Source organism: Salvelinus namaycush, chromosome 20, assembly GCF_016432855.1.
Source record: "Salvelinus namaycush isolate Seneca chromosome 20, SaNama_1.0, whole genome shotgun sequence".
Classification (NCBI taxonomy): domain Eukaryota; kingdom Metazoa; phylum Chordata; class Actinopteri; order Salmoniformes; family Salmonidae; genus Salvelinus; species Salvelinus namaycush.
In genome coordinates this window covers 2,638,976-2,711,064 of record NC_052326.1, presented here as the reverse complement: position 1 = coordinate 2,711,064, position 72,089 = coordinate 2,638,976, and the positions used below count along the sequence as shown (strand labels likewise).

The 72,089-nt window shown below is 42.5% G+C and overlaps 1 protein-coding gene across 1 annotated transcript; it reads right to left on the bottom strand.

Annotated features, from left to right (window-relative positions):
• Nucleotides 1–19,698: 19,698 nt before the first annotated feature.
• LOC120064963 (RING1 and YY1-binding protein B-like) lies at nucleotides 19,699–61,937 on the bottom strand. The gene is made up of 5 exons (XM_039015575.1): nucleotides 61,815–61,937; nucleotides 60,904–61,029; nucleotides 27,845–28,543; nucleotides 23,729–23,812; nucleotides 19,699–22,714 (listed from the first exon to the last, which is right to left on the bottom strand). The coding sequence occupies exons 1-5, from the start codon at nucleotides 61,838–61,840 to the stop codon at nucleotides 22,465–22,467; spliced, it is 1,185 nt and encodes a 394-aa protein (XP_038871503.1). The 5' UTR covers nucleotides 61,841–61,937; the 3' UTR covers nucleotides 19,699–22,464.
• Nucleotides 61,938–72,089: the final 10,152 nt, after the last annotated feature.

The window sequence follows — 72,089 nt, the reverse complement described above, 5'->3', positions numbered from 1 at the left end:
AATGCAGATACTATTACCCAATTTCTCCTGCTTTACTGAAATTAATTGTCATCCTTCAAGAAGAGGATGTGCGTGTTTTATTCAAGGAACTAATACACAGGAATGTTCTTGCAACGTTCCCATGAAACGGGTTTAGGGCATTAATATCTTCTATTCTGAGAACATGGAAACCATGTTCTGTGTAATTGATGGAACCCAGCAAACATGACTCCATTAGCCCCATGTGGGTATTTGGTGGGCAAGGTGGGCACGGGCTGGCTCACACCAGCCCAACGCAGGCTAGCCCACACCAAGCCCACACCAGCCCAACCTAGCCCACACCAAGCACACACCAGCCCAACATGGGCTAGCCCACACCAAGCCCAACATGAGCTAGCCCACACCAAGCACAACATGAGCTAGCCCACACCAAGCCCACACCAGCCCAACCTAGCCCACACCAAGCCCACACCAAGCACAACATGAGCTAGCCCACACCAAGCCCACACCAGCCCACCACGGGCTAGCCCACACCAAGCCCAACATAGACTAGCCCACAACATAGCTAGCCCACACCAAGCCCACACCAGCCCACCACGGGCTAGCCCACACCAAGCCCAGCATAGACTAGCCCACAACATAGCTAGCCCACACCAGCCCACCACGGGCTAGCTCACACCAAGCCCAACAGACTAGCCCACAGCTCATCGGACCAATCTGTGTAGCCTGCTTATTTCAGGCAAAGTGAGGGCTGCCTTCACCAGATATGGACTGGCCACACTGGGCAAATGCTTTGGGGGTCAACATGGAGCCGATGACCAGTCCATTTCCCTGATCCTCTCTGATGATGCTGCAGAGCAGATGCTTAGAGAATTTGACTACAGGGCATTAGAGCTTCCCATGTACAGAATTACGTGTCTCTCAGTAGCTTTGCTAGCATCTATCTGACTTTATATCAGTAGCATGGTGACGTCTGTTTCAAGAGAGAGAACAACAGGCAGCTGAGATGTTCCTCGGGATGTTGTATGCAAGGCCAGACTAGGCTAAACACATTTTAAAGCTTTATGTCAACCCCCTCAATACAATTCTTGAATTATGCTCAGTTTGCTTATGCAACATACGGCAAATAATATTAAGACTTGAAATCTACATTCCAGTCTCTTTGAACTACCTCACCTTTTTGTTTGCGAAACATATCTGCACTCGCTGGGTCTATCAAAACAAAAAAGTAATTGAATTGGGTGACGACCTTGACGAATAGACCTCTCAGAAAGCGTTTGGGACATAAATGAAATCCTTGACATCACAGGAGTGCAGAGCGAAAGAATGCGACAGTATTTCTCAAGGACTCTCTCATACTTGTGAGTGGGCCTGGGTCTCCCATTGCTATTCTTCACACCTCCGTGTGGGCAGTGAGGTGTAGCGATGAGTCATAAAGGGCCCCCAGCTCCCATGCTGCCTACCTATCTGCCTGGATGCCTGCCTGCCTGTCTGGCTTTTCCATGAAGCGTTAGCAAGGCAGCATAGGGGTAATTGAGCAGCAGATGTCTCCTCAGAGAGTGCTAATGAGGGACCTTCACATCACAAACCCACATGAGCCCAGCTCTACCATGGACACCTAGCAGCAGAAGGCTTCTGCTGAAGTCGCGTCGTTCTTCTAAAAGAATACAAAGGGAAGTACGAAAGAGAAGAAAAATGATTTATAGAGGTCAAGAATCTTCTTTGATTCTGAGGTGGCTCTTGCCCTGAACACTAAGCAGTCACCAAAATCCTCACTAAAATCCACAGCAGGTTTTCCTTTCTCACTATGTCAATTATGGTTTTACTATCAATCTTTTGGATCAGCACTTCTTCCCCCTGTATGGCATAGAGACTTGGCGTGTCCTGTGCCCAGGCATTACTGACACATGCCAGATCTTTAAATGCCTTGATAGGTATTTTACGTATCAGCTAACCACATCATATGCAGGGGAACGCGCCCATTAGCTCATGTTTTAACCATTCCTGACAATCACCTTGGTTCATGTGAGAAGATGTGTCCTGCCTACCATTCCCCTATCCCTCCTCTCCTCCTCTCACTCATGGAGCTGATTCTCAAAGAGGTGAAAAAAGGGAGGGAAGCCTAAGAGGCACATTTATCACAAAGTGGCTCTCGACTAGCATCACTTTCTTAATGAAATCTCACCTGACAAACCCTCCTGAACTCCACGGTTTGGTACAATAATTGTACAGTAATATCATTTTTTTCCCAGAGATGTATTTCCTTGAGGTCCGCTTTGCTTAATTTTATATCATTTTCACAGTTTGTCTCACTGCTCTATATGTTGACATGATAATAAGAGCCGTTTCAGCTGATGGAGATTCACACCACATCCATATGTCCCCTGTTGCAGCCCCAGCAGCACAGCAGGCTCTACGGGAATCACATCTGAGGTGTTTCTATCGGGCTGCACTTTCATCTCTTTCTGTGGCATATGCTCGGAGAGTGAATTACACGCCCTCTACAGCCCTCCCCCAGGTCCAGAGACAGGCCATTCACAGAGAAACTAGGGACATGCACAGATCTGTCAAACAAAAGTAAACATACACATCTGACTCCAGGCAACATATTGTCAATTAACATATCCGCATTATTCTAATGATGTGGTGGGGTGGTGATGAAGATGTAAGGGCACAGCTGGTAATAAGCAATTTAAAAAGGCAAAAGAATGTAAACAGACTTTAGTATTTTGGCTTATTATACATAGAACTACACTGGATTCACAAGAACGTGTAAGTCACAGTCCACTGTAATTCATGGGACAATGCAAAATGAATATGTGTGGGCTACATACGTGCATCATACCTGCATCACCGTCATTATGTGCATCATTGTCAATAAATATTTCGCACTGCTTCAACTTCTTTCAGTATGAGAGAGAGAGAGAGAAAGGATTTGGAAGGCAGATTTAGATGGTGAACTCCATTGGCCTATGAGTAACAAAGGTCACCATAGCCCAGGAAATGTCCCTCTGCTATCATAGGGAAATATATTTGTGTTTCTGCCACTGAATGACCTGCATGTTTGACTCTAACCCACAATTCAGTCTAAACCCCTTAGTTTCCTTGAAACACTTTCCAAATGTGTAAATTAAAAGGGAACATAACGCTGGACAAAAAAAGCTGTATTAAAATGTGTGTACAATTTTGTTTTTAAGTGCAAATTTTCTCCAGCACAGCAGATATGATCTAAATCTTATCATTTAGGGAGAGTAATGGAGGGTGAAGGAAGTCAAGGACAAGCTCCAAATAGCTCTTAACTTCTGAGTGAATAGTGAAGAGCCCTGCACTGTGTTCTTCTTTGTCAAAAGCTTCTGCTCCAATAATTCCATTTATACAGTTATCAGGCTTTGTGGCTTTATGACGCAGGTGCTGGCTACTTCAACTTTCAGATAAATTATTCAGATGGATCTCCTATAAATATAACTCTGTTAAAAGGAGTGAGGACTGAGGAGATACCCCACAACGCTACTGCTAATGATTTATACATACACTAGATGACTAACAGGGGGCACTGTTTTGAAGCCACCGTGCCTCCATCTTGCTACTCCCCCATGTTGTAAAATATATTTAGGAAGTTATAGAAATACATTAATTAATGTATACATTTGATTTTGACACATTTGTTTATATTATAGACACTTTAATGTATACTTTCTTTTTAAAAATTATTTGAGCAAAAAAATATATGAAAGCTTCACCCAAAAGCCCAACTTAAAAATAAAAAAGAATTCCATGTAATTTTGTCCTTGACACAGTGAACAGTTGGGAGTTTGGGACAATTTCATCGTAAAACTATGTATGTACAGATTCCACATTTGGACCATTGGGGGGGATGCAAAAGGCCACCCTTTAGATCACAAGGCGTTATTGTGAAATTTTGGAGTATGGGCATGCCATTTTCTTTCCCAGTTACATTGTTTTCCAATTTTGCGCCAACTAGAAATTGTGCGAGCAATAACAGGACCAAAGTGAAGCTTACATTGTTTAAGAGATATATCAGTGAAGACCACCTCTTCCAGGGCAATATTTCACTCTATACTCAGCCAGGGGGCAGAAGAATCATGTCTAAACCAATTTAGAATGCTGTGAAGTGTTAGTTCCTGGATATACAATTTCATTCATTCCTATCAGCCTTTCTGAGGAGTGCCAATATGGCCGATCAGTGGCTTCAAAGCCTCTCATTTGCCAATACACAGCATCAGCAATCCAGGGTTTATGTACTTCATTGGTGACTGCAGTGTGCTGAATATTATACTTAGCATTTCGGTTTGATTTATGTCTCACTAAGAATTTGGTTGCGTAACACAAAGCTAACATCAGAGCTTTGAGTCATATATTAATACAAATTTGAGAATGCCTGGACTGCACAGAGAAAGAATCTATATTGTGTGTACAGTTTAATACATTTAAACTCAGTTTCACTATTCCTGACATTTAATCCTAGTAAAAATTCCCTGTCTTAGGTCAGTTAGGATCACCACTTTATTTTAAGAATGTGAAATGTCAGAATAATAGTAGAGAGAATGATTATTTCAGCTTTTATTTATTTCATCACATTCCCAGTGGGTCAGAAGTTTACATACTATTTGAGTGTATTTGGTAGCATTGCCTTGAAATTGTTTAACTTGGGTCAAACGTTACGGGTAGCCTTCCACAAGCTTCCCTCAATAAGTTGGGTGAATTTTGGCCCATTCCTCCTGACAGAGCTGGTATAAATGAGTCAGGTTTGTAGGCCTCCTTGCTCGCACACTCTTTTTCAGTTTTGCCCACAAATCTTCTATGGGATTGAGGTCAGGGCTTTGTGGTGGCCACTCCAATACCTTGACTTTGTTGTCCTTAAGCCATTTTGCCACAACTTTGGAAGTATGCTTGGGGTCATTGTCCATTTGGAAGACCAATTGCGACCAAGCTTTAACTTCCTGACTGACGTCTTGAGATGTTGCTTCAATATATCCACATAATTTTCCTACCTCATGACGCCATCTATTTTGTGAAGTGCACCAGTCACTCCTGCAGCAAAGCACCCCCACAACATGATGCTGCCACCCCCGTGCTTCACGGTTGGGATGGTGTTCTTCGGCTTGCAAGCATCCCCTTTTTCCTCCAAACATAATGATGGTCATGATGGCCAAACAGTTCTATTTTTGTTTCATCAGACCAGAGGACATTTCTCCAAAAATAACAATCTTTGTCCCCATGTGCAGTTGCAAACCGTAGTCTGTTTTTTTTATGGCGGTTTTGGAGTAGTGGCTTCTTCCTTGCTGAGCGGCCTTTTAGGTTATGTCGATATAGGACACGTTTTACTGTGGATATAGATACTTTGTACCTGTTTCCTCCAGCATCTTCACAAGGTCCTTTGCTGTTGTTCTGGGATTGATTTTCACTTTTCGCACCAAAGTACGTTCATCTCTAGGAGACAGAACATGTCTCCTTCCTGAGCGGTATGACGACTGCGTGGTCCCATGGTCCAACTTGCGTACTATTGTTTGTACAGATGAACGTGGTACCTTCAGGCATTTGGAAATTGTTCCCAAGGATGAACCAGACTTGTGGAGGTCTACCATTTTCTTAGTGTATGTAAACTTCTAACCCACTGGAATTGTGATACAGTGAATTATAAGTGAAATAATCTGTCTGTAAACAATTGTTGGAAAAATTACTTGTGTTATGCACAATGTAGATGTCCTAACCGACTTGCCAAAACTATAGTTAACAAGAAATTTGTGGACAGGTTGAAAAAAGGGTTTTAATGACTCCAACCTAAATGTATGTCAACTTCCGACTTCAACTGTATGTTCAATATAAAATATTCTCTTTTATCTGTCTCATAGTCTAAAAACAAAGTCCTACCTGAATTCAGACGAAGCAGATTCAAATTCAATTTCAAAGGAAATGTGCCTATCATTCTAAAACCCATGATCTCAGGATACATCAAAAGTATAAGTAAAATCCAATAATTGGAAATTGTATTTATTGTACATTTTTCCTTAGAAAATAAGCTGAATGAGTGAATGACAAAGTGGAGGCAAAATGAGGACTAGTTCCTCTGCTGGTAAAGCAGTAGAAAGACACTATGGCAGGAGTCCAGCCTCCTACAGACACACTCCAGGCATGCACTGCTGGTTTAAGGTTTATACCTGTAATCATATGTATAGTACACGCTCACAGGTAAAACTACATCCCCTAAGCATTGTAGACTCCAGGTTTCATTAACTGAAGGAACATAACGTTTTTAATTTTATAAAATCACAAGCTGAAACTTTATGTTTTTCTGAAGTTGCTAAAATTCAACAACTATGTTATGTTCCGTATTTGGTTATGTTTCATGGATCTATTATAATATGTTGGTAATTTTGGGGAGTCTCTGAAGCAGGACAAATAAGTGCCGTCTGACAGCAGTGCCAGCTTAGTTCCAGCGTGCTCACTGACTCATAAGTGATGAATAATAATAATTAACACACCAATTAGACATCTGTTTTATCTCCAACGCTGTCGTGAGGATAAATTGTTTACAATTGAAGTAAAGTGATCAATTGAGCAAAGAAACACACATCATCCCTTAATGGGCAGCGATCAACAGGGCGATGGGCTTCAAAGTGATGTGCTGGGGAGTGGAGTTTGATTGTTTTGTGAAGAGGTGCCCGTGGAGCTTGTCATATCTAATTAAGTGAAGAGAGATAAGAAGCCAATGAGCTGGATTGAGCTGTGCGCACCACAAGTGGCACTTAAATAACCACTGGGTGTCAGCACCAATCACATCACAGCCTCCCTCTGACAACTAAATCAATGATCTAATTGGCCAGGACCATGGCCACTGTAACACCAGTATTAAACACTCAGAACTCAGGAACCAACCAGTTAGGGCTTGTGATTTATGATTAATTAATAACCAGTTAAGGGTTCAGGGACAACCTCGGGAGGACGGTGAGGGAGCCAAGGACTTTTGTTTGACCACAAGATGGCACAGTTAGACCATAAAAAGTCAAGCAACTTAATATATCATCCGTTGACTGGAGTTCATGTTTCAAACTTGGTTTTCTGTCTCACCACTTAATTAATGTAATTCATTATACTAACACAAACTGAGGAGGGAGAAATTAATTAACGTTCAATGTCATCATAGAAGGGCCATCTACTTGGTATGATTTGAGTGTAAACACTGATCAATATTGCCATCAGTGTGGGAGTTCTGTATTGTACTGTACAGTGCATGATGCACGTTTTGTCAGGCAACACGGTCAGGAATGCAGACTACGTCCATATTTAGAAAAGAGTGGAATCGCTCACCGAGACCTCTGACCTCTCCTTGTCCAGGTTCACAGGGGTCACATGACAGAGGGACTCAAACACAATAGCAGGGGAGGGAAATATGGGCTTGTATTTTTTTTAAACTCCTACCGGACTTCCCCCTGGGCCAGGAAATAATGAACGTGTCGATAGTCGGGACGAAACAGACAGGCAGGCAGTCAAAGTCATGAATCAGCTGGCATCATTTTTATGGATGTATACAAATAAATGTAAATTGAAAAAAGGTAAAACAAACCGAAGTGTAGCTAGTTTTCAGTCTTTCCAGCTTCAGTTTGAAGTGATTGTGTTAGATGTGTTGGTGGTTAGCTCCTATGAACAACAGTGTCCTAACGAAAAACGAAAGAGCACATTTTCTATGCCAGGTGAAACCGCACCTAATTAGCTCATTGTTATGGATGTATCCAAATAAATGTCACTAGAAAACAGCTTAAACAAATGCAAAGGCAGCTACTTTCCTGTTATTCTGGCGGCACTTTCTGACGTGACTGTAAGTTAGTCGTAGTTGGCTAGCTAGAAAGCAAGGTATAAGAACATTGATAGCCAGTATGGCAATGGAACATTTAGATTTGTGTGTTGGAGGATATATTGGCACGGTTTTGTCTTGGGCCTAACACCCGTGCCAATATATCCTCCAAACACCGGCTTCTCGGGCATTATCACATAAATATACGTGCTCTGTGATTATGTATTTTATTAGGATCTCCATTAGCTGTTGCAAAAGCAGAAGCTACTCTTCCTGGGTTCCACACAAAACATGAAACATAAAGCCTCAAGGGTTCTGATGATGACCCTAGTTATATCACTTTGTCAACACATTTTCACCCAGAGAAGTGTCAAAGAAGAGGGCAGACATATGTTGAATGTAAACATCCGTGGACACGTTGAATTCCCATGGGGCAGCAGGAGATCGAATTTTAATATTGAAACAATTTTGCAAATGTTGGCGAGACAGAGAGCAAAGTTTATACAAATCTCCGCTGTTAAAAACGAAATGTTAGTCGAAAAGAAATGTGAGATAATGTCTAGATGCTTTTTATAGTGGAGATCAAGTTTATAAATAGCTTGGCTGATGAGACAATGTATTACATTTTTCTAAATGTCTTACAATCCTCCAAATTAACAACAGTTCATATCGTCTATCTCTTTGTTGTAATTCAACACTATTATTGAAATCTTGTTAGAGCATTCCATAGGAAGATCACATATGAGCACCAAGCCACGGCACCAGAGTAAGAGCAACACAACTCATTCCAGAGGCTCCTGTCTACTGTACGTTGATCTGTCTGCAGTCGCTGCTTCCATCCCTGTTTCCAAGGCAGCAAAGCAACCTGCTTTCGCATTCATAGAAATCCTGCCCATTAATTTCCAAGAACCCGAGATAAGTTCCACACTGATGAAATACTTATGTGCGAGGAGGAGCAAAAGCAATCTTTAAGGCAACAGACACCTTCAGTTCATTCTGTTGTGGCTGTCTGGGGTATGTGGAGGGTGGGTGATCATTTTTTCCCCCTGGCTGTGAGTTCCTGCATCTCAATCAGACTGAGAAAACAGCAATCTGGCCAAGGTGGGTGGGATGTTTTTTCACAATCCACCTCTAGTGTCCATATGACATCTAGACACAGGAACAGAGTGAACACATATAGGCTTCCATCAATGGAATCAATGACTTGATGTCAAATATCTGATAGTTATGCAAAAGGTGAATGCTAATTTAGAGGTTTTACAACTCCAAACTGTATAACGCCTATCCAAAAGACCAAAGGTCTAAGCTCAGCCCAGTGTATTAATCAAATTTGTTCAGTTCATTTGGTCTATCTTGTTTAACATCCCGTACATGTAGAGACTAAATCACACAGGGCTTGCTAGATTACTGTATGAATGATTCACCAGCCCACTGCTGACTGCGGGTGCCTGCAGTGCTCTCTGGCTGCTCTCTGGTGGAGACACTCAGTATGCAGAGACAGAGTCAGAGACATGCCAGCTGGCAGAGTGGAGGGGCAGTTTGGCACCCATCACACCTCTTGTAGATATGACACATCAGACAGGATCATAACATCGCAACCTGTCCTTCCCCCGGCTTCTGACTGACATAAAATCCATTCAATGGGAGTGATGCAATCCACAGCGGAGCCTGCAATAAGACTGGAGCTCATCCATACTGTACATAACAACTCTGCATCGAATTATGGTTCCCAGTTCCCACTGGAATGAAGCATGTGGGCCTGACGGACTGACTGAGTCAGAATGGCCTTGGAAAATATAAGCGTGACATGCATGGAGCGATGCAAAACATTCAGGTCTGAAGCCCATCACCTCACTACATTCATAAGTAAACACTTATGTACAAACATGGCAATTAGAGTAAAGGTAAAGGTAAAAGGAAGCTTGTCCTTACTTGAACATTACTGAGCTTTTAACATCCTCACCACTCTCATTATAATTAACATCATTGTCATTATCAACAGCAGCAGCGAATGCAACTGTCTACATGATTGTCAACATCCATCATCAACACCACGAAAATCAATCACACTATAAACACACACAAAACGAATGCGGATACATAATCATACTACTCAGGGTGTCATATTGATTTGAAAGCTTCTATAAACAATCTCCCAGGCAGGCAGACAAACAAACACTCAGAAATCCCAAAGGAAAAAGAGGAGTCCTTATCGGTGAGTTGATAAAATAGCACTTCAGTAGCAGTGTTGCCATATGGCAGAGTAGATGGCTCATCACAATCACTGAGCTCTGTCTGCCTCTCGCTCTCTGCCTCTCTCCTCTCTCTCTGTCTCTCGCTCTCTGCCTATCTCCCTGCTTCTATCTCTCTACTCTCTCTCTCTTTGCCTAGCTCCCTGTTTCTCTCTCTCCTTTATCTTTCTCTCTGTCTCTCTCTACTATCTCTCTCTCTGCCTCTGCCTCTCTCCCTGCTTTTCTCTCTCTGCCTTTTTCGCTCTCTCTGCCTCTCTCACCCCCCTCTCTGCCTCTCTCTCTCTATCTTTCTGCCTCTCCGCCTCTCTCTCTCTCTTTCTCAATTCAATTTCAATGTCATTTCACTTTCAATTTAAGGGGATTTATTGGCATGGGAAACATATGTTTACATTGCCAAAGCAAGTGAAAAACGATAATAAACAAAAGTGAAATAAACAATAAAAAAATTCACAGTTAACATTACAATCACAAAAGTTCCAAAAGACTAAAGACATTTAAAATGTCATATTATGTGCAAGTATTAAAGTACAAAAGGGAACACAAATATGGGTTGTATTTACAATGGTGTTTGTTCTTCACTGGTTGCCCTTTTTTTGTGGCAACAGGTCACAAATCTTGCTGCTGTGATGGCACACTGGTATTTCACCCAATAGATATGGGAGTTCATCAAACTTGGGTTTGTTTTTTAATTCTTTGTGGATCTGTGTAATCTGAGGGAAATATGTGTCTCTAATATGGTCATACATTTGGCAGGAGGTTAGGAAGTGCAGCTCAGTTTGTTCCTTATTTTGTGGGCAGTGTACACATAGCCTGTCTTCTCTTGAGAGCCAGGTCTGCCTACGGCGGCCTTTCTCAATAGCAAGGCTATGTCAAAGCATTCCTAACTTTGGGTCAGGTATTCTGCCACTGTGCCACTCTCTGTTTAGGGCCAAATAGCATTCTAGTTTGCACCGTTTTTTTGTTAATTCTTTCCAATGTGTCAAGTAATTATGTTTTTGTTTTCTCATGATTTGGTTGGGTCTAACTGTGTTGCTGTCCTGGGGCTCTGTCGTGTCTGTTTGTGTTTGTGAACAGAGCCCCAGGACCAGCTAGCTTAGGGGACTCTTCTCCAGGCTCATCTCTCTGTAGGGGTTGGCTTTGTTATGGAAGGTTTGCGAATCGCTTCCTCTTAGGTGGTTGTAGAATTTAACGGCTCTTTTCTGGAATTGGATAATTAGCGGGTGTCGGCCTAATTCTGCTCTGCATGTATTATTTCGTGTTTTACGTTGTACACTGAGGATATTTTTGCAGAATTCTGCATGCAGTTTTTGTCCCATTTTATGAATTCTTGGTTGGTGAGCGGACCCAAGACCTCACAACCATAAAGGGCAATGGGTTCTATAACTGATTCAAGTATTTTTAGCCAGATCCTAATTGGTATGTCGATTTTATGTATATTTTGATGGCATAGAAAGCCCTTCTAGCCTTGTCTCTCAGATCCTTCACAGCTTTGTGGAAGTTACCTGTGGCGCTGATGTTTAGGCCGAGGTATGTGTAGTTTATTGTGTGCTCTAGGGAAATGTTGTCTAGATTAATTTGTATTTGTGGTCCTGGCAACTGGACCTTTTTAATAACACCATTATTTTTGTCTTGCTGAGATTTACTGTCAGGGCCCAGGTCTGACAGAATCTGTGCAGAAAGTCTAGTTGCTGCTGTAGGCCCTCCTTGGATGTGGAGAGAGGCACCAGATCATTAGCAAACAGTAGACATTTGACTTCAGATTCTAGTAGGGTGAGGCCGGGTGCTGCAGACTGTTCTAGTGCCCTCACCAATTCGTTGATATATACTGTATGTTGAAGAGGGTGGGGCTGCATCCCCGTCTCACCCCACGGCCCTATGGAAAGAAATGTGTTTTTTGTTTCTCTCTCTCTGCCTCTCTCTCCTCTCTCTCTCTCTCTCATCATTGTGCCAGTTGGCATGCTGATGAAATAGAAACTCTACTCTCCTGAGAGATAATGTGTATGGTCTCTTTCATAATTCAGTCTTGGTGAATGAATAAGAGGTCTACAGTAGGAATTAATCACATCAGTGGCTCGTCACCAAACATTTGTCAGCGTGTAGAGTAGACTAGTTAATCAGGGGAGGACAACACTGATACTGTATTGTCGAGCTATTGAGAAGCAAAAAATATACATTTGATAGTCCACATAGGGGATGAGAGGATAATTTGAAAACCAAAAAGAACAGCAACACAGATTAAGTTGCATGTGTACACTAGCCATGCATCCTCCTGTGTAACTAAACATGGACAAACAAAAGAAAGATGATCATCGATTGGAAATCCTTACTGATTTCCAATCAATAAAGGACGAGCTTTTCTCTGCTGTGATGTGTTGATTCCAATGGAAATTCTCTTAAGCCTTTGGTCAATTGAGTGAATGAGTTCACGTTTGGCTCCCCCTCCTCCTCCCCAACCCCCCTCATCCCTGGATCTCTCATTACGATTGCTTTGCCGAGCACTCAGGGTTTTGTTTGGATGGCTCCCAAATGGAAACACACATTTGGAGTGGTGCCAGGTTGTCAGCTTCTTGCATGATTTGCAGTGTGAATAATGGCTGCTCGTCGGAGAGAGAGGCCCATCACGCAGTACAAGGCAGTCAAAAAGAGTCCTGAATTCATTCAGGGAGAGTTTCACATGATCCTAGCGATGAGTATGCAGAAGAATTTCTGACTCTAAGACAAAAGGACAACTTTCGAGCACCATGCTTTAAACAGACAGGACCAATGCATCATCACCTCCCTATATCTGCACGATCGTACAGTAACTGCACAAAATGCAGTAACATTGAAAAACACCCTGTGCACACTGGAAAACATGACCTAGTCCATCCAGCAACAAGGCAGGTTGGAGAACACAACACAAACCCTGCACAAGATGCGTTCTCTCCAGAGTCAACCAAGCTCTGTGACCACAGTGATTAAGGCCTCAGACGTAAATGGATGGTGCATCCACTGCAATTTAGTCCTATTAATTATTAAGCCGGCGATGTTGAGTATTATACAGTTCACATACTTAATAAGTGGAGTTCAGTGAGTAGGTCAAGGATGATTACACACTGCATCAGACAGGCGGTGAGCAGCCATTTGTTCAGTAGTAATTAGCCCCAATAATAGAGCAATGCACTGCATTAAGCGAGAGAGGATAGGACATGTTCAACCACTTTAACACTGGGAAATTAAGACGATAATTGACAATAATGGTCAGCCAATTTGTATGAAGACAACACAATCTTTTTCACCCTCTGATAACGGTGAAACAACTGCAGTTGTAAGGTAATTGCACTGGGCAATCGTTAGTCCCGGTTTAGTCCTTAACTCATTAATTTCAGCATGACTTCAATCAAGCAAATATTCAGTAAAAAGAGACAACGGTAAAGGCTTTAAGCTAGCGTGGTGTAAAACAGCTTAGACAGAGACAGCCAGGTATCAGGTAGTCAGGCCGTGTAAATGGTCCCAGCGAGCAGGTGAAGCTGAAGCCAGGCCCCGAGGTGCAGACATGACAGATAGAAACGTGATAGCTATCAGAGGCTGGGTTTCTGACCTCCAGGTATGTCTGCTTAACAAGCCTCTCAAGGCGCCAGAGTTCATCAATAATTTACCGCACGGCTGCTCGTGTTAACACTACCCTTAAGCGCAGTCATTATGTATAAGAAACACACACACAAACGTACGCATGAGCACGGACGGACACCAAATGAGGTTCTGTGGCACCTTAATTGGGGAGGATGGGCTAATGGTAACGACTGGAGCAGTATGAGTGGAATGGTATCAAATACATCAAACGTGTTCGATGCCATTCCATTTGTTCCGTTACAGATATCATTATTATGAGCCGTTCTCCCCTCAGCAGCCTCTTGTGGCACACGCACGCACGCACGCACACACACACACAGATAGTGTGAATGTTATGAAATTATCCTCATTATCTCATGTCATCATGAGAAGGTGTAATTTTGCACATAATAATGGATGCAAAGGTCATACAATATGGTCAGTATAAGAAAGAGGATTCAAGGCTGTCCAATTTCCTAGAAAGTATGGATTGTCTAAATTAAACTACATACTCCATTTCTTTTCAGTTCCTGGCACAAATATGAAGACAATGCGTGGCAGCTGTAAAAGCAAATGTGTCCTCCCACAGACATGGTGGGAAAAAGAAGCCAAGTTCTTGAACAGAGATTTACAGTTCCAGTTTATGAGCACTGGGGGCTGCTGCTCAATAAATCCTTTATCATTGGGCTTTTATTGGGAGATTATTTATTCTCAGCAGACAGATGGGGATTGTGTTAAAATCATTCTGACTGCACCAAGATGTGGTGCCATCCATATAGACGGGCACTATAATAATTGTCAATAATTGAAATATAGTTAGTAGTTATGTGTCTATCACAAATCATGTCTGCTCTTAATGTGCTATTTGTGCTTTTGTCAACTCATGAGTGGGTAGCAATCCGGTATTCTCACCAGTTCAGCTGTTGCTGCTGGCAAAATAACAGGTGTAGACTAACAGTGAACTGCTTACTTACAGGCCCTTCCCAACAATGCGGAGAGAATGATATAGAAAAATAATAACATGAGGAATAAATACACAATGAGTAACAATAATTTGGCTGTATACAGGGTACCAGTACCGAGGCTAGTGCAGGGGTACGAGGTAATTGAGGTAAATATGTACATATAAGAAAGGGTATAGTTAGGGGTAAAGTGACTAGGCAACAGGATAGATAATAAACAGTGGGATAGATAATACATGTGATGAGTCAAAAGAGTTTGTGCAAAAATTGTCAGTTCAGATAGTCCGGGTAGCTATTTGGTTAACTATTTAGCAGTCTTATAGCTTGGGGGTAGAAGCTGTTCAGGATCCTGTTGGTTCCAGACTTGGTGCATCGGTACCGCTTGCTGTGCGGAAGCAGAGAGAACAGTTTAAGATTTGGGTTTTTTAGGGACTTCCTCTGACAATGCCTGCCTGGTATAGAGGTTCTGGATGGAAGGGAGCTCAACCCCAGTGATGTACGTACTACCCTCTATAGCGACTTGCGTTCGAATGCCAAGCTGTTGCCATACCAAGAGGTGATGCAGCCAGTCAAGATGCTCTCAATGATGCAGCTGTAGAACTTTTTGAGGATCTGAGGCCCATGCCAAATCTTTTCAGCCTCCTGAGGGGGAAGAAGCGTTGTCGTGCCTTCTTCACAACTTTGTTGCTGTGTTGGGACCATGTTCATTGCTCAGCCCTCCGTTTGCTGTAGTCCACGATCAGCTCCTTTGTTTGCTGACGTTGCGGGAGAAGTTGTTGTCCTGGCACCACACTGCCAGGTCACTGACCTCCTCTCTATAGGCGGTCTAATCGTCATTGGTGATCTAGCCTACCACCATTGTGTCGTCAGCAAACTTAATAATGGTGTTGGAGTCATCCGCGGCCACACAGTCGTGGGTGAACAGGGACACGCAAATGTGAGTTGTTGTTGCCCACCCGCACCACCTGGGAGCATCCCGTCAGAAAGTCCAGGATCCAGTTGCAGAGGGAGGTGTTCAGTCCCAGGTTCCTGAGCTTAGTGATGAGCTTGAAAGGCACTATGGTGTTGAACACTGAGCTGTAATCAATTAACAGCATACTCACATAGACTGGAGATCAATGTAGTATTGACGCTTACCTATCAAACTAAATGGTTTCCCCCATTGATTGCAGTGGAGAAATGAGATGTGAGTGTGGTGTGACTTGTATTCATGATAAGCAACGCAAAACTTTTCAGTGGAATATCTCAGCATGTATCCTCAAAACGTATCCTATTTGCTGGAGTTCCTTGTCGGAGTCAGAGAACTTAATAATGTTCAAAGAAGCAGTGGACCAACAGACTTTCTAAGCACCAGTTCAATTCCATTTTCTTAAGTGAATTGTCTGCGCGTGCATCTGGACAACATCAGGTATCAAAAGGACCATGTGATCTGTTCTGTCAGGTTTTACAGTTAAGAGTTCGAAGGACATGTGGGGCTTGTAGACCTGGGTGGAGTCCAGCGACAACCTTTACTGCGCTCAAGGCCACTGCAGTTGTGAAGGCGTTAACATTCTGCAGTAAAAAAAGAATCCACCAGGAACAGAAAGAAAATGCAGCAGATATCACTCATGCGATTCCAAGGCATGAAGAAACAGTTTCTCAGTGGTGGTGCTCGAACAAGCACAGTGCTTTAATTTCAGCTCTTGGATGGTGCATTATATGGAGAGGCTCTGAGAGAGGTCTGACTGCTGAGGAGGGAGTGGGTTGAGAGCTGCAGCTCTATACAGGGCCTGGCAGTCTGAGGAGATGCAGGTGGCTGTCCGGACCCTGTGGTGGCCACCTCCCAGGAGCCTACTACCTCTCCTGCTGTATTATCTGCTCAATACACACTGATACCCATATTTCCAACATGCAATACATATACATAACACATGCATTCTGCAAAATGTTAACATCTACTTTGTTGGTTGAGAATGCTAGAATCATGGGGCAATCTGGGAAACGATAGAGAAAATAGCTGCACATTTTCACTAGACTAATTGGTGGGAGACAAATACAAACTTAGAAGTGAAGTCTGCATAGAGACAAAGAGGATGGTCTTGCTTTAAGACTAGCCTACCACGGACTCTGTTTGGAAGCAGTTAATAAGTGCTGTGTGCTGTCAAAACAACATTTGCTAGATTATTGAAATCATAGACAATACTTTGTAATCATACCCAATCAATCAAACTGGTGCTCGAATTATGTTTTAACCATGATGCTTGACCTTGCCACATGCTCTGGATTCCGTTTAGCTGACACGCTAGCTAAGAAATGTGAAGCTAATCATGCAGACGACCCTCTCTGTGGTGAAAATCAATAACAGTAAATATATCTGGCATCATTTTTACATGATAAATTAGGCACTACAAAAATATTGGGAGATTGCAGAAACAGACACATTCTCCTTCTGTTAAACACATTGTTCAACATTAGGTGTCTTCATTTTTTCTTTGTATCAAAGCTGCTCTCTTATCTGCAACGTACAATCGTTCCTCACCATATGGATTCATTCACAGTGCAGTGCGGTTAAGTTTTGGCTGGAGGAGAAGAGAGGGTCTCCAGTGGAAGAGAGCCATCTGTTGGAACCTGAGTGGAGCAGAAGTCATTCTGAAGAGCGTCTCTCTCTAGGGGAGAGTCCGGAAGTGGAGTAAGCAGCAGGGAAGGCCAAACCCTGTCACTGGATAGCCCAAAGACATTACAATGATTGTAATGAGCCACAATAACTACTGCACAATCTGAGACTAGAGCCACAACAACAGAGGTGTAATAGGAACAAGGTGTTATGATTCAACAAGGTGTAAAATTATACTTCCTTGGTCATATTTTGTTGAGGAGCGGTTGAGAGTCCGGTTTTGCAACATAGTGCAAGCAGATGACGATATAGCAAGCAATTGGATAGCAATTCAAGTTACCTTTAAGTCTACCTGTAAGGATCCCCCGTGTCACTGCACTGTGTAGAAGGAAATCCCCCTCACACACCCTCACCTCCCTCCCTCCCTCCTCATACACTCAGACATCTCAATCAGGTCTGAGTGATAGTGCGGGAGACGACCAGGCCGGCGTGACGGCTGATCTGTGAAGGCAGCCAGAGATAACTGATAAGACATGGAAGCCACAGCTCAGGACACTGCTCCATCAGAGGGGGAAATAAAGAAAACAAAATTCCCAAGGAATAGATAACTTTAACAATTTTATTTGTGAAAAACTACAAGCAAAATTCATAAATATACATTTCTATTTGAAGCAGAGGAAATAATAAGGTAGCCTATAAGCGTTAAGCCGTGCACATGCCAGGAAACATGTATTATTCAACATTGTATAAGCTAGTAGACAAGAAGCGGTGATCCTTTGAAATTCGCTCCATACATTTCCACACTAGTGAAGTAGTGACGATCTCACAGGGTGACCAATGACACATCAGCAAGTAGTAAGAAAGAAAACTGAACGCAAACAAGATTAAACAAAAAAAAAAGATTAATATACTGACCATACATACTTTTACTGAGCATTAACTTTAAAAGCATTGTACAAGACATTGTAAAATGAGAAAATGAAAAGAGCTTGTTGACAATTCCACAATAAATAAGTGATGCCGAGACAGATTTTTCACTTTAAAATGTATGTCAAACAAAAACCAATGATCGCAAAGTTAAACAAACCATACAACTTTATGAATCATTTCTTACCATTTTAAAACACATTTGACAAAAACACATTCACTTGAAGAGCAGTGCAGATGCAACACACTGGGCAGACGTCATTTCAACATCTAGTCTTGATTTACATTTGGTTGAGTTGTCAACTAAGATAAATTTAACGTGAAATCGAAATAAAATATTCACCATGTCAATAAAGTTGAGTGAAAAAATTAAAAACAAATCCCTTATGTTGGACTTTTTGCAAATCCAATGAGTTTCCCCGTTGATTCAACATCATCACATTGAATGTTTTTGTTGAAATTATGTGGAAACAACGTTGATTCAACCAGTATTTGCCCAGTGGGAAAGTCTTGGAGAACAATGACGGTTACCAAACTTCGGATCGGCACTGTTCTTCATGTAAATGTGTTTTGTAAAATTTCAGTGGAAATTGTTAAAAGTAGTCCTTATGGATAGAGTTATATGGTTTGTTTAACTTTGCAATCACTGGTTTTCGTTTGACATACATTTTAAAGTGAAAAAAGTGAGTCTCAGCATCACTCTTTTACTGTGGAATTGCCCTAGTATAATACATTTAAATTGGAAATTCAAGAGATTAATGTTACTCAGTCAATTAACAAGCAGTCTATATTTAAGTGTCTGACAAACAAAGCTCCAAAAAAAATGTAACCATCTTTACACAGTAAATTAAGGTTACTGGTCGCACAAGAACAGAACTGCTTGCGCGTAAAAGAAAGGAAAAATATATCAAATAAAACAATGCCATTCTAATAAAGTTTGCTCTTGCACCATTTCAGATTATACATACAAGCAAAGTTTTATACACCCAGCAAATGGCCATTTTCAATAATTTAACATACAATGAATCAATTCTATAATAATGTCACAGAAGTCAGTCATGTGAATATGGTTGCGGGTAAGGCATGTGAAAATATGGCTTTTAAAGCCAATTTCTTCTGGATTGCATTACAAAGCAAAGAGTTAACATTCTCAGTAAAAATGTGACTGATAGCATATTTTTCTTCATATCTCAGCCAGACACCTCATTAATTCTGTTCACATTGCATTTTCTTTGAATAAATCTGATCTTCTTCCTCATTCAATGTAGCCTAGAGACTCCATATCTTTGCACAAAATATAGAGTTTAAATAGATAATTATTACATATCATAATCATACAGCTGAACAGCAAAACGAAACTCAGGGAGGAGTCAGAAGAAGTTACAAATAATGCTTAGGCCATACAAAGTTGATTAACTTTCAACGGATTTCATTTTTTAGTAAACTGAGGCGAGTGAGCGAAAAAAATATAAATAAAAAAATAAAATTGAACTAAAGCAACCTTAGTACAACACCTAGCAACATTACCAACAGATTTTAGCCTTTTGGTAAAATGGTTTTGGAATGAGTCACTTGCCCCCACCCTCCCCCCCATGTCAGAAGCTGGACAGCACCCTTGAAAACCTGTCCTGGCACACACAGTTCATTCAGGTTTAGGCACAGTACATTTTTTCAGTGGCATAGTTGTGCCATTTCTAATAAGTGATGTGCCATCTGAAATAAATAGCAGTCTCCTAAAGAAATCAGACCTACTCTCCCTATTATGATCAGCTTCAGCTTCTATTTAGCTGGAATTCTACATTCTTCACATCTCCCACTAACATACAAATTGGATTTTTAGACTGCTGAAGTTAGCACACACATTGTCTTCGGGAAATGTGCCTTTTCTAGTTGCCATATTTATCTTTCTTTAGAAATGTTTACTTTGCAGGTTGACTAGCATCTATTGAGTTGTAATGTTCCATAAATTGAATGCCCAACTCTACTTGAAGTATCAACAAAACACGTTTTGTAGCCACATAATCCAAAAAGGCTACAGCTTATCTTTTGCCCCAAAAATACTGCTCACAATTCTCAAATTCTTATTTTGATTCACAGCAATTGAACCAGATCCCAACAATAGCGAAGTGAATTGTTTGTTTCATCAACAAATCATTTAAAAGAATCGATACATATGAATCAAATTAATCGTTAAAAAAATAAAATAAATGTAGTCGAGAAATGTGAAGCAGGCATCTGTTAAAACAGTAAATCAACTTTGTATGGTCTTATTTGGACAACAAACATTGCTTATTCACAACACACAAATATGATTATCGTATCTACACTAAATAGATCGTAAAGCCTTTACTACAACACCTGCCCGGTGGACTCATGGTCACGGTAAGTTAGAAGGGTATGCCTACCTTGCCTGACCTGCTTTAGAGAAGTCTATAGGTAGAGATTGAACTGGCCTGCTCAGGCCAACTGGTTCTCTGCAGGGGGAGATACTGTACGGAGGACAGTGGAGCAGAGGCTCAAAGCACAGGGCTTTACATGGCTCCAAGAGCTTCTGAACACTGCAGAGTTCCCTGCAGCTCACTGCCCATTGAATGCTTTTCATTGCCTTTCATTGTTCTCTAAGTAGAGAAACTGACTTGTGATTGAATTAATGTTAGTGTTGTTATTTTCTGTTCTGCTTATTCTCAGGTTTATCTAGGTAAGTTCCTTATAAAGTGGACAAGAATTACACCATTTAAATGGATTATATTAGTCTTTATTTCAAATGTATTTCATTTCACACATTTTATAATTGCATCTCAAATTGTTATTCATTTGTCTATGTATCATGTCATTATGAAATTCCTTTGGTCCTTCAATAAATAAAACTAAGATATACACATTTATTCTTTATACAATTTAATACATTTAAAGAGGAAATTAGGGTCTATTTTCATCTAAGGAGAATGAGAATTAGAACCATTTAATTGGTTATTTAGGTAAGTGTTTACTGCTTTGAAAATGCAAAACAAAAATGTAATATTATTCTATTAGCTATATCATCTACTTGCAATGTTTCTGCCTTCACTTAACCTACATATTGGAGTCTTAAATATATCTTAGCAGAAAAAGTCACTCAAATCAATTCTCAAATCATCATGAACTGTCCAGGCCTTTGCACTAAATAAACCGGGAAAAAACACAACTTTGTAAACCAGAGCATTCAAAAAAAACATTGGTAAAAGTTTGCTAAGACGTCTAAAAACCTGAAGTCCCTTAGCATCAGTTGGATATCATAAACGGTATATGGCATCACTATATTACAGTTCAAACTGTGGTCTTGACAGGTGGATCTGAACTTGACCTTTCCTTCAGTCATTACAGAAATGAAAAAGGTACCACACCTTTCCTCAACTGGCTAACCAATATTAAAGCGACGGAATGCAAAAACATCAACAACTTTAGTGTTTTTCACAATAGCCTACACTATAGAGTTAAGGACAGGAGACACAGATTGTATAAGATTGATATATAGCATCTGACTAAATGATAGACAAAGGTTTGGGTGTGTGTTGAGTTGACATTGTAGGCCCTTCAAATCAAAACAAAGCAGGTGACCTTTATATGCTGCACATTCACCTCTACACATCAACCTGAAAGACCACATGGAGGTTCAAACTAAAATCAGACACGAGTGTAAGAGAGTGAGAGAGTGTGCGAAAGAGGGAGAGAAAGAGAGCAAGAGAGAATTTCTGGGTTATTAGCACTTTTGTTGGATCGTGTGAATGACAGTCCCACGTCGGAAACTGTTTCACAGTGTATCGATGTAGCACCAGTGTGTAGTGGTCTCAAGCATCTTGTCCCATCCTACCAGTTCAACCATCAAAACAAGTGTCAAAGTGAGAGATGGGTACAACTACACAGCAAAGCCTCAACAAAAGAAAAGTCTCTCAAAGTATAAGGGTGCAACAAGTAATAAATAAGGGTCATGTTTCAGAGTTGCTAAAATGGTGGTGGTTATTGTGTACAGCAGATCATTTCTTTACACAAAAACAAAATGTCGGCCACACATCCACGTACAAATATCAAACAATACATACAAGTGTCAGGATGCCACCGGTGGGGGCGCTATTCCCATCAGCCCCACTCTCCCGCCTGGGCCATGCTCAACGTGTACCCATGATTGGACGTTTCTCCATTAGGCGCACGCCATGGGCTGCTCCAATCAGACTGCTCCAATCAGCTAGCTCTCTCAGCATCCTGGGACGGTGATGGAAGGAAGGCGGAGGCAGGAGGCAGGAAGGTGAAATATCTCCCCCTAAGGGATCCGATCCACAGAGTCATCACGGAGCACCTGGACTGTAGGGCTCAGAAGGACTCGTCGTGCCCCACAGAGAGCTCTCCTTTGGGGGTGGAGGCGCGAGACGAGCTCTTGTCCATGCTCTCGGAGCCAGAGCTCTGGTGCCGCTGCTCGGAGCCCGAGCTGGACGTCACGGTGGACGAGGATGTGGACGAGGAGCGGGTCTTCTCCTTAAAGTCCGTTATGATGACCGTCACGTTCCCCACCGTTATGGCTAGCTGCTGAGCGGTGCTCCGGTCAATGTTCTTCAGTTTGGGCCTTGTCAGCAGGGGGGAAACACAGGGTTAGGATTACATTGATAAAACTGCCTTACTAAGATACAACCACATTAAGGTGTGTAGTACAGTGTGGGTGGTTAGACCCAACCGCTCATTTCAATGTATACTACAAGGCCAACAGGAGTAAGAGGGAGAAAGTGAGTGGGTTTAGAACATGAAATAGCATTTATGAATCACTTGAGTTTGATTTTGGGATTTTGGCAACGAAGTCCTTTTCTACTTACCCAGAGTCAGATGAATTAGTGGATACCATTTTTAAGTCTGTGTGCAGTGTGAATAAAGTTGCTAACTAGTGTTAGCACAATTGCTTGCTAACATTAGTGCAATGCCTGGAAGTCTATGGTAACAGCTAGCATGCTCCCCTAGACGTCCAGTCATTGCGGTAAAAACTAGTTAGCATTGGCCCACAAAACTATGTCTAACTTCCTTCATACTGGATGCATAGACATAACAATGGTATCAATGAGTTCATCTGACTCTGGGGAAGTAGATAAAGTACATCATTGGCAAAATTCCAAAGTATCCCTTTAAAGCGGCAATCAGCAGTTGAAACAATAACAGTGTTCTCCCCACCTTCGTTTCGGGAAAAAGCTAAGAGATGGGGCTGGAGAAATGTAAGCACAAATTCATATACAAAGCTATGGATCCATGATATAAAAAAAAAGAGTTTTAACCATGTATTGAGACTATAGTGTTTGTTCACATTTACTTTTACAAACATTGGAGTAAAACAAGCTTATATTTCGGGTTCTCATGGGGTATGACAGTTGAACTAAGCTCATGAGACATTTATAGGTTATATTCTTCAAGCATCCATGGGAACATATTCATTTATTAGTCCAAAAATGGATGTAGCAACTGCTGATTGCCACTTTTAGAATATCTTGTACGAGTCCCAATTTAAAAAATGCCATGACAGGTTCTCACAATGTCCAAATGGAAGATAAGGTCAGTACTAGTAGTGGAAGACATCTGTAAGAGGAGAATGACCCACCTGGAGATGTGAGAGTTGTTGATCTTGGTTGTTGACTCCCCAGACTGTATGCTGGGTAGGCTCTGATGAACGTCTGTCTTGGGTCTGCACAAAAAACACAGAGTAGTATATATATATGGGTTTTTTTTCTTCAGGGGTTAGATCAGCTTTAATATTGCAGATAGATTGTAGCTTCCATCAATGTAATTGTCTGCATCACTTTCAATCCTCCATATCTTTTTTTTCCAAATACACATACATACAACTTAGCCAAATACATTTCAACTCAGTTTTTCACTATTCCTGACATTTAATCCTAGTAAAAATTCCCTGTCTTAGGTCAGTTAGGATCACCACTTTATTTTAAGAATGTGAAATGTCAGAATAATAGTAGAGAGAATGATTATTTCAGCTTTTATTTATTTCATCACATTCCCAGTGAGTCAGAAGTTTACATACTATTTGAGTGTATTTGGTAGCATTGCCTTTAAATTGTTTAACTTGGGTCAAACGTTACGGGTAGCCTTCCACAAGCTTCCCACAGTAAGTTGGGTGAATTTTGGCCCATTCCTCCTAACAGAGCTGGTGTAACTGAGTCAGGTTTGTAGGCCTTCTTGCTCGCACACGCTTTTTCAGTTCTGCCCACACATTTTCTATGGGATTGAGGTCAGGGCTTTGTGATAGCCACTCCAATACCTTGACTTTGTTGTCCTTAAGCCATTTTGCCACAACTTTGGAAGTATGCTTGGTGTCATTGTACATTTGGAAGACCCATTTGCGACCAAGCTTTAACTTCCTGACTGATGTCGCTTCAATATTTCCACATAATTTTCCTTCATGTTGCCATCTATTTTGTGAAGTGCACCAGTCCCTCCTGCAGCAAAGCACCCCCACAACATGATGTGTCATGCACAACGTAGATGTCCTAACCGACTTGCCAATACTATAGTTAACAAGAAATTTGTGGAGTGGTTGAAAAACAAGTTAACGACTCCATCCTAAGTGTATGTAAACGTCCGACTTCAACTGTATGTACATGTTATGGGCACAGTATATTTTACATTAGTTATCTTGTTATTAAGTCCCAACCTTCAGCTCAATTCAACCCCTCCAATTTATCTCTTAACACCATCCATATTGGATTCTATTTGCCATATATTTTTCAACTGTGCTGTTTCACAAAAGTTCTGAACCTTTCTATTTTCATTGTTTCTACAGATTGTAAATTGGAAATACACATTTTTGCAAAAATTATTATTATATTATTGATCGATTGACTATGACTTTTCAGATCGCCCAGTAGTGCTATCTGCAGGGTTAGCTTCAGGTAAATGTTGCAATTCTTCAGCCATTGCTGGACCTGTGACCAAAAACAAGCTGCATATGGATAGTACCAAAACAAATGATCTAATGATTCTGCCTCTTCGCAGCAAAATCTGCAGAGCTGGGAAGGTTGTATCGCACATATAAATAACATTCTATTGGTTGCAAGAATTCTGTATAATAATTTTAATTGAAAAATTAAAAGTTTTGAATCCGGCATTGTTTTGCTTATTAGTTCATAAACCATGCACCATGGAATAGGTACATCAAAAATCTAAACTATTTTGCAATCTATATGGCACAGCTGTACATGTTTTGGTCCTTAAATGAAATTGGTATACCTTTTTATATATATTACAGTTTTCTTTAACCAATTATGGTCTTTAATGCAGGGCCAACAGACAAGTTCCTTACTTTTTCCCCCTTCCACTTCCCTCTTCTATTTTTGCGGTAACGCTGAAATACAACCAAACAATGAGTTGGTTGTAATTTTGAGTAGAGCAGACATTTCTATATGTTTTAGTTAGCTGCATGTATGACAATTTACTTAGATTATAGTATTTTTTTTTTTATTCAAACAAATTCATAAAAATAAAAAAATCTAATAGTATATTTGAGTTTAACCACAATATTTGTTGTATTATTTGTTCTGTCTTTTCTGGTGGATTAAATTGAAATCGCAACCAACTTTCAATGGCTTATTTTAAAAATAGTGATATTTGGGAAATAATGTGAGAGGTTATAATCTGAATTAAGGGAAAAAAGCCTTTCATGAACATGGGGTGAGACATTCTTACTAATTTACTAGAGAACCAGTTCGGATTTAAGTATGACTGAAGCCATTAGTGAGAGGTTTAATACTTTAATATTTAAGACTTTCTGCCCTCCGAATGTATAGTCATTATATAAATAGGCCTGTTAATTTTTGTCTTCCTTGCCATTCCAAATAAAATTTAATCTTTTTTTCTCATACAATAAGAAAAATACAACTGTTCTCCAGGTGTAGGCAAGACCATAAGCAAATAGGTAAACTGGGATATGACTAAAGAGTTAATCAGGGAGATTTTTCCACAAATAGAAGGGTATTTACCTTTCCATGGTAGCAAGATCGTATGTATTTTTACTAACCTTTTATAAAAATGTATTGGAGTATCACGATCGTTATATGGTGGAAGAGAGGAGGACCAGGGCGCAGCGTGATAACAATACATCTTCTATTTATTAAAGACGAAAATGAAGAACACTTAAACAAACGTGACGCTATAACAAATAGTGCAGACACAGGCAACTAACATAGACAATAACCCACGAAATACCCAATGAATATGGCTGCCTAAATATGGTTCCCAATCAGAGACAATGATCAACAGCTGCCTCTAATTGAGAACCAATCTAGGCAGCCATAGACATACAAACACCTAGACTAGACACTGCCCCCGATAGTGGACAACCTTTATTTACTCCTCTCGACAGTTTAAAACTTTCTAAGTAGCCATTATTTACTATTTTACACCTAGGGTTACTATACACAATTTTAACCCATTTTATAAGAGATTCTCCAAAATTGAAATGTTCCAAGCATTTCTATAAAAACTTTTCAAAGTCAGCTATGAATAGCAGGCCTGGTTTCCCAGATTTTTCAGTGTTTCCAGTACTTGCCTTATATTATCTCCAATGTAAAAAACCTGTCTGATTAGAATGAATAATGTCTGACAATAACTTTTTAATTCTATGCGCTATACATTTTGCTAGAATTTTCCCATCACAACACTGATAAGATGCCTCCATTGTTTAAAAAAAAAAAATGGACTGGATCTTTATATTTCCCACTTGTATCCTGTTTCAGTAATAATGAAATCAGACCTTGTTGAGTGTCTGATAATCTACCATTTACATAAGAGTAGTTAAAACATGCTAAAACGGTCCTCTGAGTATATCAAAAAAGGTTTGGTATACCTGAAATGGTATGCCATCCAGCCCTGGAGTTTTCCCAGAGTTAAAGGCTTTAATTGCATCAAGAAGTTCCTTCTCTATAATTTCACCTTCACATGAGTCTTTCTGTATGGCTGTTCATTTAAAGTTATTAATAGAAAAAAGTCCATACAATTAGCTTCGGTTAAAGGAGCTGAAGGAGACAAATGAAAACACATGCTTAAAGTACTTTGCTTCCTCTTTCAAAATATAATTTGGTGAATCATTGGTGACTCCGTCATTTGTAACAACTTTCAGTAAATTATTTTTGGAAGCATTTCTATGTTGAAGATTAAAAAAAGAATTTGGTGCATTTTCCTCCATATTCCATTCAGTTTGCTTTATTATTATAATATATTACACTTGATCTTTGTTGAATATGTTCCTCCATTTCTTTTTGTTTTTCCTCCAACTTATTCTGAGCCTCTATGGTACAGTTTTCATTGCCATCTATCTGTTCTGTTAGACCTTCTATTTCCTTTGTTAGTATGGATGCCTTTGACCTAAATTGCTTTTGTTTTAGAAAGGAGTACAGAATTGCATGACCTCTAAAGGCACATTTAAAAGTGGCCCGTACAATAAGCGGATTTGCTGTACCTATGTTATGTCAGAATTGTAAAAATAAATTCCTCTGTCCTAGTTAAAAACAAGTTATCATCCAATAGGCTTCAATTCAATTTCCAATATCATCACCCACGTGGAAATTCAGTAAGAGTAATATATATGCCAATTATTTGATGGTCCGACCACAGAGGAGTTCATTAGTAAAGTTCATGTCTGGAGAGGAAAGATACTTACAAACAATGAACAGACATCTTATTCCTTTATAAAACACACACTGACCTGATCTTTTTGATGCTGGGTTTCTTGGCGATGGGCCTGGCTGGGCTGCTCTCTTTGATGCTGGGTTTCTTGGCGAAGGGCCTAGCTGGGCTGCTCTCTTTGATGCTGGGTTTCTTGGCGATGGGCCTGGCTGGGCTGCTCTCTTTGATACTGGGTTTCTTGGCGATGGGGCTGGCTGGGCTGCTCTCTTTGATGCTGGGTTTCTTGGCGATGGGCCCGGCTGGGCTGCTCTCTTTTATGCTGGGTTTCTTGGCAACGTGCCCGGCTGGGCTGCTCTCTTTAATGCTGGGTTTCTTGGCGATGGGCCCGGCTAGGCTGCTCTCTTTGATGCTTGGTTTCTTGGCGATAGGCCCGGCTAGGCTGATCTCTTTGATGCTGGGTTTCTTGGCGATGGGCCTGGCTGGGCTGATCTCTTTACCTTTTTCTTTCTCCTCCTCTTGCTCTGGCTTTTCTGCTTGGTCGTTTTCCGGCTTCTCCTTATCGCTCTCGTCTTTATCCAGGGGAGGTTCTCCTTCTCCTTCTGGCTTCACTCTCTCCAGAAGCTCTCCCTCGGGGTGCTCCCCCTCCCCGTCCAAGAGCTCCCCGTCCGGGCCATGCTCCCTCTCAGGCCTCTCCTTCCTCTCCTTCTTGGGCGGGGGAGGCATCGCGTACTGTTGAGCCACCTGCTGGGCCACCAGCTGGGAGTTGATCCTGGGTTTCCTGTAGAGGCCAGGGCACAAATAGGGATTAGCAGGCAGCAGCAACTCCAGGCTCAGCTTACTCAGGACAAGATGACCATGAGCAGCCCCTGCCTGACCACATAGCAACACACACACCATCTCTGCATCATCTTGTAAGGAGTTTGCTGGATTGAGTCACAGTGCCCCTGTGGAGTGAAATGGTTAATGTACACACACGGCTGGCTGACTGGATGCAAGTGACAGCTCTTGGTCGGGCTGGTCTGTTTGAAGAGTAATCTCACTAGATCAGTGCTATAATAAAATGCATATGGGGATCCCAAGGTGGGACAGTTGGAGCATGTCATTTACGTCCTCTAATCTGATTACTGCAGCATTGGCCCCATTTGTCACAGACTGGGATACACAGATACGTGCAGCCGCTCACTTACTAGCTGGCTAGCCCACCAGAGCAGAATGAAGTCACTCTCTGTGGCTCTCTGTCGTCACTCACACACAGACACACCTAGCCTATTCTCTTTGAACCAAACCATTCTCGTTCTGCAGGCAAATGCGTTGTGAGTGAGAGATGGAGACAAATGAGTGCCTTGGTGGATGAATAAAAATTATCTAGGATAAAAGGCTCATTACTCTTCATCCTGAGAGGTTAGAAGAGGTTCTTCATGGGGGGGAAACACTTCAGTCAACTGAATGAGAGCGCGAGGATTATCGTGTGAATAGCTCCAGACTAGGGGCTGTTCTTAGCCCGACACGAAGCAGAGGGCCGGGGAAACAGCCCTTTGGAGGGTGATATTAACAATAATTCCCGGGTTATTGCTTTTATTAAACAGTTACTAACATATTTTTCTAAAGATTACATGTTTCCATTCAAATAATTAAAGGGCCTCCCGAGTGGCGCAGCAGTCTAAGGCGCTGCATCGCAGTGCTAGTGGCGTCACTACAGATCCGGGTTTGATCCCGGGCTGTGTCGCTGCCGGCCACGACTGGGAGACCCATGAGGCGACACACAACGATCCCAGCGTCGTCGAGGTTAGGGGAGGGCTTGGCCGGCCGGGATGGCCTTGTCCCATCGCGCTCTAGCGACTCCTGTGGCGGGCCGGGCGCATGCACGCTGACACGGTCGCCAGTTGCACAGTTTTTCCTCCAACACATTGGTGCGGCTGGCATCTGGTTAAGCGAGCAGTGTGTCAAGAAGCAGTGCGGATTGGTAGGGTCGTGTTTAGGAGGACGCATGGCTCTTGACCTTCGCCTTTCCCGAGTCCGTACGGGAGTTGCAGCAATGGGAGTAAATTCATTTTTTTCATCCTTCCACGATATTGTCCGGGCAAAAGTCGTTAGCCAAATGAACTGGTTGTCCATTCCAAATGTTCAAAGCAAAAACGGATGCCATGCAGGCTACAGTAGCTACTTCATTGCTAGCTAGCAAACTAGATCAAACACAATCACACCAAGCAGCTGAAATGACAGCAAATTTATTTTACCTTTGTTTCTATTGCCATTTATTTGGATATATCCATTATAATCATCCTGATAAATGAATTCACCCAGCTCAGAAGTTGTCAGTCTCTTCACGTTCATTCTCTCTACAAAAAAAAAAACTGCAACGTTGTTGCACAGGTCAATGACAAAGGCAGCAAGGTTTAGACTAGAGGTCAATCGGTAATCGGCCTTTTTAGTCGCCGATTACATTGCAATCCACGAGGAGACTGCGTGGAAGGCTGACCACCTGTTACGCGAGTGCAGCATCAAAAGGACATTGTGGCTGCAAGGAGCCAAGGTAAGTAATTAGCTAGCAGTAAAACTTACAGTTGAAGTCGGAAGTTTACATACACCTTAGCCAAATACATTTAAACTCAGTTTTACAATTCTTGACATTTAATCCTAATACAAATTCCCTGTTTTAGGATAACCACTTTATTTTAAGACTGTGAAATGTCAGAATAATAGTAGAGAGAATTATTTATTTCAGCTTTTATTTATTTCATCACATTTCCAGTGGGTCAGAAGTTTAAAATTTTATTATTATTATTATTTTTATAATAAATTTTACCCCCTTTTCTCCCCAATTTCGTGGTACCCAATTGTTAGTAATTACTATCTTGTCTCATCGCTACAACTCCCGTACGGGCTCGGGAGAGACGAAGGTCGAAAGCCATGCGTCCTCCGAAACACAACCCAACCAAGCCGCACTGCTTCTTAACACAGCGCGCCTCCAACCCGGAAGCCAGCCGCACCAATGTGTCGGAGGAAACACCGTGCACCCGGCTACCTTGGTTAGCGCGCACTGCGCCCGGCCCGCCACAGGAGTCGCTGGTGCGCGATGAGACAAGGATATCCCTACCGGCCAAACCCTCCCCAACCCGGACGACGCTAGGCCAATTGTGCGTCGCCCCACGGACCTCCCGGTCGCGGCCGGCTGCGACAGAGCCTGGGCGCGAACCCAGAGTCTCTGGTGTAGTGGGTCAGAAGTTTACACAAACAACCAAATACTAATTGAGTGTAACTTGGGTAAAACGTTTTGGGTAGACTTCCACAAGCTTCCCACAATAAGTTGGGTGAATTTTGGCCCATTCCTCCTAACAGAGCTGGGGGTAACTGAGTCAGGTTTGTAGGCCTCCTTGCTCGCACACACTTTTTCAGTTCTGCCCACAAATTCTCTATGGGATTGAGGTCAGGGCTTTGTGATGGCCACTCCAATACCTTGACTTTGTTGTCCTTAAGCCATTTTGCCACAACTTTGGAAGTATCCTTGGGGTCATTGTGTATTTGGAAGACCCATTTGCGACCAAGCTCTAACTTCCTGACTGATGTCTTGAGATGTTGCTTCAATATATCCACATAATTTTCCTGCCTCATGTTGCCATCTATTTTGTGAAGTGCACCAGTCCCTCCCGCACCAAAGCACCCCCACAACATGATGCTGCCACCCCCGTGCTTCACAGTTAGGCTGGTGTTCTTTGGCTTGCAAGCCTCCCCCTTTCCCCCCCAAACATAACGATGGTCATGATGGCCATTCTATTTTTATTTCATCAGACCAGAGGACATTTTTCCAATAAGTACAATCTTTGTCCCCATGTGCAGTTGCAAACCGTAGTCTGGCTTTTTTATGCCGGTTTTGGAGCAGCCTTTCAGGATATGTCGATATAGGACTCGTTTTACTGTGGATATAGATACTTTTGTACCTGTTTCCACCAGCATCTTCACAAGGTCCTTTGCTGTTGTTCTGGTCCACTCCACAAATTTATTGTTAAAACCTGTTTGGGCTAGGGGTCAGCATTTTCACTTTTGGATGAAAATCATGCCCAGAGTAAACTGCCTGCTACTCGGTCCAAGATGCTAATATATGCATATTATTAGTAGTATTGGATAGAAAACACTCTGACGTTTCTAAAACTGTTTGAATGATGTCTGAGTATAACAGAACTCATATGGCAGGCAAAAACCTGAGAAAAAATCCAACCAGGAAGTGGGAAATCTGAGGCTTGTAGGTTTTCAACTCAGCCCCTATTGAATACACAGTGGGATATGGGTCATGTTGCACTTCCTAAGGCTTCCACTAGATGTCAGTCTTTAGAACGTTGTTTCAGGCTTCTACTGTGAAGGGGGGCTGAATGAGAGGGGATTGAGTCAGAGGTCTGGCAGAGTGCCCAGAACTGGTGATGCACGTTCATGAGAAAGGTAGCTCCCGTTCCATGGCTTTTCTACAGGCAATGGAATTCTCCGGTTGGGACATTATTGAAGAAGTATGTTAAAAACATCCTAAAGATTGATTCTATACTTAGTTTGATATGTTTCTACGACCAGTAATATAATTTTTTCGAGTTTTCGTCCGACCTTTCCGCTGGACTTGAATTTATTTATTTACCAAACTCCCTAACAAAAGGAGGTATATGGACATAAATGTTGAACTTTATCTAACAAATCAAACATTTATTGTGGAACTGGGATTCCTGGGAGTGCATTCTGATGAAAATCATCAAAGGTAAGTGAATATTTATAATGCTATTTCTGACTAATGTTGACTACACAACATGGCGGATATTTCTTTGGCTAGCTTGGGCTCGGAGCGCCGTACTCAGATTATTGCGTTTTCCGTAAAGATTTTTTGAAATGTAGGAGAAGTGTATCTATAATTCCATGTATAATAGTTGTATCTTATCAATGTTTATCATGAGTTTTTCTGTCAATTGATGTGGCTCTCTGCAAAATCACCGGATGTTTTGGAAGCAAAACATTACTGAACGTAACGCGCAAAGGTAAACTAAGATTTTTGGATATAAATATGAACTTGATCTAACAAAACATACATGTATTGTGTAACATGAAGTCATATGAGTGTCATCTGATGATCAAAGGTTAGTGATTCATTTTATCTATATTTATGCTTTTTGTGACTCCTCTCTTTGGTTGGAAAATGGCTGAATGCTTTCTGTGACTAGTTGCTGACCTAATATGTTCTGCTTTCGCCGAAAAGCGTTTTTGAAATCGGACACTGTGGTTGGATTAACGAGAATTTTATCTTTAAAATGGTGTCTAATACTTGTATGTTTGAGAAATTTGAATTATGAGATTTCTGTTGATTGAATTTGGCGCCCTGTAATTTCATTGGCTGTTGGCAAGTGGAACCCCAGTCCCAGACAGGTTAACAAACTATAGTTTTGGCAAGTCGGTTAGGACCTAAAATTTCTTAACTGGGAATATTGAAGACTCATGTTAAAAGGAACCACCAGCTTTCATTATTGTTATCATGTTCTGAGCAAGAAACTTAAACGTTAGCATTTTTTATATGGCACATATTGCACTTTTACTTTCTTCTCCAACACTGTGTTTTTGCATTATTTAAACCAAATTGAACAGGTTTCATTATTTATTTGAGACTAAATTGATTTTATTTCTGTATTATATTAAGTTAAAATAAAAGTGTTCATTGTTCATTTAGTATTCTTGTAATTATTACAAATAAATAAATAAATATAGAAATTTTCCGATTAACCGGAATCGAGTTCCTTTTTTTTTTTGTCCTCCAATAATAGGTATCGGTGTTGAAAAACCACAATCGGTCAACCTCTAGTTTAGACTAATCACAACTGTTGCAAACCATATGCTAACCTAGTAGCAAAGGGAAATAATGTCTAGACACTTTTTTCCAGGGGAGATTAAGTTTATGAATTGCCTGGCTGGGCTGTGGGACAGTGGAACTGTTAACAGGCATTACCCAGGGCTTGTGGTGAATAACTTCCTGCTAGCAACCAATCAGCATCCAAACAACCTGTTTTATAACAGATTTTAAGTCCCTATATCCCCCCCCCAAGTGTCACACCACACATACACACAGTTCGAGGTCTAAGATGTGAGGGTTGAGTGCTGCGTGTCCCGCCTGCCTCCCTAATGGACAACAGCTGGCAGCAGAGGGGGGGGGGGGGGGGGGTCTTAGGGGCAGAGAGAGAGAGAAGACCATAGAGTGCCACAGACACAGGGTTAGCCAAGATTTGGCTCTCACCGGCACAGATAATCACATCACTGGACTGGGCCAGCTCAGTGAAAAAATACCAGAGTATACCACACACATACACACTCAACCACGCCTGAGAGGTGCATGGTTTTCCAGCTACTCAGGAGGCACAATCCACCTATGGCATAGCCTCCACATCTCATCTACTGCATTGCCAAGAGGTCCTGTTTATTGTCTAGCTGTTCAGAGTGTATCATGTTTAAAGAAACTCTGCAGGTTTGAGGGCAGATGGGCACTTCCATGCTTTCTGATCCACCTGCCTGAGCCTCAGACTGAACTGATAAACAAGCTCTGTCTGGCTCCTAGAAAATGTAGCCTACCTGTTGACTAGAATACCGATGAGGTGCTGACTCGTTCTCTCAGAGAGTCTGTTATCGTTAAGTTGGTCATAACATGAGCAGAAACTTGATGACAATACTGAGTGGGACTGTTCTGATACAGCTGGCGCTGCTCAATACATATTTTAGACATGGCCCCCAGGCTTTACTTATGGTTCATTTCAGATGTGGTTGTCTGATTACGATGGGTACATTGATAATGATGCAGTCTATTTGTGGAGAGGAGAGTGTTTTTCACAAGGCTGCTGGAGTGATTTACCTTAGAAACAGCACATCCTGGATATCAACCCTTTTACTTTCTCCCGACCTCTCCCTGTCTCTCTATCCCCATTCTGCAGGAGATAGAGAACCCACCGTCTCTCCCTCAGGGGGGACCAGTCGATCAGAAGGCAATCAATTGCTTCATAATATGGCATCATGTCGTAGCGCTCGCGCCACGCTCCAATCAATAGGCAGGCTGTGGTGAATGCTGATGACCTTGTAGTGACTCCACCCAGCACAGCTGGCATGGCTCTGGAGCTGCAGCATAAAGCTAGCCTACTCACTCACTCCTTCAGAATCAATGCCAGTCACACTCCACAGGAGAGGAGGGATTGACATGCTCACGGTCAGCAGCATCTGGATAATGAGACACTCAAAAAAGAAACTTAAGTGACTTGACAAGGTTTGAGCAACTTCGTCTCCAACGGCAGTGAATATCGTCGCCAATCCATCACAGGATTTGGCAGGACGCATGCAGACCAAACACTCGTAAACAGGTTCTCAGCGCAGCCCGCGTCTGACGGGCCCAGAAATCATTTCCCGTGGCAGGTTAAGCTGTCAGCAGAGTGCTGCAGGTAGAAAGTGAGCGTGATTGATTGATTGATTGGCTCACCGCCTCCTTGGCCCATCACCCCAGATCCAGAGATTTGTGTCAGACGCAGCAGCAGCAGAGCTCAGCCCAGAGAGAGGGAGGCAGCAGGAACAGCCCCAGTAGTTAAGCTGTGATTCAGTGCCAGCTGTAACTCAGCCATGGAGTTGTTGCTGGCATGATCGGAGCGCTGCTCCCTGTTGGCCTGCCCTGTGGTGCGCTTACTCTACAGTGTATTATTAAATTTACCAGCTACATCACTGCTGCTCTGAACACCACCACTCTGACCCATTAACACGGCTGGCTGGCTGGATCCACACCACCGGGCTGGCCACACTCACCTTGCTGGTAGGCAGGAAACCAGCGCCACTGCGTCTGTACCAAGCCACTTCTCACTGAGAAACACCAGATAAGCCTAGACCGATTAACTTCCTCCTTTTCACACCTCCATAGATAATGATTGACATGCTGACTGCCCCTTAAATTCCCCTTAATATGGGGTGTGGATTCTTACCCCACAGGAGGCTATGAAATGACTGTCATCAGCACTAAACACTAAACCCAGGCAGACTGAGACCTATGGTTATGCTGCCAGCCACACCCACTATATTGTCAATCATAAGAAGTACTTCCAAGGAACTACTCATGCATGTCAATATTAGCCTCCTACCTGAAGAGCATAGCAAGTGGAGACCTAGAGATGCCAATAACATACTGTTGAACTTAAAACCAAGCAGTGTTGTGACAGAATTGAGATATTGAGTACTTCTGTAGAGACAGACACGGAGAGAGAGGTGACCATGCGACCACAGGAAAGCCCTCATTAACACGGCTCTTTATTTTGAGTGATAATTGGACAGGCTATTACTCCCAGCCAGCCACAGACCCAGAGCATGCAGCAGCGGCAGCTCGAAGAGAGGCCTAGACAAAAATGTCCCCTCTAACAGGGACAGCCAACTGTAGTCAGACAGTAAGATTTCATCTGAATCTAAAAAAATACTGTGCACCTGGAGTTAGGACTACACGATTAATAGAATTCAGATCAAAATTGCGATATTGACATGTGCAAATATCCATATCGCAAGAGGTTGCAATTTTCTCCTTTCTTTGACACTTAACAAGAAAAACTAGACTATGGTACCACCTCCAATGAGAGGCGCTAGACTCCGTTCACTCACCCTCTACATGCACAGAGGATGCTGACCAATCACAAGCGGGCACTCCCACTCTCTGCACGGCCTGCACATACTGGCCAATCACAAGCGTCCGCGCTGGTGAGGAGAGAAGGGGCTTCAAAGACAGTACAATATGAGGTTCAGAAACTCTGTGGCTTTACCTCAAAGTGTGTGTCAAACATGAATGCTGCAAGTGCTAATTAAAATTTCAATTTGGTGCCAAAGAAGGGCGCATCTTCAGCAGTATTTCGGCAAAAATATCCCCAGAGCTGTGGTGACAAGAGGCAACACAACAAATGTATTCAATCATTTGAAGAATAACCACCCCCACTTTGTGATGATTGCACGGTAAAAAAAAAGAAGAGCCTAACAGCAGCAAAGCCCCTAAACCACAACCAACCACCTATGTTAAACAGGCATCGATTGTCCATGTATTTTCAAGTGTAACGCCCTATGAAAAACATCCTGCAGACACACAGTAATCAGAGGCCATCACATAGCCAAAGACATGGTTCCTATTTACACTGTCAGCAAAGACGGCTTCAAAAAATATATAAACAAGCTGGACAGAACATACAAGATTCCATCTTGCACATATTTCCCAAGTCGCCATCCCAACACTGTATAACAAAATTAAAAAGGGAGAAGTTGAAACATGTCGAGTCGAATGACTGGACGAGACAGTTTTTGGACACAGGCTGCACCTTGCAATTTGTAGGCTACGTGTTACATGTTATGGCACTTTGACTCATCATTTCAATTATAAAAAGGCATACTTATACATCATTTACACACTAACAAGTTTCCTATTCCATCTGCAGCTTATGGCTGCCTGAATAAATAATTAACTTAGGTAATTTAAGAACTAAATGGTAAAATAAGAAATAGGGTCCTAATGTTATTTTATTAACTTTTTATGGCTGCAGGGGCAGTATTGAGTAGCTCTGATAAAAGGTGCCCATTTCAAACGGCCTCGTACTCAATTCTTGCTCGTACAATATGCATATTATTATTACTATTGGATAGAAAACACTCTCTAGTTTCTAAAACCGTTTGAATTATATCTGTGAGTCAAACAGAACTCATTTGGCACAAACTTCCTGACCAGGAAGTGGAAAGTCTGAAATCGAGGCTCTGTTCTACTTCCTGCCTATAAATGGGCATGATACGTATTAGTATACATGCACTTCATAGACCTCCCCCTGGATGTCAAGAGGCGGTGAGAGAAGAAATTGAGTGTTTATCTTGGTCTGAAGTGGAATACAAGCTCTTTGTATGACGTGTCCCCCATTTCCTGTTTTCTGGAGAGCGCGAGGAGGTACCTGTATTTGCCTTCTGTTTAGCTGCCGTTATAGGCGACTACTATCTCCGGCTTTGATTTTATTTGATACATGTGACCATATCATCGTAAAGTATGTTTTTTCAATATAGTTTAATCAGATTATTGAAATTTTTTCAGGAGTTTTGCCGTGTTCCGTTCTCTGACTTTGTTGACGATGGAGAGATTCGCGCCACTTGGCTAGTGTGCTTGCTAATTCAAGAGGGAAAGTAGCCGTTCTAAATCCAAACAACGATTGTTCCCGACAAAGGACCCCTTGTCCAACATTCTGATGAAAGATCAGCAAAAGTTGGTGTAATAATCCTATGTATTATCACAGTACCAGTCAAAAGATGACAAAAAAAAAACTTGAATTAGTTATTTTTACTATTTTCTACATTGTAGAATAATAGTGAATATATCAAAACTATGAAATAACACATGGAATCATGGAGTAACCAAAGAAGTGTTAAACAAATCCAAATATATTTTATAATTTGAGATTCTTCAAAATAGCCACCCTTTGCCTTGATGACAGCTTTGCACAGTCTTGGCATTCTCTCAACCACCTTCATGAGAAATGCTTTTCCAGCCGTCTTGGGAGTTCCCACATATGCTAAACACTTGTTAGCTGCTTTTCCTTCACTCTGCGTTCCAACTCATCCCAAACCATCTCAATTGGGTTGAGGCTCAGGTAATTGTGGAGGCCAGGTCATCTGATGCAGTACACCATCACTCTCCTTGGTCAAATAGCCTGTACACAGCCTGGAGGTGTGTTTTGGGTCATTGACCTGTTGAAACACAAAATGATAGTGGGACTAAGCGCAAACCAGATGGAATGGCGTATTTCTGCAGAATGTTGTGGTAGCCATGCTGGTTACATGTGCCTTGAATTGTAAATAAATCACAGCATCACCAGCAAAGCACCTCCACAACATCACACCTCCTCCACGCTTCACGGTGGGAACCACACATGCGGAGATCATCCGTTCACCTACTCTGTGTCTCACAAAGACACAGCGGTTAAAACCAAAAATCTAAATTTGGACTCATCAGACCAAAGGACAGATTTCCACCGGTCTAATGTCCATTGCTCGTGTTTCTTGGCCCAAGCAAGTCTCTTCTTATTGGTGTCCTTTAGTAGTGGTTTCTTTGCAGCAATTCGACCATGAAGGCCTGATTCATAGTCTCCTCTGAAAAGTTGATGTTGAGATATGTCTGTGACTTGAACTCTGAAGCATTTTTTGGGCTGCAATTTCTGAGGCTGGTAACTCCAATGAACTTATCCTCTGTAGCAGAGATAACTCTGGGTCTTCCTTTCCTGTGGCGGTCCTCATGTGAGCCAGTTTCATCATAGCGCTTGATGGTTTGTGATACTGCACTTGAAGAAACTTTCAAAGTACTTGAAATTTTCCGAATTGACTGACCATGTCTTAAAGTAATGATGGGACTGTCATTTGTCTTTGCTTATTTGAGCGGTTCTTGCCATAATATGGACTTGGTATTTTACCAAAAAGGGCAATCTTCTGTATACCACCCCTACCTTGTCACAACACAACTGATTGGCTCAAACTCATTAACTTCCCTAGGATAGGGGGCAGCATTTTCACTTTTGGATAAATAGCGTGCCCAATTTCAACTTCCTTCTACTCATCCCCAGAATATAAGATATGCATATTATTAGTAGATTTGTATAGAAAACACTCTGAAGTTTCTAAAACTGTTTGAATCATGTCTGTGAGTATCACAGAACTTATTTGGCAAGCAAAACCCCGAGGACTAACCATTCAGATTTTTGTTGTTGATTTTTTTAAGGTCACCGTCTGTTCAATGAGTTGTCATTGGGATACTAGATTTCTAATCAACCCGTTTGCAGTTCCTACCGCTTCCACTGGATGTCACCAGTCTTTGGAAAAAGGTTGAGGTTATTCCTTTGTGCAATGAAGAAGAACGGTCATCTGGAATCAGTGTAACGTTATGTGTACTGTTTGATAGTTGCGCAAGACTAGAAAAGTAGTGTTAGTTTGTTGACCTCCTGTATTAAAAACAGATAGACCCGTCTTCAATTTGATCGATTATTAACGTTTACAAATACCTTAAGTTGTATTACAAAAGTAGTTTGAAATGTTTTGGCAAAGTTTAGATGTAATTGTTGAGATATTTTGTAGTGACGTTGCGCAAATTGGAAGCTGTTTTTTTCTGGATCAAACGCGCCAAATAAATGGACGTTTTGGACATATATGGACGGAATTAATCGAACAAAAGTACCATTTGTGATGTTTCTGGGACATATTGGAGTGCCAACAAAAGAAATTCGTCAAAGGTAAGGCATGATTTATATTTTATTTCTGCGTTTTGTGTTGCGCCTGCAGGGTTGAAATATGCTACACTCGCTTTGTTTACTGTTGTGCCATCATCAGATAATAGCATCTTATGCTTTCGCCGAAAAGCCTTTTTGAAATCTGACATGTTGGCTGGATTCACAACGAGTGTAGCTTTAATTTGGTATCTTATATGTGTGATTTAATGAAAGTTTGATTTTATATCATTTTTATTTTATTTGGCGCTCTACATTTTCCCTGGCTATTGGCCAAGTGGGACGCAAGCGTCCCACCTATCCCAGAGGGGTTTAAGGAAAGAAATTCCACAAATTAACAAGGCACATATGTTAATTGAAATGTATTCCAGGTGACTACCTCATGAGCTGGTTGAGAGAATGCCAAGTGTGCAAAGCTGTCAAGGCAAAGGGTGGCTACTTTGAAGAATCTGAAATATAAATATAGTTTGATTTGTTTAATACTTTTTTGGTTACTACATGATTCCATATGTGTTATTTCATAGTTTTGATGTCTTCACTATTATTCTACAATGTAGAAAATAGTAAAAATAAAGAAAAACCCTTGAATGAGTAGGGTTGTCCAAACTTTTGACTGGTACTGTATGTAGCCTATAAAACAACGTTGAAAAAGATTAGTTTCATATTCAGTTAGCACAATATGTATTTATATGATCTAATTTTACAAGTTATTTTCTCTACCCTGACACGGTTTAACCATGTCTGACGATATTACAAGTTTTCACCTAAGTGTTTGAAAATCACAATCTGACCCCCCCCCCCCCCCCCAAAAAGAAATGTTTTGCTATTAGACATTGTGCAGCCCGACCTGGATTGGAGAGCAGCTCCAGGCTGCAGCACTGTCTGCATGACTCACTGCTGGCTAGAGCCAAGGGCATTATTAAAAACATTGAATTAAACATTCATCCATCTCCTCCAGACACAAAATCCTGCACCCCCAAGGGGGATGCCCCTGCATGCCTCCCCATGCCCCGGGTACTCAGTGAGCACAGTGGGCCCCAGCAGAGCCCTCCTTCTCCGCAGCCCTCTGTCATCTTCCCTCAGAGGAAAAGAGCACGACAAGGCAGCTGAGCATGACATTTCGTTCCCACGGTGATGTAGTGACAGCTATTTGGGACAGTTGACAAAAGAGAAACAAATCAATGAAAATCTTAAAAACAAAATAAGTCCCTCATCCTTAAAAAAATAAAATAAAGAAACTAGCACCCTTTAACCTAAACCAGTGTGGGGCTTCTGAGTGTGTGTGGCCTCCCACTGCGAGATATTCCCTCCAATGTCTGACCTTCAGGCTACAAATTGCTTCCCATCAGGGTGATTGACAGCCGTTGTTGTGACAGCACTAAGCATGCATGAGCTGCCTCCATCAGAGGCTCCGTGACACAGTCTTCTTTGTATCACTTGCGCTCTCCACCCTCACTTTCCATGCTGAATTATTATCTCCTCTCTTTATCTCTAGTCAAATGTATCATCCACTTTGTCTCCAGTCCTCATTCTAAATATGTAGCCATTGCTTCCCTACTATACTTTCTCTGTGCTGTCAGTCACACACTGTTTTTCACTCTTCCTTCCCTTGTTATTTCTCATTCCGTGTCTCTCACCTCAAGCTCCTCTCTCTCCCTGTAGTCTATCTCCTCTGTGTCAGTCTGCCTCCCTGCTATGTGAGGGGTGTCTGCCAGTGTCTGTTGGAACCAGTCACCCTGCAGCGGTCATGCGTTGTCATACTTGCTCTTGTGTAAACATGGCCTGTTTCAAATTAGCTCAACAAGTCATCAAGCAACACTGCTCAGGGGAACACAGTGGTTGACAGCAGGCGTTTCATGTTGTACAGTGCATTCGGAAAGTATTCAGAACCGTTGACTCTACACATTTTGTTACGTTACAGCCGTATTCTAAAATGTATTAAATATTTTTTTCCCTCTCATCAACCCCCCCAACACACACACACCATAATGACAAAGCAAAAACAGGTCATTTCAAAAAACTGAAATATTACATTTGCATAAGTATTCAAACCCTTTACTCAGTACTTTGTTGAAGCACCTTTGGCAGTGATTACAGCCGAGTCTTCTTGGGTATGAAACTACAAGCTTGGCACACCTGTATTTGGTTTCTCTCATTCCTCTCTGCAGACCCTCTGAAGTTCTGTCAGGTTGGATGGGGAAAGTCACTGCACAGCTATTTTCAGGTCTCTCCAGAGAAGTTCGATCGGGTTCAAGTCCGGGCTCTGGCTGTGCCACTCAAGGACATTGAGAGACTTGTGCCGAAGCCACTCCTGCGTTGTCTTGGGTTTGTGCCTTAGGGTCATTGTCCTCCTGGAAGGTAAACCGTCGACCCAGTCTGAGGTCCTGAATGCTCTGGAGCAGGTTTTCATCAATGATCTCTGTACTTTGCTCCGTTCATCTTTCCCTCGATCCTGACTAGTCTCACAGTCCCTGCCGCTGAAAAACATCCCCACAGCATGATGCTGCCACCACCACCATGCTTCACCGTCGGGATGGTGCCAGGTTTCCTCCAAATGTGACACTTGACATTCAGGCCAAAGAGTTCAATCTTGGTTTCATCAGACCAGAGAATCTTGTTTCTCATGGTCAGAGTCCTTTAGGTGCCTTTTGGCAAACTCCAAGCGGGCTGTCATGTGCTTTTTACTGAGGAGTGACTTCCGTCTGGCCACTCTACCATAAAGGTCTGACTGGTGGAGTGCTGCAGAGATGGTTGTCCTTCTGGAGCTATGTCATAGTGACCATCGGGTTCTTGGGCACCTCCCTGACCAAGGCCCTTCTCCCCCGATTGCTCAGTTTGGCCGGGCAGCCAGCTCTAGGAAGAGTCTTGGAGATTCCAAACTTCTTCCATTTAAGAATGATGGAGGTCACTGTGTTCCTTCAATGCTACATAATTTTTTGGGTTTCCCCTCCCCAGATCTGTGCTGCGACACAATCCTGTCTCGGAGCTCTACAGACAATTCCTTCGATCTCATGACTTGTTTTTTGCTCTGACATGCACTGTCAACTGTGGGCCCTTATATTAGACAGGTGTGTGCCTTTCCAAATCATGTCCAATCAATTAAATTTACCACCGGTGGACTCCAATCAAGTTGTAGAAACATCAAGGATGGAAACAAGATGCACCTGAGCTCAATTTCAAGTCTAATCGTAAAGGGTCTTAACACTTTTATTTTAATATATTTGCCAGATATCATTATGGGGTAGTGTGTAGATTGATGAGAGAAAAAGGGGGAAAGGGGTCTGAATACATTCCAAATGCACCGTAAACTATACAAAAGGGAAGAAAACAAAAACATAGCCTAAATACAATCAGAGAAACCTTCTATCCTGACACTGCATAATGCTAGTCAATAAACACTACACGAACTGCAATAATTGGGTGACTTCCAATGTTCACTCTAAGCTCCGTGCTTGCGAGGCCGCGCACCTCCAGGACTGCCGCACAGAAGAAAATGTCAAGCAGCGCAGAGAAGACCCAAGAGATTGAACTTCACTGAGTTCACCCTATTAGTTTGCCCTATATAGATACGTTTTTTTCTGTGATCGAATCAACATTATATCAGCCCCTTTTCAATGCAAAACCAATCTAACTTTGCAAGATTGAGTCTGTGATTTTGTTGTAGGCAGAGCCAGAGCACAACAGAGTAGAATTCTATTGGCGGGTACAGTGGTTCCTCCTTTAAAAGTTGCGTCATACTGCGGCACACCCTGCGTGCTGCTGCAGCATTCTGTGGCACGTCATTTAATTCTCAGCCATTTCTTCTGTTACTGCTAGTTTGACCACCAGAGGGCATCTTTGAGAAACACTTGGTAGTATTACGCATTGGCATTACCAGAGAATTTAAAACCTTTTTTGTAATAACATAGTATATGGGATTGATTAAGAAATTTGGCTTAATTAATTTGATTAATATTATGGTGTTTCCATTCATAGAGAAATTGTCAGTTTGTAAATTCAGACCGTTTCGCAAACGGAGCGCACAGTGGACGTTCGGGGCGAGGAGTAGGATTGATTTGAGCGTTCTGGCCTTACAACAGCAGTCAAGCACCCAAGCTAACGTTGGCTAGCTACTTCCAGACACAAATGAGACCACTTTGACCATTTTACTCACCCTAGCAGAGCTGGAAAGGCAGTATGTGTTAACCAGAGTGTTGGTGACTGTAAATGTGCTCCTGGAAACAATTTAATTACGTTTTTTCCCTGACGTTTACTGACACCGGCCATATTCAACGGGTGTTGAGCGCTCGTAAAGTAATTATTCTGCGCTCTGGTACACTGAGGAGAGTGTTCTGAAATCCGTGTAGATAGTTGGCTGGACACATTAAATTAACGTTCTTTTCTGATCAAAACTAGTTCATTGCATCTGCCGTGGAGCCCAGTTCCATAATATGACCATATTTCCCAGCTGCTTGCCGTCGTTTTGAAGTAATCGCGAAAAAACTGGCCTTATTTTAGTGCATTTTTCACCCTGCCAGCTCCTAGTAGTTCTTTTGAGCACCGTGCCACCAACTCGCCTTCTGAACTTTTTATTCCCAGCTTATTGTTCAACGTCACAATGACTGCTTCACTATTGTTGGCAATGAGACCTGCTCATGTTGTTTAATAGTTAAAATGTAAAGAACAAAATGTAAACAACCAAAATAATCACTGGAACTCTGCGGTCTTCCCATTGTTTCCTATGGGGGAAATATAGGCATGTCTGTCTATTTCGCCAAATATCTCGTGTGTATATTTAGATTTTTTTTAATGTCGGGTGTAACCGGTGTGAAATGGCTAGCTAGTTAGCGGGGTGCGCACTAATAGTGTTTCAATCGGTGACGTCACTCGCTCTGAGAACTTGAAGTAGTTGTTCCCCTTGCTCTGCAAGGGCTGCGGCTTTTGTGGAGCGATGGGTAACGATGCTTCGAGGGTGGCTGTTGTCTGTGTGTGCAGAGGGTCCCTGGTTTGAGCCCAGGTAGGGGCGAGGAGAGGGACGGGAGCTATACTGTTACACTGGCACCATTTTAAAATCAGGATAATCTCCTCTTTGTAATTACGTAAGTCTGGGCAGCGAGCTCGTTTGTCATCGATCGCTAGACAAGAAATAGTCCGAATTTAAAAAAAAATTTTTTATGGAATTCTTAGCATCATTACTGTCAAAACAGGCTCTGCGAACGTTAAATTCAATTAATTTGCTGTGGGCTCGCACTAGTGTTCCAGTTTAGCCAACGTTAAGACGTTTTTCAGCCTTGGGTGAATTTTGACTCGTTCTATTGTCCAGCCTATAGATAGCCAGAGCAAATTTACAAAAGCACTCAAATATCCATTGAGAAAGCACAAAGACTATACCATTTAGGTAAGCTAAGAGACGAGAATAATCAAGTCAATAAACGCTGGGTAGTTAGATAGCCTATAGTTAATATACTGACAAGTTTGATGTATAACTACTAACGTTAGGCAGCTAGCTAACATAGCATATCATTACAGCAGTATGTACCGGTATGTGGTTCGTAAGGACAGCGTAGCTAACAAATTGTCAGCCAACATAACGTGTAAGGTAACTTAATTGAAGTCATTACTTTATTACATTGAGTAGCAAGCTACCCCTTGGTCGTTGGGGCAAATCTGGTCTGTGATAGGCGGGGGGGGGGGGGGGGTTTCACATCTAGCTCCGCTATTAGACTATTCTTTCGTAAAGGTTGAATAGTCTATTGTTCAGCTATTAGTCCTCCTCCCCAACTTGCTTTTCCCATCTCATTCCTTTCCCTCTTCCACGCGTCATCATTCTGCTCCCGAGTGGCTCGCTTGTGGGCGTGATGGCAGGATATGGTAGCATCTTCGGTTGTGCGTCAAGAATTCTGCATACAGTAGCACGTTTGTATGAAGGTGTGGTTATTCACAGGCAAATTGTTATATGCTATGGAGGTAGATGTGTCTTTTGTCGAGAGCAAAACCTTTTTTATTTTCAATCAAAAATAATTGTTCTGAAAGCAACTTTTTTTCCAACACAAAGTAAGTCAAAGCGGACACCTACGAAGATGGCATCTCAGGTAAGCAGCACTGTGCTGTATTGATGTATCCTAAAAATGACATCTGCTGCTTTAGATTGAACGGTCATCAGTTATTGTTTACATATCTACAAAAATAAGCTGTTCTCTTTACTTTCAGAGAATGAGCTGACCAAGGGGTCGAAAATGTAGTTATTGCCAGATGTTCACTGTCCGAGGAACAGGCCGTGGAAGCTTTATTGCTGGCAAAAGTGTTCATAACCAGAGGTAATTAAACTGTTGTGTTATTTTTCTCCATCTCTGCCTGTTTTGTTGTACATGGAACCTGTCTCGCATGCATTAATTTAAAAAAAAACTTAAAATGTCAGCTGCTAATTTTCAGATTTACACCACATAAACACAGCCGTTTTCACTGGACTATCTGTTGCTGCCAAGTCATGATTTCCATGGGGGTTAGCCTTGCAATAACCAAGTGGTGAGACACATAGCCCTCAATATTAAAATGTTTCAGGTACACTTCGATAGGTGTCTTCGTCACATACAGTATCTTCTATTGACATTATCTTCTATCGTTTGCCATCATGTGTCTGTTTTTCAGCATAAAGTACTCTGTAGCCACTTAGTGTGGACACCAGGTGAGACCACACACAATAACAGTCTCTTTTTCACTTCATCCCTCTGCCCCTTCTCCCTGAAATCCTCTAGGTTATATCAGCTGTTTTGGTGAACCCCTCCCGCATCTGAACTGGCTGACAGAGGGCACAGCATGATCATAGGTGAGATGTCACTTGGTCGGGTCAACAGGAAATATTATTAAAGAGATGCTTTACATTGAAATACAGAGAGATGTAGTAGTCCCAGAGTTAATGATCCAAGGTCAGTTCCGCATTTCACCTCCTGATTTAAGATGACCGTGTTAGAATAAAAAAAACAAGGCTTAATCATGCTCTCTCTCTATCCATTTGTCACTCGTCTGCAGGTATGTTTTGATGTGAGAGAGGAAGCCAGTCCCGTCATCACCACCTCACCCGCTCTTAAGATAAACTTTGGGCCAACTGGGAGCCCAAGGCTGGTTAGAAGACACCGCAATTGTGATAAACTGAGAGAGTATTAGGGTAGCACTGTAATTCATGAATCATATTCTGTCTGCCGCTGTTCTTACCTCTTTCCCTTCTACACCTCTCTCCCCACCTCGTCTTTCTTCCTCGTTTTATAATGCACACCATATGTGCATTGAAGTACAGGTTGAACTTGTATTTATAAATATTACAATTATCATAAATGCATTATAATTATGTAATTATAACACCTGTATAATGAACTTCTTTCAGTAAAGCTTTTCACATTCTCCACTGGTTGAAATACTATCCTGTGTCCTCAGATTAATGCAGATGAAGGGAGTTTAAAAAACTATGCATATCTTTCTGTATATATGAATTACAAATCAATCATGTTTCTAGTCTATTGCATAGTTACAATGTGTAATCATTGATGTCCCAGGAGCAGTAAACACTCAAATAATGGAGTTTGATATGACTGAAAAAGAATGTCTCACAGAGATTCATACCTGAACCGCACCTTTATTTGCCAAGGAAGAGTACATGATCAGTGAATGTATTCAATGTACAGGCTACAATGTGGGAATCTCATGTGTGGTAATAACTACAGTACATGTGTATATAGGACTTGCATCCTTGGCACAATAAAGTTATTATATTCTACCCATAGGCTTCATTAATGCCATTCAGACTTGAAGTTGATACAACAACTATGATAGCTGAGGTTCACAGACTGCTATGAATATTAGTTAAGAACCTAATGTTTTAGGGTCCTTACATAGATTGGTTACATACTGTTGCTAGCTACACGTATATAGGCATACAGTTATTTTTATCCTTCACTACACAATAAGCAAGTAAATAGTTAGCTAGCTATGTTACTTCAGCTGCATTGCAAGGCAAGCTTACACAATTGTACATTCAATTTGCAGTAAAAGCTTTAGCTAGCTAGATTCATTACATCCACTGTTTCACAAGAACACAGCCTGGTTTGCTGGTTTCAGGAGTCCCTAAAACATTAAACACGAATTACAAATTAATTCTCCTAACACTAGCAAGCTGGCTAATGTTAGCTAGTCAGGGAACTTGCTAAATAGCGATTTTCGTGAATTAGCTTTATGACAAAAAATTATGCACAAAAGTTTGTCTCTACATTAACTAGCATATTTCTCTCAATTGTAAAATTTTTGCTTGACTTGTTATGACGTTATAACAACTTACATCTGGTTCCACCGTAATGTTGTGTCAGCCATCTTTGTTGAAGAACGCCACAAGGCAAGTGTGGCTAGCGTCAAAAGTCATCATTGGAACCACTCGATATGATTTGTCATATAAAAACCTTGGGACCCAAATGCATAATGAATGCTCTAACTCCCCCTTGTGGTGGTCTGGAGCAATGAAGCCATGACGCTGGGTACCTCCAAGTCCCGCAGTGCAAGCTCGCAACTTTTAAAGGAGGAACCACTGTAGCACACTAGGGTCTTTCAATCACCAGCGAGTGAATGAACGCGTTCTTCAGATCAGAGCCACACATGTGAACATTTGTTATTATTTGCTAGTTAACGAGTTATTAGCCCAGTTATAGCTAAGTATAGGTCAGTAATGGGAAGTTACTGCTTCCTACAATAGCACAAAACGTGTAGGCTACATTTCATGTCTTTGAAAAGCCAGTCAGTTAAAAAGCTTATGCCTTAATTAAAGAGGCAGTGCTGTATTTTAAGACTGGCTTATTTGCATATTCTGGCTTATTTGCATATTCAAGCCTATAGGCAGAGGGGAAGCCTACATTGTCTAATTCACTATATGGTAATAATAATAATTCATTGTATTTTGTAAAGTGATTTCTTGCATCATACAACAAGGTACAAAGCAATTTACAGTCACCCATTTGGCCCATGGTGTTACAGACAAGTAAAAAAAAATCATTAATTAATGTCAAGCCCTTCATAATGTAAAAATGTTGTTAAAAAGTCTCATGCAATGTAGGCCTGCATTGAACACCACATATAGGCTACATCATAGAAATCAAAAGCTATTTCCAAGTTAAAATGTTATGGGATTTGCTCCATTGGTTTTGTTGGTAGACCTACATTACGCTCAAATAGCCACAATAGCCTACTGTCTAAAACTGTAAGGGTACAGTCTCACTGCAAAATTCTCACAACATTCAAGTTTCCGCTCACAAGACCTACACTTTGCTCAGTGCCCCAAAAAATTACAGGGAACATTGATGACGTCACAAATTTGCTTTAATGGAAATACCACTGAGCCAGTCTCTAAATCTCAAAACATTCTATACACAGAAGACTATCATGTCACAATCTTACCTGAATAAAAAGACAATTCATTTGTAACTTGCCTAGTTAAATAAATAAAAATATATTTTTCCCCAGATGACACTACCGCTGAGCTGTTTCTTTCCCTGTCTCGTGTTGTGACAAACACGGATGGAGTTGTGATCCAGAGGGATGGCCATGGTGGAAAGAGGCGTGTGTGAGGGCCAGCCCAGCTCTTTCCTTCCCTTAGCTCCCTGGGTAATTATGTGCTCCACTCTGTCATCCCCCAGGAGACTCTTGGCTGAGAGAACACACCCCCCCCCCTCCACAGACCATCACGCCCAGCAGCCCCCCCCCCCCCCCCCCCCCTCAGAGCACGACCGGGCTCAGCCACTCCAGCCCACACTCTTGTATCCCGTATGCTTCCCCTTGTCCCTCTGTACCCTCTGATCCCCCTCCGTACCCTCCGATTCCCCTTGTCCCCCTCCGATTCCCCTTGTCCCCCTCCGATTCCCCTTGTCCCCCTCCGATTCCCCTTGTCCCCCTCCGATTCCCCTTGTCCCCCTCCGATTCCCCTTGTCCCCCTCCGATTCCCCTTGTCCCCCTCCGATTCCCCTTGTCCCCCTCCGTACCCTCCGATTCCCCTTGTCCCCCTCCGTACCCTCCGATTCCCCTTGTCCCCCTCCGTACCCTCTGCTCTCGGTTCTTCTCCCGGCTACTTTGCCTCCCCACTCTGTCACTCTACACGTCTGTCTCGTTCTCTCACTTGCTCGCTCCCTCTCTCCACCCTCTGAAAACAAGTTCAATTCAACAGCTCGTTCTCTCAACGTTTCTCCATGTGTCAGATTGCGAAATGGGCCATTGTATTTCAAAATCCCTCACATTCTCTCAAATCTCATGAAGTAATTAAGAACTCTGAAATCCGCCAATTAACACATTAAGATTAGGGCCTACCTGCTCATGCTTAAGGATTAATGCAGATGCTGATCATGATTGATAAGCATAAGCCTTTACAAATGGAGTGTGCAAGCACGTCCTTCTTAAGTAATTCCATTAGCCTTGACAATTTGTGTTAATGTGACAGTGGTAAAATCCACAGATTATAATGACTATGGCTGGGCGATATGACGATATATATCGTGTGACGATAGAAAAACGTCTATCGTTTCATATTATGCTCTATCGTTTATTTAGTTGTGTCGCAAATCACACTCTTTACAGCAATATTTCTCATCAATTGGAAGGAAATTTGCAACACAAACAAACATGGAGGACAGTGAACGTGACACGAAGCTCGTACCTGAAAGAGTGGCTACTTCGGTCACATGGACGAGGTTTGGGTATGAAAAGTCTGACACGGACGAGAAAACCGTCCTCTGCAAAATATGCCGCAGGCCGGTCCCGACAACAGGCTCAAAACACCTACTACGCAAGAATAATGTGAAACAGTACGGAGAAAGTCTACAAAAAAAGTACAGTCGAGTGCTCAAAACAAACCCGACTCAGACGCTGCAAGAGGCTTTTGCCCGCGGCACACCATATGGCAAAGAATCACAAAAGACGGAAGGAGGTAACAGCTGCCGTTACAACTTACATCTGCAAAGACATGGCCCCAATTTACACGATGGAGAAACGAGGGTTTCGTGAGTTGGTGCCAACACTCGACCCCAAGGTACCAAATTGATATGCGACACGTATTACCCTGCCCAAAAAAAGATATATTTTAGGCCTATATTTATGTTTGCAACTATAATTGAAGTGTTTTCTATTTACCTTTTTAGATTTTATACATTAATACTTTATATTTTGTTACACGCTTAATTAAAGATTTGCACAAAGGTTCTAATTAAAAGGAGAAATAATCAAATATGAGTAAGAACCTTTTATTTGTTGTGTATAATTCAACATGTATTAAAAAAATAGGCCTTTACATGTGGTCATTTTCTATAAACTATTTATTCATTGAATTTACAGAAAATGTGCTATATCGTGATATGAAATGACCTATTGGGACATGAGATTTTGGCCATATCGCCCTAAATGACTCTATTCCATAATTTTAACAAACGCGCACACACGCACACTGTAGGCTATTATTGCTTACAGTGTGACCCGATCAAAGCGGTCAAAGAGGATATAAATATTCAAGTAGGCCGAAGACTTATAATTCAATTACCATTGAAGTCCCTGTCCATTGTGAAGCTACACTAAAATAGAGCAATACATGCCTCCCATTCCCTCCACTTAGATGAAGCATATTCTTGCAGAGCAGAACATTTGTGAGTGTGCAAGTTCAGTCTGAGTGCTACTGCAATCCTCAGTTTAACACCATCACACTAAACTGACAAAAACTCAAACATCTGGACATCAAAATGTCGATGTGAAGCGTCAACAGGTTGCAGTCTACATACCAAACAGTAGCCGAGTTAACGCAATTCTAATAATTTGGTTTGGAATATGAGAATCACCAGCGCGACGCACAGCAGTGAGCCAAAAATCCTACCTCTGCACAAACATGTCTGGAACAAAGTGGCAAGCAACAATCAACAAGGAACGTCACATCCCCCAAAACCACAGCCAGAGGCATCACGTCACAACAACCAAAGAGCATTAGCCCCTGATCCCGACCATTAATCAAGTCAAAAAGGCCCCGCCAGGACCTGGAGCAGCTCAAGGTGCAGCATACCAACACACAGCACAGCCATCAGGAAAACTGTGCTGATCCAGCAGCAAGATGTCACAATCTAGCACTGATTGGTTTCATGTGCTGGCTACTTTCGAATATGATAGCAGCATACGCCTGACAGCAGTGATCAGCTAACGCAAAGATGTGCATCTTCTGGTATAAGAATGCTTCAAAAACGTACTTCAACTATTAACAGCAGAACTCGGGAGGTCAGGTCACAAAACACAGTGCTTTCTTGTTGGAGAACCAAAGTGAGTGCAGTGGCAGTGCACAGATTTAGCATACTTGGGCATTGTGTGGGATTGGGTGAGAGTTGGGCCTCCCCATGCATGTTGATATTGCTTCTGTAGCACATGTTAGCACTAGAGGTCTTCACGGATTCACCTGTACCCGAATACCCGAGACCAGATCCAGGACCCTGATTTAATTGTCACGGGTATGAGTAATTTTAACTGACTTGTCCAGAAGGACCCATACAGAGCTGAATGCGCCTGCTGCAGTAGAGAGAGAATTTGTATAATTTATGCTGCTGCTCTGTGCTTTTCACGAGAATGCCACGTGTAGCTTGTTGTTGGCCAATCATAAATCATCAAAGCGACGTTACACTAGTCATAGATCCTCCATGTGGGGCAAAAGTTAGGAGAAACACTACATGACCAAAAGTATGTGGACACCTGCTCATCAAACATCTCATTCCAAAATCATGGGCATTAATATGGAGTTGGTCCCCCTTTGCGGCTAGATGTTGGAACATTACTTCCATTCAGCCACAAGAGCATTAGTGAGGTCGGGCACTGATGTTTGGCAATTAGGCCTGGCTCGCAGCCGGCGTTCCAATTCATACCAAAGGCATTTGATGGAGTTGAGGTCAGGGCTCTGCGCAGGCCAGTCAAGTTCTTCCACACCAATCTCGACAACCCATTTCTGTATGGACCTCGCTTTGTGGGGGGGGGGGGGTACTGTCATGCTGAAACAGGAAAGGGCATTCCCCAAACTGTTACCAATGTTCAAAGTACAGAATCGTCTAGAATGTAATTGTATGCTGTAGCATTAAGATCCTCCAAACTTCACAGTTGGCACTATGCATTGGGGCAGTTAGAGTTCTCCTGGCATCTGCCGAACCCAGATTTGTCCGTCGGACTGCCAGATGGTGAAGCGTGATTCATCACACCAGAGAACGCGTTTCCATTGCTCCAGATTCCAATGGCGGCTAGCTTTACACCACTCCAGCCGACGCTTGGCATTGCGCATTGTGATCTTAGGCTTGTCACGGCTGCTCTGCCATAAAAACCCATTTCATGAAGCACCCGACGAACAGTTACTGTGCTGACGTTGCTTCCAGAGGCAGTTTGGAACTCGTAGTTTGTGTTGTAACCGAGTACAGAGAATTTTTACGTGCTACGCGCTTCTGCACTTGGCGGTCCTGTTCTGTGAGCTTGGTTGGCCTACCACTTTGCGGCTGAGCCGTTGTTGCTCCTAGACATTTCCACTTCACAATAACAGCACTTACTGTTGACCGGGGCAGCTTTAGCAGGGCAGAAATGTTACGAACTGACTTGTTAGAAAGGTGGCATCCTATGACGGTGCCACGTTGAAAGTCACTCAGTTCTTCAGTGAGATCATTCTACTGCCAATGTTTGTCTACAGAGATTGCATGGCTGTATGCTCGATTTTATACACCTGTCAGCAATGGGTGTGGCTGAAATAGCCGAATCCACTAATATGAAGGAGTGTCCACCTACTTTTGTTTATACATTGTATCTAATCAATAGAGGAAGAGGGAATTAAAATGTCGCCTGCTACTTTATATTCGGAATGGAGTTGTTTGTAACTGTGTAGGACGATAAAGCGTGGCAGATGTTGCCTACCCTCGCCACCTGGGGGACAGCTCGTCGGGAAATCCAGGATCCAGTTGCAGAGGAAGGGGTTCAGTCCCAGGGTCCTGAGCATAGTGATGAGCTTGGAGGGCACTATTGTGTTGAACACTGAGCTGTAATCAATGAACAGTATTCTCACATAGGTTTTCCTCTTGTCCAGGAGGGAGAGGGTAGTGTGGAGTGCAATAGAGATTGTGTCATCCGAGTATCTGTTGAGGCAATATGCAAATTGGAGTGGTTCCAAGGTGTCTGGGATGATGGTGTTGACGTGAGCCATGACCATTCTCTGAGCACGCATCCTGGTAATCCGTCTGTCCCCGCGACCTTGTGAATTTTAACCTTGACTAGGGAGAGCGAGATCACACAGTCATCCGCAACAGCTGGTGATCTCATGCATGGTCCAGTGTTGCTTGCTGCAAAGCGAGCATAAAAGGCATTTAATTTTTGCTTGTAAGCAGGAATCAGGAGGATAGATTTATGGTCAGATTTGCCAAAGGGAGGGCGAGCATTTCATGCTGGTCCCTCAGTTGGTAGAGCATGGCGCTTACAACGCCAGGGTTGTGGGTTCAATTCCCAAAGGGAACCAGTACGAAAAAAGTATGAAAATGTATGCACTCACTACTGTAAGTCGCTCCGGATAAGAGCGTCTGCTAAATTATGTAAATGTAAAAATGTTGTGAAACGGATCAGTTAGCCTGCATTAAAATCACCGGACATGAGAAGCGCCGCTTCTGGATGTACATTTTCTTGTTTGCTTATGGCCCTACACAGCTCGTTGAGTGTGGTCTCAGTGCCAGCGTCGGTTTGTGGTGGTAAATAGACAGCTACAAAAAATATAGATAAATAGTTTGGTCTGCAGCTTGTCATGAGGTATTCTAACTCAGGCAAGCAAAAACGTAATACTTCCTTAAAGGGTACATTTACATTTTTACATTTTAGTCATTTAGCAGACGCTCTTATCCAGAGCGACTTACAGTAGAGTGCATACATTTTTATTACATTTTTTACATACTGAGACAAGGATATCCCTACCGGCCAAACCCTCCCTAACCCGGACGACGCTATGCCAATTGTGCGTCGCCCCACGGACCTCCCGGTTGCGGCCGGCTGCGACAGAGCCTGGGCGCGAACCCAGAGACTCTGGTGGCGCAGCTAGCACTGCGATGCAGTGCCCTAGACCACTGCGCCACCCGGGAGGCCCGGGTGGGTAGGAAACACGCAACACAGTGTAGTCAAAGACTTAGAAGTAGTCACGATCTGGTTACCTATACATGCAAAAAGTTGTTACATATTCAGAATTTATTATATCTTTATTATATTATATTTATTATATCCAGATATCTTCTAAACTACCCACAATGCACTATTTCTCAACATCAAGTGGAGGATCTGCTCTGTACTACTGAGCAGCTAGCTCAAGCTGGCCAACGTTAGCCACTAGCGATGACAGCATGTAATTACATTCCAAACCAAGTGTTGGCGGTGGTGAGCTACAATCCACCAATCGCAGGAAGTGTGATGTAAACAAGAAGTTGATGGGGCACGTGCGGCCATGAAGCATGCTCTTCACAGACTTTGTGGATGTGTTATCTATTTGGAACCCGTTTGCATGGCAGGCCCTGGTGCCTTCTACCTGTGGGCTCAAATCGATAGAGAAAATCAAACTTTGTAGTACCTCGTCTGTTCTCCTTTTTGTTTTGTCAACTTTTCAGCATATTCCCTGCTTAGTACGCTATAGGAGTTTTGTAACCTTTTCCACCTTGGCTTAGTGCTAGCGCGATAGCTGACGGATATCTGGAATCTATCTATTTGGGATTTCCCTGAGACTCTCCATCAGCCAGTGAAGCGTGCGCCTCCTCCTGGCTTTGGTAGCTAACTCAGATCCAAAAATAGTTATCCATTTCCAAAACTTTGGTTAACTTGAATGTAGCTGTAAGCTAGGTGTTGATAGCAACTGGCTGACTCGTGTAGTGCTAACATAACATTAGCAGGCAAGTAGGGCTAACGTTGGCAGGCTAGTTGGCTATCAACCTTGCAAGTTGGTTTGTAACAATAAATTCATTAAGTAATTACTTGTAAGTTGCCTGAAAATTACACTGAAACCAGTATTCATGACCGCAAACGATTTGGTTTAATTTTAAGTTATTTCTGTTGGAGTTTACATTATAGAAGACAGGCTGGCTTGCCGGGTCCTCCATATAACATCACCTTACGGAAGAATATTTTCCGACATGACTTCGGCATTCTGATCAGTTTTATGTAATAACTCAAACAATAGAAAAGTGAGGTGTGACTTTGCATTAAGACTTTTGAGGTGTATGCTAATGCAAATACATATGCTACGTTTATGCTACCTACCCTTTAACAGAGATCACGCACCAGCTGTTAAAGATACACACCCCCCCCTCCTCGTCTTACCCGAGGCTGCCGAGCGGTCTTGACGATGCATGGAAAAAACAGCTAGATTTATGTTAGCCATGTCCTTGTTCAGCCACGACTCCGATAAACATAAAATATTACATTTCTTTAGGTCCCGTTGATAGGATACTATTGAACAGAGCTCGTCCAGTTTGTTCTCTAGTGACTGTACGTTTGGCAATAGAACGTAGGGTATAGTAGTCTCATCAAAGTAGTCTCGTCTGGATGCCGGCTCATCTGCCTCTCTTGCACTGTTGCTTCATCTTTCAAATCACAGAGATTAGGGCATGGTCAGGAGTAGGGTTGGGTGGTATCCTGGTTTTCATATCATCATACCATCCTTCTCTCACCCCGGGAGATACATTATTACCAGTTTAGTACACATGCGACAGTCCCAAAAAATGCCAGAAACCCAATTGGGTGTCTATTACCAGAATGCTAACAAAATTAGCACAAGTAATAGCGAAATTCCATGGAGCCTGCTAGCTAAATGTGATAAATTGCAAAGACAGGCAAGCCAGCTCACAAAGTTTTACATATATAGGTAGAAGCTACCGAATGTCATTTTTGGTGAGTTTGGACATTTACAAGTGAATGTGAACGAGAGAAAGTTTTGACGCATGCAATACTGGCTCTCGAGCAGCATGTCTACACCAAAGATTTTTTATAACTAACCCCATCTGTGTCAACACACTGTCTGTGTGGAGTCTGCTCTGCTCGGAGGGGGGAGGAGCAGGTGGGCCGAGAACAGAGAGGAGAAAAAAATGAAGGAAATCAACATAGCAATGACAGCTGTACAGATAACTCATGCAAAAGGCTTTGACTTCTCCAACATGGCAAAAAGCTAAAACAATGATGCCCCGTCACCTTATTAATTCAGTCACTTACTTAGATTAGGCCTGGTTCGCAGTCGACGTTCCAATTCATCCCAACGGTGTTTGATGGGGTTGAGGTCAAGGCCCTGTGCAGGTCAGTCAAGTTCTTCCACACCGATCTCAACAAACCATTTCTGTATGGACCTCGCTTTGTGCACAGGGAGCATTGTCATGCTGAAACATGAAAGGGCCTTCCCCAAACTGTTGCAACAAAGTTGTTAACACAGAATTGTCTAGAATGTAATTGTATGATGTAGCGTTAAGATTTCCCTTCACTGGAACTAAGGGGCCTAGCCAAACCATGAAAAACAGCCACAGAACATTATTCCTCCTCCACCAAACTTTACAGTTGGCACTATGCATTGGGTCAGATAGCGTTCTCCTGATATCCACCAAACCCAGATTCGTCCACCAGACTGCCAGATGGTGAAGCGCGATTCATCACTCCAGAGAACTCGTTTCCACTGCCCCAGAGTCCAATGGTGGCGAGCTTTACACACCACTCCAGCCGACGCTTGGCCTTGCGCATGGTGATCTTAGGCTTGTGCGCGGCTGCTCGGCCATAGAAACCCATTTCATGAAGCTCCCTACGAACAGTTCTTGTGCTGACGTTGCTTCCAGAGGCAATTTAGAACTGAGTGTTTCAACCGAGTACAGGCGATTTTTACGCACTACGCGCTTCAGCACTCACTGGTCCCGTTCTGTGAGCTTGTGGCCTACCACTTTGCAGCTGAGCCGTTGTTGCTCCTAAACGTTTCCACTTCACAATAACAGCAATTACAGTTGACCGGGGCAACTCCAGCAGGGAAGAAATTTGACGAACTGGCTTGTTGGACATGTGGCATCCTATGACGGTGCCACGTTGAAAGTCACTGAGCTCTTCAGTAAGGCCAATCTACTGCCAATGTTTGTCTATGAAGATTGCATGGCTGTCTTCATATGGTCACATGCCACAAGGGAACTTTGAAGCCAGAAACTGTCAATAGGCTGGTGTTCCTGGCACAGAACTTGTGAAGAGGGAGGCAGTGAACTGTTACATGTTGAACTGAGAAACATACAGACTGTCTGGTGAATGCTTGAAGAAGTTAGTTTGAAAAGGTTTACAACTTGAATTCATAATGTCCAGTATTATGCTGAAAAAACAGACTGCACTTCTTATAGTTGGCAGGAAAAAGTTAAAATAATTTAAAATTTTCTTTACATCCTGAATATTTTAAATATTTGTTTTATTTAATTTTACTGCATATATATTTAACTCATACCTTTGCTTATGTTTCATGTTTGCACAGGTTTACCATAGAAGTAAAAAAAAAATACAAAATACAAAAATAAAGTGCAATGCTTTCTGTTTCTATAGGGTTAAAAGCAATATTTTCTAATTTATTAACTTTGAAGGGCTCATAAAATGTTTGTTTTATTAAAGTACAGTATATCGTGATATATCGTTATCAACCAGAATGTGGAAAATATTGTGAAATAAACTTTAGTTCATATCGCCCACCCCTACCACACACACACACTGTTAAAGTGTGAATCATTTGGCTGAGAGCATACTGCATCAAACAGAGAGAAAATATGCCTAATTAGTACTCATTACAATAAGAGCCAGGCTTACAACAAGCAAACAACTGCATCAAAGGTTAACAATTCAGATCAAATGGGAATGTGACAACCCACTTCAATGATGTCATGCAATTCCATTTACCAAATAGAGGCAATTGGGCTGTTGCCAAAAGCTCCATGGTAAGGGGCTTGGACATACTTGTCATGACATCCCCTCATTAACGTAAAGCATGCTAACACCCACTGTGACGTACCAGTATCTGTTAATTTGCCCTGGACGGACCAAATCTGAACCAATCATAGACGTAGATGTTTCACAAGTTTGGACAGCACAGTAGAGAACAGTACAGTAAAAGAAATGTAGAGTACAGTATAATGTACTGTATTCTACATAGGCCATCTACTTTGCTGCACTGTGATGTCCAAAATGGTGAAACATGGACGTCCATGATTGGTTCCGATTTGGTCTGGTCCGGACCAAACAAATGTGGTCTTTGACACAGGAGGTTGGTGGCACCTTAATTGGGGAAAACAGGCTCATGGTAATGACTGGAGCGGAATGGTATCAAATACATGGTTTCCAGGTGTCTGATGCCATTCTATTTGCTCTGTTCCGGCCATTATTATGTGCGGTTCTCCCCTCAGCAGCCTCCTGTGCCTTGGGAGCGGAGCTCATTACAACAATAGCCAGTGTGTAGAATAATACCCAAATACGCAAAAGGAGGATATTACATATTTGTACTTTTGTGTACCTATTCTGGATACATCACCATGAAGAGAATGATATTCATAATGCATTTCTGTATAGTACAGATAAGGGACCTATGATGTAATTCCGTTGCCGTTATTTCGTTACCAGATGTAAATCCACCTCACCTACTATAGTTTAATAAAACTATTTATTTTCAAACTCAAGGTATCATGTCGTAAAATCTGAGTGAGATTCTACCGTAATTCTGTTACCAAACTTTGCATCTGCACAGTTCTTCCAGTAAATGTGTTATGACATTCTCTGTGTAACTTGTTCAAAGTAGGTCTTGTGCTTAGAGTTGTATAGTTTGTTAAACTTTGAAATCAATGTTTTTTGCTTGGCATACATTTTAAAACAAAATCTGAGTCAAAGCATAATTCCGTTAATGTGGAATTGCCCAGTACACAACAACATTTCGATTAGCAGTAAACCGGTCAGTGTTTTCCCAGTGGCATACCAAAGGTGTCTGCAGAACACTCATTCTAAAACCACAGCTGGAAAGGTTAGAGCATGGAGGGACTCTTCTGCAGGCTCACAAATGACTCATCTATCTCTAGATTTCATCTATCTCTAGATTTCGTCAGGCAGCTGATGATAAGTACCTGTAAACTCACACTGACAACTTATCAGCAGTACCCAGAACTCAGGCTGGAGTGCTAAACATGAAATTTAAAGGGAATCACGTAAAAAATTCTGAATGCATATCATGGTGATGTCATCTTAGTTTCCCATTGCAGTGACAGCCCAGAACTAGGTTTCTGATGGGGGGGGGTCATTTCTCTCACTCACTCTGCTGAGTAGTATTTATGCTCCACTCATACAGGAGTAATAAAGGCCTAGTGCACTAATTTGGTGGGGGAGAGGGAATAATCCCAATTATTTGTATTTCTTTTTTTCAGGGGGTGCTGCAGCACCTCAGCACGCCTAGCTACTTCCCACGGCTATGCCAACTACTGATGTTTAATCCTACAGGTAGCCTAAGTGATATATTCTAACAGATGTTTCAAGCTACAGATGTCTTGTTTCAATCTGGTGATACTAATGTCAAATTCAGAGATTCACTTGGGAGCTGCTTTATTCTAGCAGCTCCATACAGCTATTATGAAGTAAGGTCCCTCATTCCCACCCCATCCCCCTCTCTGGCTACCAACAGCACACCTAGATGACTCAATTCACTCACTATCCATACAATAATGAAATGCATGGCCACACAATGCAACATGCCTACGTCAATCAATAAATCAAAGTATTACTACGGAAATTGGTAGACGATTAATGTTGATTTCAATAAATTGCGATGCTTTACTGCAGGAGTAAAACAACACCCGTTCAGACGTACCTTGTGGATGTGCCCTTCCTCACATCGCATATGCTGCATTTAAAAGCCTCTGCACTGTTCTTGAAGGTGCAGACGCTACAGTCCCAATATCCGTCGTCAGCACTTGGTTTAGCTTGTCTTTTTGGCCTTAGAAATATAAAAATGTAAAGTCAAGTTAGTTTATTACATATAATTAATTTGGTTATGACTGTTGTTAGTGCTGACGACATGCAGTACCCCCTAAATTAAAAATCGGCTAACTTAAACTAATACAGGAAAAAAAAATCGCTGTCAGGTTATCCATTCGAATCCCGAATAACCTACGCAGCGCGAGTTTCTCGATTAGATCAGTCACTAGCTAAAATTAAGGTCCTTGCTATCTGTGATCCTTGGGACGTCCCTATCCCATTGAAGTTGACGTTTAAAATTGTTATGGTAAGGGTTGTTATGGTTGGGGTAGGAGTTAAGATTAGGATAGGGATGACCCAAGGATTCTGGATAGCACTAACCCTAGAATCAAGCGACCTAGCTAGAATTTCGGTTAGCTAGCTAGCTAACGTTACAACATTCGATTGTATCGCGGCTTAGCCTAATGTCTGTTCGGGGCTAAGCATGTTAGCTAGCAAAACGAATGTCAAATAATGTCCACTCGACATTGATCTTCGAACGACTTCTGTTGACATTGAATATAATTTTCTAGAATGGCAGGCATATCCACTGAAAATTTCCCTTTGTCTGAGAGTGACTGGTAGAGAGTAGGGAGCGAGAAGCCGCCATAGCGCCTGTGCACTATTCTAGCTCTGGCATACAAACTGAAAAAAGGGAGAAACACTCCTTGAGAAATCATCCGAATATCAACCGCAAACGCCATGGAATTATCGCAAAACAAGTCTAAATCGACACAAAACCGACTGGGGTATACGGTTAAATACCTGGTAGGGCTTTTCTTGTCGCCCATGGTGAAGAACTGTCTTCCAAAAGAAGAAAAGGTCTTCAGTAATAATCAGTAATTGTTGTAGGTTGTGCGCGGAGGATCCAGATAGAACCGCTGCTAAAGCTGGCAGTTAAGCTCGCATTCAGCGGCAGGGCGACTGCACACCGCGTGACTCCAAGACGCCCAATCACCGCATGCCTCGGTTTAAAAGTCTGGTTGGAAATAAGAGAAATTGGTAGCTCGCTATATATTTCCCCGAAATATTCTGTATCGAAATGAGATGATGCGCTTTATAGTCGAAATGTAGGAATAACAGTGCCAGCCCAATGTATTCACAGGTTTCGTGAGTGTCATACTGTGCAGTACCACAGCATGAGCTGGTGTCATTGCATTTTATGCCTACTCACATTGAAGATGTAGCTGGTGGAGTTCATCTTGGGACACAGGTGCATATAAAGTTATTCCCCATCATCCCTTTTCAATCGTGACAGGTGTAAGTCAAAATGTCTAGGCCTACTAATAAACCAAATGCAAAAATGTATGTTGAGTGCTATCAGAGCAGTCCAGTCAATTTAGCCTGTAGGGCTTTTGTCCCTATCATACCTGTCTGTGAGATTAGCCTACTGTCTTTGCATTGAGATGGACATGTTTCAGTTGTTTCATCTTCTGTGGTTGTAGTGTGCCCACACTGCCTAACATTTGAAAGGACTCAAGGAAATGGGGATTGCCTTATGTTTCAAATAAGACATAGAAGAAAGGATTACCTCAGATTCTAAACATTCACCTTGAATGATCATTTGTATTTAGATACAAATGTTCACCTTACTCATCATTTCCAAAATTCCAGACATCCTGGAGGACCCCCTAAATAATTTGCAGATACTCCTAGCTTTAGTGGGCTACTTCATCATGCACCCCTTGAAGGCCTCCCTCCCTCCTGCACAGGACAAGACTCTCTCTGTGGAGGAGATGAAGCATGAATCGTATAGCCTCATTAGCCACTTGCCATGGCTCCTGGTCCTCTATGTATGCACGAATGACTAAATCGCTTTGGATAAAAGTGTCTGCTAAATAGCATATATTATTGTGAATCTCTCCCTTCTATCCACCAAGTGGAGAGGAGAAGATACGATCACTTACTTCTGCTGTGTCACTGTCATTCTTATCACACCGGCTCTGCCCTCTACCCAGTGATTATACACTCTTAGAAAAAAGGGTTCAAAAAGGGTTCTTCAGCTGTCCCCCATATGAGAACCCTTTTTGATTCCAGGTAGAACCCTCTGTGGAAAGGGAACCTGGAACCAAAAAGGGTTCTTCAAAGGTTGTCCTATATGGGGACAGGCGAAGAACCATTTTAGGTTCTAGATATCTGCTTAGCTCATAGCATGCTGCTCTAGAGGCTCATCTGCTCATCATGATATTAATAACCTGAATTCAATCATAACAGCATTACGCATTGCCTGGCTCATTCTGTAATTCATTCAAGGGAAAATTGGGCATTTTTGATGTTACAGTAATAAGGGAGACATTATAAGAAAAGCAACAAATGAAAAGAGAATTGGGGGAGGGGACAGAGACGAGAAATGATACCATGCATTAGGCAATTCAAGAGTGTGACTGAAACAGCTCTACCCACATCAGAGTTCCTTCCTTTACTGAATCTTGTTATTGCTCAGAAAAATAATCTGTGATTGGCATGTTGCCAAGCTGTCAACAACCAAAAGTGCATGGTAGCTCTGACATACATTTCCTCTGACTGAATCTCTTTGGAAAAATACACATGGTGCTGAAGTTCTGGTATGATCAGTAAAATCTGTTTAACTCTGAGTGTAGTATGATGAGAGATTATACGTAGGGATTACAGTTGGCTCAATTACATACAGTTGAAGTCGGAAGTTTACATACACCTTAGCCAAATACATTTCAACTCAGTTTTTCCACTATTCCTGACATTTAATCCTAGTAAAAATTCCCTGTCTTAGGTCAGTTAGGATCACCACTTTATTTTAAGAATGTGAAATGTCAGAATAATAGTAGAGAGAATGATTTATTTCAGCTTTTATTTATTTAATCACATTTCCAGTGGGTCAGAAGTTTAAATACACTCAATTAGTATTTGGTAGCATTGCCTTGAAATTGTTTAACTTGGGTCAAACGTTATAGGTAGCCTTCCACAAGCTTCCCTCAATAAGTTGGGTGAATTTTGGCTCATTCCTCCTGACAGAGCTGGTGTAACTGAGTCAGGTTTGTAGGCATCCTTACTCGCACACGCTTTTTCACTTCTGCCCACAAATTTTCTATATGCTTGAGGTCAGGGCTTTGTGATGGCCACTCCAATACCTTGACTTTGTTGTCCTTAATCCATTTTGCCACAACTTTGGAAGTATGCTTGGGGTCTCTGTCTATTTGTAAGACCCATTTGCGACCAAGCTTTAACTTTCTGACTAATGTCTTGAGATGTTGCTTCAATATATCCACATAATTTTCCTGCCTCATGATGCCATCTATTTTTTGAAGTGCACCAGTCCCTCCTGCAGCAAAGCACCCCCACAACATGATGCTGCCACCCCCGTGCTTCACGTTGGGATGGTGTTCTTCGGGCTTGCAAGCATCCCCCTTTTTCTTCCAAACATAACGATGGTCATTATGGCCAAACAGTTCTATTTTTGTTTCATCAGACCAGAGGACATTTCTCCAAAAAGTACGATCTTTGTCCCCATGTGCAGTTGCAAACCGTGGTCTGGCTTTTTTTATGGCGGTTTTGGAGCAGTGGCTTCTTCCTTGCTGAGTGCCTTTCAGGTTATGTCGATATAGGACTCGATTTACTGTGGATATAGATACTTTTGTACCTGTTTCTTCCAGCATCGTCACAAGGTCCTTTGCTGTTGTTCTGGGATTGATTTGCACTTTTCGCACCAAAGAACGCGTCTCCTTCCTGAGCGGTATGACGGCTGCGTGGTCCCATGGTCCCACTTGCGTACTATTGTTTGTACAGATGAACGTGGTACCTTCAGGCATTTGGAAATTGTTCCCAAGGATGAACCAGACTTGTGGAGGTCTACCATTTTCTTTCTGAGGTCTTGGCTGATTTCTTTTGATTTTCCCATGATGTCAAGCAAAGAGGCTTGGCATCAAGGTAGGCCTTGAAATACATCCACAGGTACACCTCCAATTGACTCAAATGATGTGAATTAGCTAGCCTATCAGAAGCTTCTAAAGCCATGACATCATTTTCTGGAATGTTCCAAGCTGTCAAAGTCAACTTAGTGTATGTAAACTTCTGACCCACTGGAATTGTGATACAGTGAATTCTAAGTGAAATAATCTGTCTGTAAACAATTGTTGGAAAAATTACTTGTGTCATGCACAAAGTAGATGTCCTAACCAACTTGCCAAAACGATAGTTTGTTAACAAGAAACTTGTGGGGTGGTTGAAAAACGAGTTTTAATGACTCCAACCTAAGTGTATGTAAACTTCCGACTTCAACTGTATAAAGCAGGTGTTCTGCCTCAAGCACTCACTTATATTAAATTATATTAACTGAGAATATTGCACTTCAGTAAAACTGTGTCTTTTGTTTCTTAAGTGGTAATTAAGATAATTATTGGCCAATTGATTTTTTTTTAATACAATGTGAAATCAGGTTTCAGCATGTGGACAGGTTGTTTGTTCCAGAGAGATGGTAATCTAAAGGAAAAAGCAGTTTATTTTTGTCTATTTATGGTAAAAGACAGCATTGTGTAGCGGAAACGTGTTGCACTTCACACAATTCCTTTCCTGTACACTTGTTTTGGAAAACATTAATTGGACTGAAAAACAGTGGAGTGGAAGAGATGAAGAGAGAAGGGCAGGTTAAGGTTGAGCCAGGGAGAAGAGAGGCATTGGAGCAGACAGGGGAAAATAGGCTGTTAAGAGACAGGTAGGATAGCAGACGAGGACACATACTCCTGCTACTGAAATCACACAGGAGAGGAAAGAAGCTCATGATTAATCGAGGTCTCTCACGAAGTTCCCTGATGACATTCCAGGATCAATAAAAGTCTCACAGGAAAGAAACTCAACACTTCCTCTTTGCCACTGCTTGCAATACACCCAAGATCCTCTTGCTCCCAATTAGTCCATCATGATATGTGTCCCTCATCTTACTTGCCTAATTAATTACACAATTATTAATCCTCATCAAAACATCATCATTATCATCTAATTATGAAGGACAAGTCAGGATGCATTTGGTCATAAAATTGAGGTTTACCATGCAGGCAATTAGACCCTCTTTGTTTTTCCTGTTCGGAAACTGGTAGGTATTTACTCTATTTCACCTTCCACCCTGTGATTACACCCAATGGTGTGTTTACCTCCAGTGTTGATTACTGTCTGTGGGCATCTTTGTGGGCAGTGAAGAAAATACCTCTGTAGCTGTCACACAAAATGGGGATGGAAATGGAGCAGAGGTATACTGTAGAATAGATAACCTACATCACACACACACTTCCTGCACTGAGCATTAAATGGCAGTGGCCTCACTGTGTGGGTGTGGGGGAATTGTAGTCTGGTCAGGACCCTCAGGAGTTGAGGGTTGTGTGGGTTGTGTTTAAGTGTCCAGGGAGGGGGTTAGGGGGTGGTGGCTGAGGACAGTTTCCTCCTCCAACAGAGAAATGTCTCCATGCGTGTTCCTGTTTGGAGAGGCAGCTCACAGCCCAAGATGTTGGCAGGAAACCACATGCTGCTCACACGACGCCGATAAGGAGGAGCAAGGGGAGGCTTTGCCAAACCTTCAGGAAGGTAGATTATCCCACGACATGCTGGCAGCGGTTCAGTCTTTGTGCATCTGCGAGTGTTTGTGTACACTGTGTGTGTGTGTGTGTGTGTGTGTGTGTGTGTGTGTGTGTGTGTGTGTGTGTGTGTGTGTGTGTGTGTGTGTGTGTGTGTGTGTGTGTGGTGTGTGTGTGTGAGAGAGAGAGAGAGAAAGAGTGTATGCGAGAAAAAGGCTTCTTCAGTACACTCAACAATAGAGAGTTTCAGTGAATTCAGGGCAGACTCCACAAAAGGCAGAAGAACAACAGGCCTGCAAGCTAAGAATGTGCAGCGCAGAGGCATGGCCCAATCTCCCGGTTTGTTAATGCAGGAACACAACTGTGAATAAAGAATAAGACAATGATAAATCACTTGTCAATTACCTCCCTGATGATAAAGAGTAAGATAGTGATTTCATTTGTGTGTAGTTTGTGTTTCCCAAATTCCCTTATATCAGAGCGATTCAATATTACACCTACTTCATTATCTTAAACTGAGCTAAGTAACATGTATTTTAGGTGACACATTCAATTGAAATACTTGTAATGAGGAGTAACGGCACATATTGGTAACATAGCGGTAATAACAGTTATGACCAGGTTACATCCCCGATCTGATTCCATTAAATCATTTGAGACATCATTTGAGACTACATCATTATTTAGTTAAAGTAATATCTACCACAAACTGCAATTGACCATCTGTGTAAAATACAAAGATTCCAACCAGTTTTCACTATATTATTCAATTGCATTCTCACAAATATGTGAGACATGAGCCTAGAGGGACACATATTTTAGACAGAATAGTCAACCACAGTCAAATGTCAAAACATGAAAATATTGTCTATGCATCTCCGTTGTATGTGCGTCAGCTCATCCCTGGCTAAGCAGTGGGAGAGAGAATGGAAAGGTTTTCTGCAATGTTCTTATATAGTAATTCCCACAAATGCACACAATCCATTGGATTATAAATCAGTGGCCCTGTGAAGAGGTTGCAGCCAAGTATGGATAGTGTTTATGGTGTTTAGACTAAATCCAGCTGTTTGGTCACACACAACGCTGCAGAGCTGCTGTCAATTTGGCAAATTAGTGCATTGACAGACGGAGCACCATCCAACCAGCAATCAATACATACTTTATCATCCTGTTAAATGTTTGTTCAAGCCCTGACACAGTAACCCACGGACGATTCCCTCCCTGGGCTCTCATGGCTATTATATTGCTCCTCTTCTCAACCAACCAACTCTCGCTCTCTTCTGAAATGAAAATCTAACCCTTTCTCACCAAGTGCTAAGGGATGTGCCTCCCTCAAGTAGGACAACCAAATCGAGGCATCCATCACTTTGTGTCAGGGTGGAGTAAATGACCTTGATGCAGTCTTCACACTTAATTGCAGATACCCTTGGGCTCCAATATGAAGAGATTTAAGCAGCGACCAGCCTTCAGTGGCCAGCCTTCACATTAGATTCCTATGACTTCTCCTTCACCCAAATCCAAACAGCTGATGTTCTGAAAGAGCTGAAAAAACAGGATCCCTACAAATCAGCTGGGCTAGACAATCTGGACCCTCTCTTTCTAAAATTATCTGCCGAAATTGTTGCAACCCCTATTACTAGCCTATTCAACCTCTCTTTTGTATCGTCTGAGATCCCCAAAGATTGGAAAGCTGCCGCGGTCATCCCCCTCTTCAAAGGGGGAGACACCTTAGACCAAAACTGTTATTGACTTAAATCCATCCTGCCCTGCCTTTCTAAAATCTTTGAAAGCCAAGTTAATAAACAGATCACTGACCACTGTGCAGCCGTCTTCATCGACCTGGCCAAGGCTTTTGACTCTGTCAATCACCATATTCTTATCGGCAGACTCAATAGCCTTGGCTTCTCAAATGACTGCCTCGCCTGGTTCACCAACTACTTCTCAGATAGAGTTCCGTGTGTCAAATTGGAGGGCCTGTTGTCCGGACCTCTTGCAGTCTCTATGGGGGTGCCACAGGGCTCAATTCTCGGGCCGACTCTTTTCTCTGTATATATCAATGATGTCGCTCTTGCTGCTGGTGATTCTCTGATCCACTCAGACGACACAATTCTGTATACATCTGGCCCTTCTTTGGACACTGTGCTAACAAACCACCAAACGAGGTTCAACACCATACAACACTCTTTCCGTGGCCTCCAACTGCTTTTAAATGCTAGTAAAACTAAGTGCATGCTCTTCAACCAATTGCTGCCCGTACCCTCCCGCCCGACTAGCATCACACCTCTGGACGGTTCTGACCTAGAATATGTGGACAACTACAAATACGTAGGTGTCTGGTTAGACTGTAAAGTCTCCTTCCAGACTCACATTAAGCATCTCCAATCCAAAATTAAATCTAGAATCGGCTTCCTGTTTCGCAACAAATCCTCCTTCACTCATGCCGCCAAACATACCCTCGTAAAACTGACTATCGTACCGATCTTTGACTTCGGTGATGTCATTTACAAAATATCCCCCAACACTCTACTCAGCAAACCCTGTAGTCTATCACAGTGCCATCCGTTTTATCACCAAAGTCCCATATACTACCCAGCACTGCAACCTCTATGCTCTCGTTGGCTGGCCCTCACTACATATCCGCCGCCAAACCCACTGGCTCCAGGTCATCTATAAGTATTTGCTAGGGAAAGCCCCGCCTTATCTCAGCTCAGTGGTCACCATAGCAACACCCACCCGTAGCACGCACTCCAGCAGGTATATTGCACTGGACATCCCCAAAGCCAACACTTCCTTTAGCCGCCTTTACTTCCAGGTCTCTGCTGGCAATGACTGGAATGAATTGCAAAAATCTCTGAAGCTGGAGTCTTTTATCTCCCTCTCTAACTTTAAGCATAAGCCGCCAGAGCAGCTTACCGATCACTGTACCTGTACACAGCCAATCTGTAAATAGCACACCCGACTACCTCATCCCCATATTTTTACTTACCCTCTTGCTCTTTTGCACCCCAGTATCTCTACTTGCACATCATCATCTGCACATATATCACTCCAGTATTAATGCTAAGTTGTAATTATTTTCACCTCTATGGCCTATTTATTGCCTACCTCCCTACTCTTCTACATTCGCACACACTGTACATAGATTGTACATTTTTATTTTCTTTTGTGTTATTGACTGTACGTTTGTTTATGTGTAACTCTGTGTTGTTGTATTTGTCGCACTGCTATGCTTTATCTTGGCCAGGTCGCAGTTGTAAATGAGAACTTGTTCTCAACTGGCCTGCCTGGTTAAATAAAGGTGAAATAAAAAATGTAATAAAAAATAATAATAAAAAATACTGGACACAATATGTGTGAGATGCAGAGAGCCTCGAGAGTAAGAGTAGAGGCAAGGGAAAGAGGAAGGGTAGGAGAGAAACGGGATGAAAGTAACATTTCTTTCCCCTAATTACTCAGAGATCAATAGAGCTAGAGACACCATATTGTATGACAAAACATATAGACACTGAGTATACAAAACATTAAGAACCTGGCATAAACTGACTAGGTGAATCCAGGTGAACGCTATGATTCCTTATTGATGTCACTTGTAGTGTAGATTAAGGGGAGGAGACAGGTTAAAGAAGGATTTTCAATCCTTGAGACATGGATTGTGTATGTGTGCCATTAAGAGGGTAAATGGGCAAGAAAAAAATGTAAGTACCTTTGAACAGGGTATGGTAGTACATCCGACACCTTGTAGAATTCATGTACCGACGAATTGAGGCTGTTCTGAGGGGTGTGTCACGTTGTCTAATGACTGGAGACAGGCGCAGAAATACGTAATAGGGGGTATTATTTACTCCATCCAAACAAAAGAGCGAGGTGTAAACCTCTAAATAATACATGGGACGAGACCCGTAAAACAGGTGCACTATAACACGTAGCATGGAAGCCAATACAACAGCACAGGTACTCACAGGACCAATGGGGTCAGAGGGCACATATATAACATACTAATCAGGGGGAATGGGAACCAGGTGTGCATAATGAGACAAGACATTCCGAGGTTAGTGGTAATGAATCAAGTTCAGTGACGCCTAGAAGGCCGGTGACGTAGCCCTCCGGAGCTGGTGAACGGAATGAGCAGCAGTACCAGGGGGATCCATGACAGTACCCCCCGACCCGCTGCACTAGCATCGGGAAGACACCGGCCTCTGGGACGACCACAGGGACTCGGGTCAGTCAGGCGTCAGGCGGGGCATCTCCAGTACCTCATCGACTGGGAGGGATACAGCCCAGTGGAGCGGTGCTGGGTTCCTGTGGTGGACATCCTGGACACTTCGCTGACCAGGGATTTTCACTGTCGGTGCCCTTACCGACCCGCAGCACGTCCCTGTGGTCGTCTCTGAGGCCAGTGTCGTCCCGCTGCTGGTGCAGCGCGTCAGGGGCGGCAACTCATCCGGCCGCATACCAGCTGGGTTCGAGGGCTGACTTTCAATAGATTGCAGTGAGTGACCTGCTCTGCTTCGTACGAAACCCTGACCCAGAATCAGGTCGCCCCTCTCCTGATGCCCACTGCATGTTTGTGGGGAACCTGGTGCTAAATCACTCGTAGACGACCTGATTCTGGGTCAGGGACCGAGTACCCCGGATTTCCCTCGATGTCCAGAGGAGGAGGCGGGGCGTCACTGGGTCCAGCCTCAGCGAGGGGACCAGGCACCACTGGCCTGAGGAGAGACACATGAAAAGTCGGGTTAATGCAATAATCAGCAGGGAGTTGCAAACGGTACGTTACCTCATTAACCCTCCTTGGGACTTTAAATGGCCCCACAAACCGCAGGTTCAGCTTCCGGAAGGGCAGGTGGAGAGCCAGACTCGGTCGCCTGGAGTGAAGACAGGCGCCTCACTGCGGTGGCGGTCGGCCTGTTCCTTGTGCCGACACACAGCCCACTGAAGACAAGTGTGCGCAGCGTTCCTCAGCGCGCAGAAACCACTCATCCACCGCAGGGGCCTCAGTCTGGCTCGGATGCCAAGGTGCCAGGGCCGGCTGACACCCCAACACGCACTGGAAAGGAGTGAGGTTAGTGGAGGAGTGGCAGAGTGGCAGAGGGAGTTCTGTGCGTACTCACCCCAAGGTAGAAAAGGTAGAAAATCCGGCCACACCTCAGGAACCCCACCTCCTGATATACCCTCTCCACCTGTCCATTAGCTTGAGGACAGTACCCGGAGGTGAGACTGACGTGACCTCCAGGCGTTCCATGAAAGCTTTCCATATGCGTGAGGTGAACTGAGGGCCACGGTCTGACACAATGTCCTCCGAGATCCCGTAGTGCCGGAAGACGTGTGTATAAAGAGCCTCTGCGATTTTCATGGCCGATGGGAGCCCAGGCAGAGGAAGGAGTCGACAAGCTTTGGAAAACCAGTCCACAACAACGAGAACGGTCGTGTTCCCCTGGGAGGGGGCAAAGTCAGTGACAAAGTCCCCCGAGAGGTGAGACCAGGGTCGTTGTAGATGCGG

Excerpts from the sequence above, each read along its gene's own strand:
- LOC120064963 (XM_039015575.1), bottom strand. The coding sequence starts at position 61,840 with ATGGGCGACAAGAAAAGCCCTACCAG. Across the intron at positions 61,030-61,814 it reads GACAAGAAAAGCCCTACCAG|GCCAAAAAGACAAGCTAAAC; the intron begins GTATTTAACCGT and ends TATATTTCTAAG. Across the intron at positions 22,715-23,728 it reads AACAACTCTCACATCTCCAG|GCCCAAACTGAAGAACATTG; the intron begins GTGGGTCATTCT and ends CCTGCTGACAAG.